Genomic DNA, 67686 nt, shown 5'->3' with positions numbered 1-67686 from the left:
CACACACACACACACACACACACACCCCAAGGCTATTTCTTCCTGGGGAGACCTGCACTTAATAAGGGTTGCTGCTGATCTCTGCTCCTGTACAGTAGGGGTCTGCTCCAGCTGGGGGTGCAGGTATCCCTTCCTCGTTGAGGTTTCCCCCATTGCTGTTTTGATAGGTCACTTATCTGCCTAAGAAATTAAAATGGAATTTTTTGTTGCCGACGACGACCACCGAAGGCCAGCAAAAGACAGAGAATAAATTTAGAAACTCATTTTTACTTAATATTGACCTGTCTGTGGCCTATGATCAAACACTTAACCCAAATTTTACAATAAGGTACTGTAAATACTACATAAAAGAAAAAAAAAGTCATATTTTTTCTCTGGTAGGAAAGGAGGGCCAAAAAATTTTGCAGATTTTCCTGACTGAAGGGACACCATGCCCCCAACCCTAGCTATGTGGAAGGAACACCTGTGGTCATATTAGCATAGGATTAGGGATGTCAGACTCTGAGAAAGGAGTGGGCAAGGGGACAAGGGGGTTTACCACAAGTCCAATGATCACAGTGGACCACCTTGGGGAAGAAGCATGCAACTTGTTTGTTTGTGGCCTGGGAACAAGCCTTGTTCTAGCTATGGCTCAGCATGAAGAGCTGAACTTTCTTCTGATCTTACTTCTAAATGGTAAAGGATGGTGGGGAGCTGGGTGGCTCAGTGGACGGAGAGCCAAGACTAGAGAAGGGAAGTCCTAGGTTCAAATTTGGGCTTGGACATTTCCCAGCTGTGTGACCTTGGGCAAGTCACTTAACCCCCATTGCATAGCCCTCACTGCTCCAGTTGGGGGTACAGATATCCCTTCCACATTGATATGTCACTTATCTACATACGTGACTTGGAATCTTCTCTTCTGCCTTAGAATCAATACAGTGTTGATTATAAGATGGAAGGTAAGAGTTTAAAAATAAATAAAAATGGTAAAGGATGGAAAACAGAGTCAGATCAGGATACTTGACCTTGTTCTACCTTATGCGACCTTGAGGAAATCCCACCATCTCACTGCACTGATTTTGTAACTAATAATAATCACTTACATGTGTGTGATGTTTAGGAAATAATGAAATTTTTACGAGCATTTGCCCATTTGGTCTTTATAACTCTGAGAGATATAGAACCAGGGCTGCCAGTGCTATCTGGTTAAAGAATTGTCAGCTCTTACCTAAAGAAAAGACAAAAAAAATGGTCCCACCTTGGAAGGCAAAAAATTGATGACATTTAATTCAATTCCAGAAAAAAACATTAAATTGCAAAGATAACAACAGCCCCTGCCCTCGAGTCATTTATATTCTATTTGTGAGTTTCAAGCTTAAATAAATCTACATGTGCAATATATTTTGAGGAAGAGAATATTTTACAGATGAGGGAAAAGAGGCACAGAGAGGTTAAGAGATGTGCCCATCTCCTATCAAGTTAGTGGAAGATCCAAATGTGGTTCTGAATAAGAATTAAGTAGAATATATTAAAGTCAGAGTCTTTGGGTCCTTCTTCCCCTCCTCTTTCCCTCATGAGTTATGGAGAGGGAGTGAGGAACAGAGAATAGGGCCAAGGGAGAAACATGGCCCTGTCGTGTTGTCTTAGACAAACTATTCATTCCAGGCCTGTCCGAAGATGGATAGTGCAAGAAAGCATTATTAGATCAGTATGAAAAGCTAGAGCACAAGGCCTAGAATCAGGAAAACTTAGCTTCCTGAGTTCAAATCTGGACTCAGACACTTTTTTTTAAGACCTTTATCTTCTGTCTTGTATTAGTCCCAAGGCAGAAAAGTGGAAAGGGCTAGACAATAGGGGTTAAGTGTCTTGCTCAGGGTCACACAGCTAGGAAATATCTGAGGCTAGATTTGAACCCAGGAAGCTGAGTCTTTCTGATACTAGCCCTGGCTCTCAATCCACTGAGCCATCTAGCTGCCCCTCAGACACTTACTAGTTGTGTGACCCTGGGTGAGCCTCTTGCCCATTTGCCTCAGTTTCCTCATTTGTAAAATGAACTGGAGAAAGAAATGGCCAACCACTCCAGTATCTTTGCCAAGAAAATTCCAAGTGGGGTCCCAAAGAGTTGGACACAAATGAAAACAGCAGAATAAAACACAATAAAATCATTCCTTGCAACTACATATGAGGAAGAAGGCTTAGACTTACTCAGCTTGGCCACTAGAGGCAGAATTAGAAACAATGAGTAAAATTGACAAGGAGGCAGATTTCAGTTCCTAATAACAGATTCCTAACATAATCTAAAATCAGAACCGACTTTTGCAGGAGTCAGGAGTCTCCTTGTCATTGTTCCAGCAGAGGATGGTGACACCCTTCCTCAGGGATGTTGCGTATGAGATTTATGTTCAAGACCTCCTTAGCCTGGATCAAACATGTCAAACACATGGCCAGGGTGAATGCAGCCTACAACACACCCCAATGCAGCCAGAACCAAATTAAAATATAATTCAGAAATATTTAACATAAATATACATATGTATAAATATAATATAAAAATACAATAAACCATCCATCACATTACATTTTACCACTAAGCCAATAGGTAGCTCACAGAGATCCCTATGTACAGATTTTGTAGTTGTTTAGTCATTTTTCAGTCATGTCGATGCTTCGTGACTCCTTTTGTGGTTTTCTCAGGAAAGATATTGTAGTGGTTTTGCCATTTCCTTTTCCAGCTCACTTTACAGATGAGGAACTGAGGCAAAGAGGGTGAAGTGGCTTGCCCAGCTTCACATTGCTAATGTGCATGAGGCCAGATTTGAACTCAGGAAAATGAGTCTTCATGGCCTCAGACCCAATACTCTATCCACTGTACTACCAAGCTGCCCATATACAGAGGAGTGACCCCCTTTTCTATTTAAGAGTTTGACAGGACTAGACTAGATAATTGCCAAGGTCACTTCCAACTCAGATGCTTCTTGATTCTATAGGAAAACCAAATTTTAAAATCTGCACAAGAGGACAGCTGGGTGGCTCAATGGATTGAGAGTCAGGTTTAGAGATGGGAGGTCCTGGGTTCAAATATAGCCTCAGACCTTGGGCAAGTCACTTAACCCCCATTGCCTAGCCCTTATCACTCTTCCGCTTTGAAACAAATACACAGCATCAATTCTAAGATGGAAGGTGAGGGTTTAAAAAAAATAAAATAAAACCTGCTTGAATAATATAGTGGCCCTGTCCAGGTATTGTACTGGGCCCTTATGTTCAAAGGTATTTATGTTGTCTCCTGTGAGAAAGGAATTTAACTCCATTTGTCTCAATTTAATCAATCAGGGACCTGGAAGTCCTTTGAGAGGTGCAAGGATACACATGCCCACCGTAAAAGGAAGTTGAAGCCAAAGAAACAGGAAATTGATCCCACAATCACTGACCCCCTGGGCAGCGCCAGGCAAATTAAGGAACTATGATTGGTTCTTGAGATGTGACATGGAAGAACCAATGGGTGGAGAAAACAGATTATAAAGGTATTTTCAGAGGACTAAAAACACACATTCTTGCAATGGTGACCCTCTTGCTGGTGAATCTTGCTAAAGGGAGATGCTTACTCTGGGAACTCTTGCTGAAGAGACCCTTGCAAACTTCTGGGTGGAGATTGGACCTTGTTGGAGGTGAACTTCATTCTATCAGAACACAATTAGGGTATTTAGCTAAACTGCTCCCTACTTCTTTACATTTCCCTCTCTTTACTATCTTTTATTAAACTAAATTGTTAAAGCTATTCACAGACTCATAATTTAAATTTTAATTATTACAATTTGGTGACCCTTTAACTATTACACTCCTTACCCCAGTACAAAATCCCCTGGACAAAATTAGCCTTTATTGCTACTCTGTGACCTTGGATAAGTAATTTTATAGTCTCTGGATGGGATCTGTTTTTTTCATACATAGAATGAGATGAACTCTAAAGTTTCTTCTAGTTTTCAATCTATGTTTTTCTGAATTACCACCTTCCTTCTAGGGAATCTAAACCCAACCTCATTCCTCTGTTCCTTAGCAGCCCTCCCAGCTCTAGTTTCAATAATTGTTAGCCTCCTTTTACAATCCCATCCTCCAAGGAGATTTATACTGAGGTGTGTAAACTGCCCAGGATCTTTTCAATTTGTAATCAATGGATCAGCTAAAATGAGGACATTATACCTTATCAACAAATTAATCTTGTCAATGAAATTTCACACCTGATTAAGGAACCTCAGCCTAAATAATAAGGATGGTTGCACCTTGAAAGGCAAGACATCAAGGGGTCAATAATTCAATTCCAACTAGAATTAAATTGTAAAGAAAACAAAAATAGCCCCTGCCTTCAAGCAATTTCTATTCCATTTGTGAGGTTCAATTTTAAACGGATACATATAAGTAATATAATTTGAGGAGGGAGAATTAATAGAAAAGGAAAAGGTCAGGCAATAGGAGCTGGATATATTTAACCTATAACCTGAACTGATGGTCCTTTAAAAGATGGAGGTAAGGGGGTAGCTGGGTAGCTCAGTGGATTGAGAGCCAAGCTTAGAGACAGGAGGTCCTAGGTTCAAATATGACCTCAGACACTTCCCAGCTGTGTGACCCTGGGCAAGTCACTTAACCCTCATTGCCTAATCCTTACCACTCTTCTGCCTTGGAGCCAATACACAGCATTGACTCCAAGGTAAGGGTTTAAAAAAAAAAGATGGAGGGAAAGAGACAGTTTATTCCAGGTATGTGTCATGGCCTGTGCCAAGGTACAGAGGTAAAAGATGTAATCTAAAGGTTAGTATGCCAAAAGTAAGGGAGGTTAAATAAATCTAGAAAAGCGAGCTGAAGCTAGTCAACATCTTGAAATTCTGAGTTGTATTTTTTCCTTAGGGGCAATTGAGATGTTTAAAGAAGTGGTACAGTTAGATCTTTGCTTTAGGAAGATTACTTTGGCAGACACATACTGTCCTCCAACACAAATTGAAAAGGCCACTGAAGACAGAAAGTAAAAGCAGGAGGTCATTGCAAAAGTCCAATCAAGAAGTGATGATTAGAGCCTGAAGCAGAGCAGTGGCCATGTAAGTAGAAAAAAAGGAGTAAGGGAGGGTTTTGTTATAAAGAAAGAATCATGGTTGGGCAACTTATTAGGCATGGAGAGGAAAGGGAAATCAAGAGTCAAGGATAACTTTGAGGGGACAAAAATCTGGATGATCAGAACAGTGGTGCCCTCAACAGAAACAGGGACAGGTTTATAATTCTGTGCTGTTCCCATGGAACAGAGACTCTGGGAGGTTAAGCAACATACTCATCACCTAATGGCAGATCCCAGATCTTGTTCTGAGTAAGAAGTAAGAGTAATGTTTTCTAGTCCAAATCTTTACCCCCTTCCTCCACTGCTCAACCAATCTCTGTTTGCCTCAGTTTCCTCATTTGTAAAATGAGCAGGAGAAAGAAATGGCAAACCACTTAAATATCTTTGCCAGGAAAATTCCAAATGGGGTCAAAAAGAGTTGGATACAAATGAAAACAACAGAATAAAACATTAAAAACAGGGTTGGTGAGAATGAGTGAGTGAGTGAGTGAGTGAGTGAGTGAGGAAAAAAGAAGGGGGTGGACAATGAAATGCCTATGAGATAAACAAGTGAACAGACCTAAGAGATAGCAAAATGGACCAAAACTCAGGAAAGAGAAGAGGATGTGAATTTGAGAGTCATCTGCACAGAGATGATAATTTTATCTATAAGAATTGATGAGATTACCAAGAGAAAAAGTATAGATGGAGAAAAGAAAAGGGCTCAGGGCAGAATCATGGAGAGCAGGACATGGATGAAGACCTAGTAAAGGAAACAGAGTAAGACTGGTCAGAGGATAGAAAGTGAATCAGAAGGGAATAGGATCAAGAAAACCCAGATCAGAAGAAATGGGGGCTAGCAATGCCAGATATGAAATTATATTTCAAAGTAATAATCAGAATTATTTCAATGAAACATAGAGAGGTTGATCAGTGCAACAGATAAGATACAAATAAAAAATACAGAAACAAATCAACCAAATAGGATCTGGGTTCAAAGCTGGTCTGATACTTCCTAACTGTGTGATCCTGGCAAGTCACATAACCCTCATTACCTAGTTCTTGCTGTTCTTCTGCCTTGGAACCGATACTCAGCAGCAATTTGAAGACAGAAGATAAGGGTTTGTTTGTTTTTTTTAATGAAGTCCAGGGTTGAGGAGTGACATCCACTCAACAGAAACAGGGACAGGTTTATAATTCTGTGCTGTGTCCTAAATTCAAATTCAATATCCTAAATTATTTAAGTAAATAAATTTTTAAAAAAGAAAGAAAAGTGAAGAAAAAATTCAAATTAAAAAAATTCAAATTCAGTGCCCTTTCTCTAACTAAATACACACACACACACAGAAGCCTGGTTGCAATATAATGTGGTTAGGCTGAACCTACTACAAGTAGAGAAGACCAAAAATAGTACTTTTAATGCAGATGAAACAGTCTCCTAGGCAAAGAGAGCCACAGAAATGCCAGAGTAGCAGCATTCAGCCTAGAATGTGGCCATTTGTTCTGAGCAATGGCTTCCAGCATTTGGCAAATCAAAGTACATTTATCGGAACAAGTCCTACAAAAGTAATGGCTGCTACCCAAAGCAAAGAGTAGTTCTCATACGGTCCAACACAGATTGGCCTTGTCAGCCTCCACACACCCAGGAATCCTATGCATTGCTGTTCCATGATCATAGGAGAACAATATACTATGCTAATATGTTGTTTGCCTAAGCCTATGAGAAAGTGTGCTATTTGGGAAGAGAAAGAGGAGAAGGAGAAGTTTTGGAACCATTTTTCTACCCAAGAAAGAAAAAGAAGCAAGAGGGGATGGGAAGAATCAAACCAGACTTTGGATAAATGTGGCCACTTTTTCTTGGGGATTTACAAAATGTTCCTCTCCTAATTTTTACATGAAAAACAGGAAACAGGATATGTTAGGACCAATAAGCACATTTTTAAAAGATAATTCAGGAAAATAATATATAAAACAACAGCAACAATTTAAATAGAAAGAATGACATCAAGACATCAAAACAACAAAACCTGGATGCTACAAAATTATAATAACCAAGCTTAGGCCTAACCAGAAGTAATGAAAAGGCACTTTCCATATCATTTCAGAGGAAGGAGTCTATGGGTATAGAATGATGCATATAAATGTCAAATTTTTTCAATGTATTGATTTTCCAAGAGTGTTTTTATTTTCTTTTACATTCTTTGTCAAACAGATGGCTTTCTTGGAGGGAGAGTGTAAAAGGAAATATAAATGTTATAAAAACAAAATATATCAATAAATTTCTATTTTTAAGTATTTTTTAAATCTAGTTTCAGAAGCAGTTGGGTAACTCACTGAATAGAAAACCAGGACTAAAGGTGGGAGAACCTGGGGTCAAATCTGACTTTAGATACTTCCTAGCTGGGTAACCCTGGGCAAGTCACTTAACCCCCATTGCCTAGCCCTTACCACTCTTCTGTCTTGGAACTGATATTTAGTACTGATTTTAAAACAGAAAGTAAGGGTTTTAAAAACAAAAAATAAAAGTCTAGTTTCATAATCTAGATAAGTATGGATGGAAAAGAATCAAGAAAAAGGAGAGAGAGGAAAAAAAAGAAAAGAAATGGAGAAAAACAGCAAACCAAAGTGGGAGAGGAAAGAAATAGAAGGGAGAACCTAAAAATAAAAGGGGGGTGGAGATAAACCAAAGATGGTATAAGAGGGAGATAAGGAGAGACAGGAAAGAAAACATACAGAGAAGTAGGCACAAGTGAGAAACAGGAAGTAGAGAGTGGGATTCTTAGGTGATTATTAATCAAGGGAAATTGGCTCTTATCAATCCCTGTTGCTCATTTGAACTACAATCCTAATAGTGAACAGAACAAGTTATCATCTAGTATCATTGCCCTTTGAAAGCAATTTCTAAAAAATTAATGATTTACATAGTTTACATATTTTCTACAACATATTTCCTTATTATATACTCATTCCCCAGTTGAAAAATGGTCAAATGATATGATAGGCAGTTATCAGATAAAGAATTTAAACATCTATAGTCATATGAAAAGTTGTTCCAAATAACTATTGATTAGAATAATACAAATTAATATAGCTCTGAGATACCACCTTATCAGATTGACTAACATGACCAAAAAGGAAAATAATAAATGTTGGAGGGGATATAGGAAAATTAGGATACTAATACACTGTTGGGGGAACTGTGAACTGAATACAACCATTCTGGAGAGCAACATGGAACCAGACTCAAAGGGCCACAAAACTATATATACCCCTGGGGGCAGCTGGGTGGCTAAATGGCTGGAGAGTCAGGTCCAGAGATGGGAGGTCCTGGGTTCAAATGTGACCTCAGACTCTTCTTAACTATGTGACCCTGGGCAAGTCACTTAACCCCCATTTCTTAGCCCTTACCACTCTTCTGCCTTAGAATCAATGCACAGTATTGATTCTAAAGATGGAAGGTAAAGGTTAAAAAAAAAACAACTATATATACTCTTCAACCTAGCAATACTACTATTGAGACTGTATCCTCAAAATATCAGACATAAGGGGAAAGGACCTACCTATACCAAAATATTTTAGCAACATTTTTATAATGGTAAAGAATTGGAAAATGAGGAGTTATCAATGACCTAGGGAATAGATGAGCAAGTTATGGTATATGGCTGTAATGGAATACTGCTGCACCAAAAAAAAAATGATGAGCAGGATTAGTTCAGAAAATCCTGGAAAGATTTATATGAAATGATGCAAAGATAAGTGAGTACATCCAGGAGAACATTGTACATATGTAAGTGTTAAAATTAATGGTTTGGCTAAATGTATAAAAATTATAAATCTTTTATTTACAAAAGAGTTGGAAAGAGTGAAAGCAGAGGAATACATTAACCTATCTAACTAAATATTGTTCCAGTGCTTGGCTCAGCCAGGACATGTTAACCTTCAACCAGAATTAAATGTTAACCTTTAACCAGAATTAAACTATCTCCAGAAGACAGGAAAGGAAAACCAACTATCCACGCACCCAAGTTCCCTTGAAGAGGCAGGTCAAGACAATAACTTGAGCTGAAGATGACTCCCTAAGCCGACTTCCTTCTTGGAGTGACTCTCTTCTTGGAGTCCACTCTTTCTAGCCTCAGAAATTCAAGACCTTTTATAATGGTTTCTTGTCTCTTCCCCTCTTCACAGGGGCCAATCACAGCTTCCAAAATGTCTAGCACTGCCCAGGAAGCAGAGTTTGTGGGAACTAGTTCAGACCTTCTATAAGGTGTGAATTCACAGCAGTTTCAGACTAACAGAATTCACAGGTTTCTGACTGTCTGAGTTAGAAAAAAGGGTGGAATTCTCCAAGTATCTTGCTGGCTTCTCACCTAACACTAGGTGTGAATTCACTAAGTAGTTTTTGAGCTCTTCCACCTAGTTCAAGCTTGTGTTGATTCAAAGTTAGTGTTAACCAAAATGTTAACTCAAACTAGGCAAAAAGAAAAAAGGATTCCCTTCTCACAAGTGTGAACTCAAAGAGAACAAAGAAAACCAAGAATTTTCTTTCACACATAGTAACAGAAATGTTATACAATGATCAAATGTGAAAGTCTAAACCATTATTAGTTAAGCAAGTTCCCAAGGTATCTATAAGGGACACATGATGAAAAATGCTGCCCACAGCCTAAGAAAGAACTGCTGGAGTCAGATTGCAGATCAAAGCATGCCATCTTCCATTTTATTTCCTTCATGAGTTTTATTTTTTTCTAATCATGTGTCTTCTGTCTGACATGGGCAATATGGAGATGTAGATTGCATGAAAACACTGGTAGGGGAAGGAAGGGTGGAAGGGAGAGAATCTGAATCCTAAAACATCAAAAAACAATTGTCAAGAATTATTTTTCCATGTAACTAATATTTTTTTTTAACAAGAGAGATACAGTTTTTGTCTGAGATCAAGAAGAAGCCAAGGGGGCAGTTGGGTGGTTCAGTGGATTGAGAGCAAGTTCCAGAGATGGGAGGTCCTAGGGAAGAAGAAGGAAGAAGGAGGAAGTAGAAGGAGGAGGAGGAAGCCACTAGACTATACTGCTAGAACCCACTCATACTCTGACTTCCTGTATTAAAGAATCCTCTTTACCTCAAGAAAATGGTTATTCCTTCCTTAGTGTAAATATTCCTTCCAGATCACAATCCCTCAGCCACATAGTAAATGGATTTTGAAAAGTATTAAATCTTAAATATATATATATATATATATAGTCACCCTGTGGCTATCCTGGCTGTTAGTGAGAAGCCTCATCTAACTTGGCAGTTGTCCTAGAACAACAGGACCACATGAAAAGCATTGAGTTAAGGCTCACTTCATATCAAGATGAAGCACCCGTAGAAGGATCTGGTGAAGGATTTCTTATCCCTGTTTAATATATCAAAGTAGACAAGAAGCCTCGCAGCAGGTTAGGAAAGGCATGATCCAAGTTTTCCAACACCATGCTCTTCCCCTCCATATTACATCTAGCCTCCCCCAGAGAGGAAAACTACAATTCCCAAAAGGCCTTTCAAATATGGGGGCGTGGCTAGGGTTGTCATTGGCTTTACCAACCCCCCCAGGCTGGAACCAGAATAGTTGCATGAGGAGAGTTGTCTTTGGGACTCTAAAGTCCAAACTGCTGCAGGCATTTGGAGGGGGACGAGATGGCCCCTCGGGATGTGGCCCGGGCAGCAGGAATGTCTGCCGGAGTCCGGGCGCTGGCGAAGGGAGTGGTGGGGACAGTGCTAGCCCTAGGGGCTGTGTTGCTGCTCCGGACCGCCACATTCCCGGGTCCGGATGAACTACCAGACTGGGGGCAGGCAGGGACATCACGGATCCCTGCCCAGTTCAGCGAAACCGAACGGACAGCGATGAAAGAGGCACTGAAAGGTGACTGCAAATCTCCCCTTCCGTTCTTTGTGGGCACTGGGAATAGGGACACCCTCAATTTTAGGACCCAAGATTACCTGCAGACAGACCCCAGTCCCCTTCTCCGAACCCAAGCCCTGATCTCCTTTGGGTCTCCACCTGGAAATCCTCTTCCCCCACACCAACCCCACCCTACCCCCAAATCCCCCACCCAGCATCCCATTTAACCCTCTTTCCTGAGAGCTGTAGTAGTGTATATGAATTCAGTTCTACAAACATTAAACACCTGCTGTGTTCGAAGCCCTCTATTAAACTTTAGGGGTAGTAAAATGAAAAATTGAATTCATTCTTTGCCCTTAAGGATCTCCCAGTCTGCTGTGAGAAAGGAAGGGGAAAGGGTAAAAGAGGGAGGGAGAGAGGTGAAGAGGAAATGCGTATCACCTATTTAACAAGTAATTATTTTCCAAAAGAATGTGGCAGTGACAAGGGAAAGATCTGAAGATCTTGAAAAGCTAATAATTCTTTGATCTCTGCAAAAAGAAGCAACCCTTTTATCCTTATCTGTGCTCTCCACTCTGACTTCTATTTCAGTAGTCAGTTTCTAACTAGTTCTTATTTGTGTACCTATCTCATGCCCTCTTCCAATTATAAATAGCAGAGATTCTTCATAATTCACTGTTGTATTGCTAATTCCTGTCATATTGCCTTGCTTCCTGTCATTAATATTTCATATTTGTGTATTGTTTTTTAAAAGACTCAGAATTGTTATTTGATTTTTTTTCCTACCAAAAGAAGTTGGCCCAAATATCCAGCTTTCATTTATTACTATTTTACACCAGAAGGGTAGATAATTTGTCCAAGGTCACACAGAACAAGGATTTGAACCTCCATTTCATTCCAGGACTCTTTTCATGGTCTGATACTGTTCTCCCAACTCTAGTTTTCTTCTGATTCCCAGGCATCTCCTTGTATCAGTGAAATAAAGGATCCCAGCCAAAAAAAAAAATTGGGTTCTTAGACTTCAAAGAAGTAGACTCACTCAGCCATAGCTCCACACCCCTCCCCACAGTGCCTACTCACTCTTCCTTCGGTGCCTGCCCCTACTCATCAGGAGTCATCTTTCAAATGACCCTTTGTTATGAGGGAACTGAGCAGAGCTGGGATGCACCTTGTCCGCAGCTCCTTCTTTCTGATCCAAAGACATCAAATCTGGCATGACACTCCAATATAGATAAAGTTATACAACTATTGAAGTAAGAAGGAATGACATCAGTGGGGAATAGGAAGCAGTGTTTGTCCCCACAGTTGCCACATCCTCTTCTCTTTAAAAGGGTCCTAGACTATTATAACCACTAGAAACTGGCAATAGGAAACACATTTGGCAAGCTGAAGCATGCAGTATTTATGAAATCCCAATCACCCTGCTCTACAGTGAAGATATCAGAGATACTTTTCTCTCAATGATTTAGAGAACATCTGGACCCCTATTTTAAATTAACCAAGTAAAGCAAATCTCTCCAGACTCCCCAAAAAAAGATAAAATCAGACAGTGTCAAGAAAGATGTGTTTTTAAAACATTGTTAACCAGGGATAGCTGAGTTAAGCATAATAATAGCATACATTTCTATAATGCTTTCAAGGTTTATCAAGTAGCTTCATTATAACAATCCTGGAAGGCAAACAGCATGGGTAATGTTATTCCTATTTTATAATGAGAAAACTAAGGCTCAGAGATCCAAAATGGCTCAGATAGGGTCACGTAGCTAATGTCATAGCTAAAAGTTGGTTCTAAGTCTCAACTCTGAAAGTGGTATGTTTTCTACTTTGGAAAGGTCAAGAGCCAAAAGATCTGTTTAAATCCCACCTCTGAAACTTACTATCTGTATGACTTTGGGCAGGTTACTTAGCCTCCCTGACCTCAGTTTCCTCATCAGTAAAATGAAAAAGTGGGAGTAGCTAGCTACTAAGATCCAACTCAGAATCCATGATCCATTTTATGATTGTTCAGTTATTTCAGTCATATTTCTTCATGACCCTATGTGGGTTTTATTGATAAAGATATTGGAACAGATTGCTATTTCCTTCTCCAGCCCATTTTATAGATGAAGAAACTGAGACAAACAGGGTAAAATGACTTGCCCAGGGTCACACAGCCAGTGTCTGAGGTCAGATTTGAACACAAGAAGATAATCTTTCTGACTCCAGGTCCAGCACTCTATCCGCTGTATCACACATACACATAGATTCACTATGAAACATTGCCAAAGTTGATGAAAAACACTTGCCTGGCATGGACAACTGTGCAGTCTAATGGATCCTGTGCTGCGTCTAATTTGGATGCCAAATTAAGAATAAAGTAGGAAAAATAATATTAGCTCTTCCTCCTTGGGTGTGGTCAGTGGTTTGCGGGGATGGAGTAGAAAAAATACGAGACATAGGTAGGAGTATCATTCTTTTGATGTCTGAAAGGCTACTTGTTGGATATATGGTAGAACTGGTTTTTGTTGAAATATGGGTTGAATGAGGTGGCTTTGAGGTTTGAGATTGTGATAGAGACAATTTTATTAAATGATTACTCCTGGGCAGAAAGTACTTCCCTGGGAAGTTGAATGCCTCACATATGACTGAGTCGCCTCCTCCCTGTCAAACAGCCCCTCTGCCAGATACAATTCCTAATTCTGTGCAACCAGACTTTGTGAGAAATTGGCAGATAGTCTGGGTAAGGGATTGGGGGATGAACTAGTAACTAGGGGATCAGGATCCAAAGATCATAAACCTGCCTTTTTGCAGTCCACCCTGACCAAGTTTCATAAAATAAAGTGACCTCATAATCAAAGGAAAATAATCCTTTCTTCCAGTTTGGGGATGACATAAAGAAGAGAGATTAGGTAGGATGGAGGGAGGTAAGGGACCAAACTGACTTGAACTTTGGATTTATCCATTGACCTCAGTCTCAAGAATGAGCCAACAAAAAATGAGGCAGCTAAGTGACAAAGTAGGTAGAAAAGGCACTAGATATGTGTGCATCCTCAGCTGGTCTCAAAATTGAAATGGTGAATACCTGAAAAATTGTACCAGAAGCTTTGAGCATTAAAAAAAAACATACAGTTTGACTTATCAGAAAATAAATACTTGTGTGATTGACAGTTGAATTTCATGGTGTTAAGAAAATGCTCAGGGCAGCTAGATGGCTCAGTACCAGATCCAGTGTTGGGAGGACCTGGGTTCAAATATGGCCTCAGACACTCCTGGCTATGTGACCCTGGACAAGTTACTTAATGCCTTTTGCCTAGCCCTTGCCCTTCTGTCTTAAAGGTTTTTTTTTTAAATAAGGTTTTTTTTTTTAAGAATATGTTCATTTATTTAAAAATAACATTAATAAGTATTCTAGTTCTCATACTCTTTGATCTAGCAATACCACTACTAATTTTATACCACAAGGAGATTAATGAAAAAGGAAAAGAACGTATTTATACAAAAATATGTATAGCAGCTCTTTTTGTGGTGACAAAGAATTGGAAACTGAGAGTATGTCCAACCACTGGGGAATAGCTGAACAAATCATAGCATATGAATGTCATGAAACATTATTGTGCTGTAAGAAATGATGAAGGTATTGATGTCAGAAAAACCTGGGAAGACTTGCATGAACTGATGCTAAGTAAAGGAGCAATCTACAGGGTGAAAGCAACATTGTAAAGGGAAAAAATCAACAATGAAAGACTTTGTAACTCTGATCAATTCAATGATTCCCTACAACTCTAAAAGACTCATGATGTAAAATGCTATCCACCTCCAAAAAGAGAACTGATGGCCTCAGAATCACAGTCATGGATGCAGGACTATAAACTTCTTACTCCTGCATCTCAAAAGAAAAGAATTATCATCCTAATGTAGTTCAGACAACTCCACATGATAAGGCAGACCCCCCCCCAAGTTAAAACTTCATGAACGTTAATATTTAGAGTTCCCATTTCCACTTCCTGTACTTAACCAACTGCATGCACCTACCACAGTGAATAAATGCAAGATCAAAGACATATTCCAGAACTCCAGCTGTACGGGTCCCCCTCAATAGAGATTCTAACTGAATTCACAAGAGATGGTGAATGCTGATTCCACCTGACCACCAGAAGGAAAGAGAGAAGACTGAAGAAGGGTGGGAAGAAGAAAGTAGGGGAAAAGCTGCACCAGTCTAAGATCCATTTACTAGAGGGAAACAAGTATTGGACCCAAGGGACCTAGAAGGATCCCTAGACTAGAAACTAAGATGGAACAATCTACTCCATCTGGAGATGTCTATTCTGAGGCAAATATCCATTCCTGGCTAATAATTATACCTTTCAACCTGAGTCTAAGACTCCTCTCAATGGGATAATAGTAGTCAGAGAAGTTCAGGAATTTGTGAGGAATCCCAAAAACAAAGGAACAGGAATACAAGAGAGAGGCTAAAAGAACAAAAGATCAAGAAAGATTTGTATAAAACCCTCTTTCATAAGAAGTTTAACCATACCAATAAGAAAAAAGGAGCAAAACCTCAGAGAAACCATTGTCTCTCCTTCAATGTTCTAGAATACCCCTCCAGGATTAGTGTCTCAAGAGCTAACAGTACAAGCCTCTATTCCAGTATGCTCTTCTAATATTAACTATCAGTGATTAGGGCCTCAATTTCATTTAACCAATTAACATAAATTAGCTTTTACAAAGGGATATTTATTTAGAATTGATGAATCACTATAATGCCTTCTTTACTGCTTTCAATTTATACTGAGGCCAACGGTCCAGATTCCACTCCTCACCATCTGACTCCCAGTAATTCCTGTGTGCATAGCTGCTCAGTATTTTGACCTTGCAAAGCTCATATGGTTTTAGCCATCTCCAATATTCCATCACCTATAAAAGAAAAGAACAAAAGCAAATAGGCTATATGTTGGCCTCAAGTGAGCTGACTTATAGCTTGACTCACCAGAAAGGCAAACCTAACAGGAAACCTTGCTTTGGATGGTTGATGCCTTTTGAATGGGTCCAGTCCCAGCTCAGCAGTCAATCAATAATCCATCTGTTCTTCACATGATTTGCAGACCAGAGCCTACTATAGAATGCCTGTGCATGCAGTAGGGTCTTCCTGTCACATATCATCAAGCCTTTCCAAAAGTAGGATCCCCAGGTTCTTCCACATGAGCTGGCAGCAGCCAGAGCATTCTTTGTATGCTCTGAGAATGGAACTCCCATTGAACAGGCCCCCATTAAACTACAGGCTAATCCAGTGCTTTTTTTCAGTAGTACACTAATTGATCTTTTTGTAGTAGCCCCATTTTATTTTATTTTTTTTTAATTTAATTTCATTTGATCATTTCCAAGCATTATTCATTAAAGACATAGATCATTTTCTTTTCCTCCCCCCCACCCCACCCCCCATAGCCGACGCGTAAATCCACTGGGCATTACATGTTTTCTTGATTTGAACCCATTGCTATGTTGATAATATTTGCATTAGAGTGTTCATTTAGAGTCTCTCCTCTGTCATGTCCCCTCAACCGCTGTATTCAGGCAGTTGATTTTCCTCGGTGTTTCCACTCCCATAGTTTATCCTTTGCTTATGAATAGTGTTTTTTTCTCCTAGATCCCTGCAAATTGTTCAGGGACATTACACCGCCACTAATGGAGAAGTCCATTACGTTCGATTATACCACAGTGTATTAGTCTCTGTGTACAATGTTCTCCTGGTTCTGCTCCTCTCACTCTGCATCACTTCCTGGAGGTTGTTCCAGTCTCCATGGAACTCCTCCACTTTATTATTCCTTTTAGCACAATAGTATTCAATCACCAACATATACCACAATTTGTTCAGCCATTTCCCAATTGATGGGCATCCCCTCGTTTTCCAGTTTTTGGCCACCACAAAGAGCGCAGCTATGAATATTTTTGTACAAATCTTTTTGTCCGTTATCTCTTTGGGGTACAGACCCAGCAGTGCTATGGCTGGATCAAAGGGTAGATATTCTTTTGTCGCCTTTGGGCATAGTTCCAAATTGCCCTCCAGAATGGTTGGATCAGTTCACAACTCCACCAGCAAGGAATTAATGTCCCTACTTTGCCACATCCCCTCCAGCATTCATTACTTTCCTTTGCTGTTATGTTAGCCAATCTGCTAGGTGTGAGGTGATACCTCAGAGTTGTTTTGATTTGCATCTCTCTGATTATAAGAGATTTAGAACACTTCTTCATGTGCTTATTAATAGTTTTGATTTCTTTATCTGAGAACTGCCTATCCATGTCCCTTGCCCATTTGTCAATTGGAGAATGGCTTGATTTTTTGTACAATTGATTTAGCTTTTTATAAATATGAGTAATTAAACCTTTGTCAGAGGTTTCTATGAAGATTTTTCCCCAATTTGTTGTTTCCCTTCTGATTTTAGTTACATTGGTTTTGTTTGTACAAAAGCTTTTTAGTTTGATGTAGTCAAAATTATTTATTTTACATTTTGTGATTCTTTCTATGTCTTGCTTGGTTTTAAAGCCTTTCCCCTCCCAAAGGTCTGACATGTATACTATTCTGTGTTTACCCTATTTACTTATGGTTTCCTTCTTTATGTTTAAGTCACTCACCCATTTTGAATTTATCTTAGTGTAGGGTGTGAGGTGTTGATCTATTCCTAGTCTCTCCCACACTGTCTTCCAATTTTCCCAGCAGTTTTTATCGAATAGTGGATTTTTGTCCCAAAAGCTGGGATCTTTGGGTTTATCGTATACTGTCTTGCTGAGGTTGCTTTCCCCCAGTCTATTCCACTGATCTTCCTTTCTGTTTCTTAGCCAGTACCAAATTGTTTTGATGACTGCTGCTTTGTAATATAGTTTAAGGTCAGGGACTGCAAGGCCCCCATCATATGTGTTTTTTTTCATTATTTCCCTGGATATCCTTGATCTTTTGTTCTTCCAAATGAACTTTGTTATGGTTTTTTCTAAATCAGTAAAGAAGTATTTTGGTAGTTCAATGGGTATGGCACTAAATAGATAAATAAGTTTGGGTAGGATAGTCATTTTTATTATATTGGCTTGTCCTATCCATGAGCAGTTAATGTTTTTCCATTTGCTCAAGTCTAGTTTTAGTTGTGTGGCGAGTGTTTTGTAGTTGTGTTCATATAGTTCCTGTGTTTGTCTCGGGGGGGGGGTAGATTCCTAGGTATTTTATTTTGTCTAAGGTGATTTTTAATGGGATTTCTCTTTCTAGTTCTTGCTGCTGAGCTGTGTTGGAGATATATAGAAAAGCTGATGATTTATGTGGGTTTATTTTGTATCCTACAACTTTGCTAAAGTTGTTGATTATTTCAATTAGCTTTTTGGTTGAATCTCTAGGATTCTTTAAGTAGACCATCATGTCATCTGCAAAGACTGATAACTTGGTCTCCTCCTTGCCTATTTTGATGCCTTCAATTTCTTTTTCTTCTCTAATGGCTACTGCTAGTGTTTCTAGTACAATGTCAAATAGTAGAGGTGATAATGGGCATCCTTGTTTCACTCCTGATCTTATTGGGAATGCATCTAGTTTATCCCCATTGCAGATGATATTAGCTGATGGTTTTAGATATATACTGTTTATTATTTTTAGGAATGACCCTTCTATTCCTATGCTTTCTAGTGTTTTTAATAGGAATGGGTGTTGTATTTTATCAAATGCTTTTTCTGCATCTATTGAGATAATCATGTGGTTCTTGCTAGTTTGCTTGTTGATGTGGTCAATTACGTGGATGGTTTTCCTAATGTTGAACCAGCCCTGCATCCCTGGTATGAATCCCACTTGATCATGGTGAATGATCCTTCTGATCACTTGCTGGAGTCTTTTTGCTAGTATCCTATTTAAGATTTTTGCATCTATATTCATTAGGGAGATTGGTCTATAGTTTTCTTTCTCTGTTTTTGACCTGCCTGGTTTTGGAATCAGTACCATGTTTGTGTCGTAAAAGGAGTTTGGTAGAACTCCCTCTTTGCTTATTATGTCAAATAGTTTGTATAGTATTGGGATTAACTGTTCTCTGAATGTTTGATAGAATTCACTGGTGAATCCATCAGGCCCTGGGGATTTTTTCTTAGGAAGTTCTTTGATGGCTTGTTGGATTTCATTTTCTGATATGGGATTATTTAAGAATTCTATTTCCTCTTCTGTTAGTCTAGGCAGTTTGTATTTTTGTATATATTCATCCATTTCTCCTAAATTGGGGTATTTATTGCCATATAATTGGGCGAAGTAATTTCTAATGATTGCCTTAATTTCCTCTTCATCAGAGGTGCTGTCCCCCTTTTCATCTTTAATGCTGTTAATTTGCTTTTCTTCCTTCCTTTTTTTAATTAGATTGACCAGTACTTTGTCTATTTTGTTTGTTTTTTCAAAGTACCAGCTTCTTGTCTTATTTATTAAATCAATAGTTCTATCACTTTCGATTTTATTAATTTCTCCCTTAATTTTTAGGATTTCTAGTTTGGTTTTCTGCTGGGGGGTTTTAATTTGATTGCTTTCGAGTTTTTTTCATTTGCATTTCCAATTGATTGATCTCTGCTCTCCCTTGTTTGTTAATATAAGCATTCAGGGATATGAATTTACCTCTGATTACCGCTTTGGCTGCATCCCAAAAGGTTTGAAAGGATGTCTCGCCATTGTCATTTTCTTCGATGAAATTATTAATTGTTTCTATGATTTCTTCTTTAACTAAATGGTTTTGGAGTATCATATTGTTTAATTTCCAATTGGTTTTAGATTTGGTTTTCCATGTACCATTACTAATCATTATTTTTATTGCCTTGTGATCTGAGAAGGCTGCATTCATTATTTCTGCTTTTCTGCATTTGTGTGCTATGTTTCTGTGACCTAATGTATGGTCAATTTTTGTGAATGTGCCATGTGGTGCTGAGAAGAAGGTGTATTCCTTTTTATCCCTATTTATTTTTCTCCATATGTCTATTAATTCTAATTTTTCTAAGATTTCATTCACTTCTTTTACCTCTTTCTTATTTATTTTTTGATTTGATTTATCTAAATTTGATAATGGTTGGTTTAAGTCTCCCACTAATATGGTTTTACTGTCTATTTCTTCCTTCAATTCTCCTAGTTTCTCCATTAGAAATTTGGGTGCTATATTATTTGGTGCATACATGTTGATTAATGATATTTCCTCATTGTCTAAAGTCCCTTTTAACAAAATATAATTACCTTCCCTATCCCTTTTGATCAGGTCTATTTTTGCTTTGGCTTTATCAGATATCATGATTACCACTCCTGCCTTCTTTCTGTCAGTTGAGGCCCAGAAGGTCTTACTCCATCCTTTAATTCTGACCTTGTGGGTGTCAACCTGCCTCATGTGTGTTTCTTGAAGACAACATATGGTAGGGTTTTGGATTCTAATCCATTCTGCTATTCATCTACGTTTTATGGGTGAGTTCATTCCATTCACGTTCAAAGTTATGATTGTCATTTGTGGACTCCCTGGCATTTTGATATCCTTCTCTAATTCTAACCTTTTCTTCTTCGGCTCTACCTTTTAGTCCAGTGATTTACTTTGATTCAGTCCCCCTTGTCCCCTCCCTTGATGTTTTCCTTTTTAGTCCCTCCCTTTTTGTTCCCTCCCCCTCCCCCCTCTCTTTCCCTCCCTTTTTGTTCTCCCTCTCCCCCTCTCCCCCCCCCTTGGTTTTCCCTTCTCCCTACCCTTGTTGGGTAAGATAGAATTCAAGATCCCAATGGATCTGGATGTTTTTCCCTCTCAGAGTTGATTTCCCTGAGATTAAGGTTTAAGTAAAAAACCCTCTCTTCCTCTCCTTCTTATAGGAGTTTTCTTCCCCTCCCCTTCCCATGTGAATCTTTGTGTGAGAAAGATTATTCTACTTGGTCTTTCTTTACCCCCTATTTATACATTACATTTTCCCCACATGTTAGCATACATAGATTGATAGAAATGTAGTCCTTATAGAAGAGAGTTTGAATAAAGGAAGAAGATAACATTTTTCTCCTTTCCCCTTTCCTTAATATTTACCTTTTCAGGTATTCCATGCTCTTTGTTTTTCGGTATCAAACTTTCCACAGAGCTCTGGTCTTTTCTTTGCAAAAAGTTCGAAGTCTTCAATTTTGTTGAATGCCCATACTTTCCCTTGGAAGTATATAGTCAGTTTTGCTGGGTAGCTGATTCTTGGTTGAAGACCCAGCTCTCTTGCCTTTCTGAAGATCATGTTCCATGCCTTACGATCATTCAGAGTGGAAATTGCAAGGTCTTGTGTGACCCTGATTGGCATTCCTTTATATCTAAATTGTCTTTTTCTGGCTTCCTGTAGGATTTTTTCTTTTGTTTGTGAGCTTTGGAATTTGGCAATTACATTCCTGGAAGTTGTCTTTTGGGGGTTTAGTGTAGAAGGAGGTTCTGTGAGCTCTGTCAGTGGCTGTATTACCCCCTTGTTCTAGAATCTCTGGGCAATTTTCTTTGATTATATCTTGTATCACGATGTCCAGTTTGGTGTTTATTTCTGGCTTTTCTGGAAGTCCAATTATTCTTAAATTATCTCTTCTCCCTCTATTTTCCAGATCTGTTACCTTCTCGGTGAGATATTTTATGTTCTCTTCTAATTTCTTGGTATTTTGGATTTGCTTTATTAATTCTTGCTCTTTTACACGATCGTTGTCTTCCAGTTGCCTGATTCTGGCCTTTAAAGCCTGGTTTTCCTTTTCAGTTTGGTCACACTGGTTTTGTAGATGCGTGAATTTCTTTTGCATTATTTCCCACTTTTCCTCCCAGAAGGCTTCCATCTTTTTGGTCATTTCTGATTCAAATTCTTCATGGGTTTGTGGAGAGTTTCCATTTCCTTTGGAAGGTTTCGGAGCATTTTCTTGTGTATCATCTTCTATCTCCTCTGTATTTTGTATTTTGGCTCCGTAGAATGTGTCCAAAGTCGCCCCTTTCTTCTTATTTTTCTTGGGATTTGGGGGCTTCTGTGCTTCTGCGGAGTTTGCCATCTCTGAATGGGGAGGATTAGCTTTTCTTATCTCTGTCTGGTGTTCAGAGGCTTTAGTCCTGGGCAGATTGTCAGTTCTATGAGCTTTCCCTGGGTTAAACTGAGTATGCCTTAAGGCAATGACTTTCACTGGAACTGGAATGGAAGGGTCGGACCAGGGGGCCACACTCTCCCCCGGCTCTCTCTGTTTCCCTGCTGCTAAGGTGCCCCCTTGACTGGACTGGGTCGGGTTGCTTTCCGGAAGTTGCCTTCAGAATAGCTGGCCATGAGGCTGTTTTGTCGGCCCTGAGGGTTGCTGTTGTTTCAGAGGACCCTGCTCTCTGAGGGGGGTGGGGCTGCAGCTTCCCAGAGCCTTGGACTCTGCGCTCCTACCCCTTAGGTCCGAGTGATCTCGGGTTCTGGCTTTTGAGGGGGGCCATACCTTTTGATCCAGGTCCAGGTCCAGGAGGAGGATTCCCAGGGTCTATGCTGTTGATCGTTTTGAATTTCAGCGCCTTAGGAGCTTATAGTTTGAGATCGGTCGGGAAGGGTTTTCCGGAGATCTGAACTTTAGCTTTCTCTAAGCCACCATCTTGACCAGATGTCCATGTAGTAGCCCCATTTTAAAGGAATCTCTTTACTTCAAAAATACATGAATGCCAAGATGGCTTTTCAGGATACTTAGAAAACCACACCTGATTGAAGTTAATACATTTCTCCTTTTTCTCTGGTCCCTCAGAGGAGAGAGGAATAGAGGCTAGAAAGGACTGGAAGTTAACAGGGCTTGACTTTCACAACACCAAATTAAACTTTACACTAACCTCAGAGATAATTAAAAAAAGGGTTATACAAAAATATTCATAGCTGCACTTTTTGTGGTGGCAAAAAATGGAAAATGGTGGGGTATCCCCCGATTAGGGAATGGCTAAAAAAATTGTGGTATCTGATGGTGATGAAATACTATTGTGCTGTAAGGAATGATGAACTGGAGGGAAGGAAGAAAAGGGAAGGGAAGGAAAAGGAAGGGAAGGGAAGGAAACTGGCCACTGACCAACAAGTTATTAAACCATGTCCCTGGGCAGCCCTTAAAAGATAAAACATTTCTAACACGGTCATTTGGAGTCAATTAAGATGAACTGATGTTGGTAGCTATTTTATAGAGTATGACTGCTGTGCCTGTGGCAATTAACAGTAGAAATAGTCACCCAACAGGAAACACCTCAGTTAGAGACAGTCCAAGGCATAGTTGAGTATACAGAGGAACATACTCTCCTAACAGACACAGACCCAAAGTGGCAGTGGTTCAGGAAAGAAGCAGAGAAGAGAGTTGACTATTGAAGCAAGGGAGAATATCCCTAGCCAATGAGAACTAGCCTGTGCAAAGAAACATAGTTTTGACCTACCTAGCAAAGACAGTACCCAGGAAGAGGATTCCCACAAGAAAAGAAAAGACATTAGGGCCCTAAAGGCCCAGAGGCTTGAGATATCTTGACTACACCTGTTCTTACATGTGTATTTCACTATCATTGTCATCCAGATTTGTGTCTGTTCTTATGAATGTTATATATATATATATATATATATATATATATATATATATATATATATATATATATATATATATATAAGGAAGACTGCATCTCATATTTAGGAAAGAATGTTATATAGCTACTGTACTTACCAGGCCATCTTAGTAAGTGCCTTTGCTTTGAGACAATTGTGTCTACTGCAAATCATTAAAGGGAAGCCCATAGCTAGGGGCTCATGAGCCCCAAAGTAATGGGAGTTTAGATTTATAGGATATACTCATTAGAACCTATGAAAGTAGTCACACATGGCTTTCCCTAGGATATAACCTATAAAAACAAAGGAGAGATACAGATAAAGTTCTATGAGAAAATTTTGAAGAAAAAGATCATTTTCAGCTGCTAAGATTAGGGAATATATGATACAGATGATGGTATTTAAGCTAGAACTTGAAGGAAAGGAAAGGGGGGAAAGGAATTAGCACTTATTAAGCATTTGTTATGTGTCAGGTACTCTGATAAGCACTTTACAAATGTTTTCTTATTTGATTTGAAGGGAAAAAAACTCAGTAGTTAAAAAGAGGCAAAGAAAGAATGGATTCTAAGCATGGAGAGCAGCCTTTGAGAATGCACAGATGACACAAGAACAGATTTAGACCAAGATCCAGTCCCAATTATTACATGAAAAGGCATATTGGAATTAGATTGTAAGGAGTCTTAAAAGCACTGGATTGTGAGACTCAAATCCTGCCTCTGACACTTACTAGTTGTGTGTCTTTAAGTTCTCTGTGCATCTGTAAAATGTAGATAACACTATCTGTATCATAATGATATTGCAAGACTTAAATAGCACAATGGATGTAAAATGTTTTTGTTAACCACGAAGTGGTATAAAAAAGTCAGCTAACTTGGGGATTACAAAGCACTATAGAAGTGGAAGTGATTTTTAGTAACCACTGTAACTGAAACTTGAACCCAAGTGATCTAGTTCCAAATTCATTGTTGTACAGAAACTAGCATTGCTCTAAGCTGCCTAGCAGATTAGAAATGTTCCGTTCAGACTTCTAGCGTATTAGCTGATTGAAAAGTGATAGAGGTAGAGTTGATTACAAGCTGTAAAACTAGAAGGCACAGTAAAGGTCTCATAAAACAATCCCTCTCATCTCAGAGATGAAAAAATTGAAGCATAGACAAGGGAATTGACTTACTCACTGTACTACAAATAGTAGCAAAGCTGACCCAAACCCAGATCCTGTGGCTCAAAATCTATTGCCCTTTCCACTTTACTAACATCTAGATGCTGTTGAGAAAGTCTTGAGGGGAGCAAGGAACTAGAGATAAAGGAACTCCTATTATAGAGTTTTATGGTTGGGTCCTCTTCAGTGAACCTCTGTGAATATGGGAGGTAGGAATAAATAGTGTTCAAGGACTTAAGAAAGAAGAAAGAGTTTAGAGACATTACTGTGGGGGGGGGGAAGAGAGCAGTTATAGCTTCAGAGATCTTTAATACCCATTCTATCATATTCAGTAAGAAGGTGTTTACTGTGGCCAGATTTGTCATCTTCACTGGCGTAAGCTTAAAGATAGGAATAAATTCTAAGTTCTACAACTGGGTTCAAAAATCAATTTCAAAAGTATAGGAGGAGGGAAGTGTGGCTAAATGAGTTCTTGGGGAATTCTAGTAGTTTATAAGCTCAGTATGAGCCAATAGTATTCACATGGAAGAAAGCTATTGTTATCTATCCTAAGTTGCATTAAAAGAAGCAGAGTCTAGAACCCAGAGTATCCCACTGTATTCTGCTCTGGTCTAATGTTGAGCACATCCAGAAAAAAAGTCAAAACAAGCAAAGATAGTTAAGAAACTAAAATCCATAACATTCAAGGATCATAAAATTTAGATATTACATGGTAGCTACCTTCAATTATTTGAAGGACTATAACAAAGAAGAGCAATTAGACTTGTTCTGCTTGGCCCAGAGGGCAGAAGTAGGAACAATGGGTAGAAACTGCAAAGTGGTAGGTAGATTCAGATTTCATATAAGGATAAACTTAATAATAGAGTATTTAAGCAGTGGAATGGGCTGCTTCACAAAATAATGTCCCACTCTCCACCTTAGGAGGACCTCAAGCAGAAACTGAATGACCCATTTGTCAGATGTCAATCAATCTACTGGCATTTTAAGCGCCTACCCTATGCCAGCCACTATGCTAAGTACTGGAGACACATAGACGTTTTATTGTATTATGGTCTATAAAGGATATATTTACTATTTCTGTCTTTTTATATTTCTCTGCAATCTCTATGACCTATGAAGTCCTCACATATCTCTATACCCTAATACATAGTCAGTTTTTGTGGTGTGGAGAAATACATATATTCTTTTGAAGTGCCATTTTGGAGAATTTTCTAAGTTCTATGGATCCCTTCTGTTTATCTTTCTGTTAGATTAATTCAAAACTGAAAAAAAGGACATTGAAGTCTTCTTACTGTTTACATTCTTATGGTTCAGTTACTGTTTCTTTTATGAATTTGGATACTAAAGTATTTAGCGATTACACGTTTATTATAGATATTGATTTGGTGACTATGGTTCCTTTCAGCATAATGTGGTTTCTTTATCCTTTTTAATTTTTAAATTATTTTTGGCTTTGTCAGAACATAATTACAACTCTTGCTTCTTTGGATTCACTTTGTGCATAGTAAAATTTTTAATTCCCTCAATTTTATTTGTTTTTTCAAATGTTTCTTGTAAGCAACAGATTGTAGGGTTTTTTTTTAAGGTAGCCTTTTCCCCACTGGCTCTCTTCCCTTCACTCCTGATGCTTAACGTCCTCTTCTTCCTTTCCCATTTGGTCTTTGGAGTTTCACGTATTAGTTCTTTTGTCTTGCCTACTTTTATCTTCTTATGTAATTTATCTCTTCTTTTTTTTTCTCTCTTAGTCAAGTAGATTCCCCCCTTCCTTTCCTTCCCTCCAAGTAATCCTGTCCATTACTTTTCAAATTTCATGTCCCTTTCCAGAGAGGATTTCTCTTCTTCACTCCATTATCCATCCTCATTTTCTGTCAAATTTTCATGGCCCCAATACTAAACCAGTTCTTCTCTATTCTCTGTATTCCTCATGGAATTGAAACTTCAAAGGTACCCTTTCTGAGAACTTACTTCTAAGCAGTTTCTACCATTGCCCCATGAATTCTCCCTTTCCATTGTACCTCACTCTCAGAAAAATGCCAATTCCTACAAGTGACAAGAGAGGACACTACCAAATGGCAGGACCCTCTCCCACATCTTCAGTTATGTAACCTGTCACTGACATATACCCTCACTCTGGTCACCTTCCTTCCCCACTTGCCTCGAAATCTCCTTCCTAGAGGAGCCTGGAGGTTGCAATGTTAGAAAAAAGAAGGCAGCATGTATAGGAAACATGTCATGAAGGAAGAAATGATAGGGTTTAACCACTTATCAGGATTTGAAAAGTGAAGAACTGAGGATATCACCTAGGATGTGAACTTGGGTGACTGAGAGAATGGTAGTCCCCTACGTAGGAACAAAAATATTAGGAAGAAGAGAAGATTTGGGGGGAGAGATGATGAGTTCAATTTTTAATATGTTGAATGTCAAATATCTATAAAACCTCTACTTTTGGTGTCCAAAAGACAGTTGGAGATGCTAGTCTAGAAGTTAGAACTGGACAAGTAGATTTGGGACCCATCAACATAAAGTTGATAATTGAGTCCAAGGAAACTAATAAGATCACCAAGTGAAATAGTATCAAGAGAAAAGATGACCCAGAACACAGCCCTGTGGGACACCCACAGTTAGTAGGCCATGAGCAAGTTAAAGATCCAGCAAAGGAACCTGAAGAGAGTTCATACAGGTAGGAAGAGAACCATTACAGAGCCATGTCACAAAAACCTAGAGAGAAGAGAATGCTTGAGGAGATTAGCAGGATCAAAGGCTGCAGAGGGGTCAAGAAGGATGAAAATGGAGGAAAGGCCATTGGATGTGGCAGTTATATCATTGGTAATTTTGGAGAGAGCTATTTTAATTGAACAATGAGACCGAAGCTAGACTATAGAGAGTTAAAAAGAGAGTTCAAGGAAAGCAAATGGAAGCACCTCTTGCAAAATGCTTTCTCAGGAGATGCAAATTAAAACAACTCTGAGGTATCACCTCACACCTAGCAGATTGGCTAACATAACAGCAAAGGAAGGGAATGAATGCTGGAGGGGATGCAGCAAAGTAGGGACACTAATTCACTGCTGGTGGGGTTGTGAATTGATCCAACCATTCTGGAGGGCAATTTGAACTATGCCCAAAGGGTGATAAAAGACTGTCTGCCCTTTAATCCAGCCATAGCACTGCTGGGCTTGTACCCCAAAGAGATAATAAGGAAAAAGACTTGTACAAGAATATTCATAGCTGCGCTCTTTGTGGTGGCCAAAAACTGGAAAACGAGGGGATGCCCATCAATTGGGGAATGGCTGAGCAAATTGTGGTATATGTTGGTGATGGAATACTATTGTGCTAAAAGGAATAATAAAGTGGAGGAGTTCCATGGAGACTGGAACAACCTCCAGGAAGTGATGCAGAGCGAGAGGAGCAGAACCAGGAGAACATTGTACACAGAGGCTAATACACTGTGGTATAATCGAACGTAATGGACTTCTCCATTAATGGCGGTGTAATGTCCCTGAACACTCTGCAGGGATCTAGGAGAAAAAACACTATCCACAAGCAGAAGACAAACTGTGGGAGTAAAAACACCGAGGAAAACCAACTGCTAGACTACAGGGGTTGAGGGGATATGACTGAGGAGAGACTCTAAAAGAACACTCTGGTGCAAATACCAACAACATGGAAATGGGTTTGAATCAAAAACACTTGTGATACTCAGTGGAATCACGCATCGGCTACAGGATGGGGGCTGGGGGGGGGGAGAAGAATCTTTGTCTCCAATGAATAATGCTCGGAAATGACCAAATAAAATAATGTTTAAAAAAAATGCTTTCTCAGGTTTAGCCAGAAGTTTTATGGGATGATAGCCAATGGGAATGGACAGATCAAAGGAGGCTTTTTTGAGAATGGGAGCTGCAAAGACATGTTTGTAGGCAGTAGGGAAGCAGCCAGTACAAGGAGAATTTGAATATAAGTGAAAGGGTGGAGAGAATGAACAGGACAATTTGGTAGAGAAGATAAAACAGGATGAGATCACTTGTGCATTGGGAGTATTTATTTGACTTGGTAAGGAAAAGGGCTACCTCTTCATGTGAGATAGGAATGAAGGAAGAACTAGTGACAATGCATCTGAGATATGTGAGATGAGGAACAAGGATGAAGATGGGAACTCTCTTCAAATGTACTAAATGAACTTGCAGTGAAATATGAGGTTAACTTCTCAGAGGAGAGGGGAGGGGAGAGAGTTATGAGAAGTTCCAGGAGGAATGAAAAGGTTTGAAATTGCTACTTGTGTGGAGAGTGGAATAGTGAGTGAATAAGGGAACTGTAAAAAGATTGCCTTACTTAAGTGAGGGCCCAGTTGAGATTATGTAATATAAACTTGTAGTGGACCCATCTATGGGACAGAAGCATATTGAAAATCTCTATTTGTAAGAAAACTGAGGGGGCAGCTGAGTGGCTCAGTGGATTGAGAGCCAAACCTAGAGATGAGAGGTCCTGGGTTCAAATCTGGCCTCAGACACTTCCTAGCTGTGTGACCCTGGGCAAGTCACTTGACCCCTATTGCCTAGCCTTTACTGCTCTTCTGCCTTGGAACCAATACATAGTATTGATTCCAAGACGGGAAGGTAAGGGTTTTAAAAAAACTGAAAATATTTTTAATGTTATTTCTGATCTAAAACCTTTTTTTCCAGATTTGCTCTCTTTAGAAAGACAAAAAGACAATTTTTTTCATAAGGCAATAGATTGCATGGACATTGTAGTTTGTTGACTGTAGGTTCTTACCTTCCCCATCCCCTGAAACACACTCACCCTACGAAATTCTCCTATATTCCCATTCAAAGGGAAACAGATATTAGCCTCCTTGGTGTTCCTCAAACAAGACACTCTATTTCCTGATTCCAGGTATTTTCACCAGTTGATATCTAGCCTGAAATGCTCTCTCTTCTCATCTTTACCTCATAGCTTCACTGGCTTCCTTCAGGCTAAAATTCCACCTTCTAAAGGATGCCTTTTCTAATCTGTTTTAGTTCTCATTCCTGTCCCTATTTATTATTTCCAATTTATCCTGTATGTAGTTCATTCATACATACAAGTATTTGTTTGCATGTCACTTCCCCCATTGAACTCCTAACTTTCTTTGAATCCCCAGCACTTACCATGATAGGCATTTAATAAATGTTTATTGATTGACTAACTAGCTTATATCCAGAAAAGATTCCAAAAAGGTATTTTGATCTGAAGGTTCCTTCAAATCCTTTACAGGATTCATCTAGGAAAGGATAGGATTCTAACTTTTGTTATTCAGCTCTTCTAGAATGTTAACCCAAAACATTTTTAATATTATATTATGATTCTTCTTTTTCAAGATTTCTTTAAGTAATGTCTCAAATCATCTTGGAGTAGATGGAGGATATTAGGAAAAAGAGAAAAATGCATCAGTTTAGATGTATTTCTCTCCAAGTTAGAAATATTTGCATATTCAATTAATGTTAAATTAAACAAAATTTTTCCTAGGGTGAGTCTGTTTCAGGGTACAGGAAAGGTGGGAACCTAAGGATGACAAATTACAGCACCCACTCAATCTACTGTGTCTAAAACAAAGAGTAGGTTATTTTTTTTTTAGACTATTTAGACTATGTAGCTTTTAGAGTTCCTTCTAATTCTGTGATTGAGAGGACTAGTGGGAATTTATATACATGCTGATCTCAGGGCCAACACCCAGGTTCATTACCTCCCCCATCTTCTATTTCATAAGATCACAAAGTTGGAGATCTGAAGGCAGGAGGGACCTTAAAATCATCTAGCCCAACCCTCTCATTTTGCAGAGAAAGACAGTGAGATCCAATGATTTGAAATGATTTGCCCAAGATTTCACAGTTTATAAATGTCAAATCAGAATTTGAACTCAGGTCTTCAGACTCCAAATCTAGATGCCTTTGTATCATATCACACTCTACTCCTCTATTAACATCTTTATATCACTCAAGAAGTGGAGGAAGAAGGTGGAAGGACTTGGAAGTATGTTCCTATATCCTATACTGGGTACTTACACAGAAGAGGCTGCATGGTCTAATGGAAAGTGTGTTAAATTTAAAGTCAGAAGATTCTGGGTTGGAATCTTAGCTTTGACACTCTTTTTTGACACTCTGTTGGCCACTCTATTAACAAATCACTTCCATTCTCTGGCCCCAGTCTCCTCATCTTTGAAACGAAGGAACTGGACAAAAAAAAAATTACTTTTTCAGTCCAAAAAATCAGCTTTCAGCTTGAAATCCTGTGCATGAGCTTTAACATTTGGTGTTTGGTCTTCCAATTTCCAATAGAGGCAATTCGGATGCCCACAGTGGCCTTCAGCTCTGAAAACATCAACACCACAGCCCTGGCTGAGTTTGGGCAATTCCTTCCGAAAGGTAAGAACACAGACAGCTCCAGATGGGGGTGATGAGAATAAGGCAACAGCTTTTGAGATTGCCTCTTTTTAGCAATCAGGTCCAAGGTTCCTGATCTAGGATGGATTGATAACCATTAGTTCTTTTCTTTTCTTTCTTTCTTCTTTTATGGAACTTTGACTTTTTTTTAATTTGTATTTAAGTATTTTCCATGGTTACATGATTCAAAAATTTTCCCTCCTTTTTCCCCTCCCTTCCTCCCAGAGCTGGCAAGCAATTCCACTGGGTTATACGTGTATTATCACTTGATACTTATTTCCATATTAATCATTTTTGTAATAATCTTTTAAAAACCAAAACCCCACATCCAATACCCATGTAAATAAGTAAAAAATCAAATGTTTTTCTTCTGCGTTTCTACACCCATAGTTCTTTCTCTCAATGTGGATAGTATTTTTTTCTTATAAGTCCCTTGGGATTGTCCTGAATTATTGCATTGCTGTCAGTAGCAAAGTCGATTACATATGATCGTCCCACAATGTTTCAGTCTCTGTGTGCAGTGTTCTCCTGGTTCTGCTGATTTCACTCCCCATCAGTTCATGGAGGTCTTTCCCGCTCCGACAGAAATCAAGCAGTTTATCATTCCTTACAGCAGAACAGTATTCCACCACCATCATATACCACAATTTGTTCAGCCATTCCCCAATTGAAGGGCATCCCCTCATTTTCCAATTTTTTGCTACCACAAAGAGCTCAGCTATGAATATTCTTGTACAAGTCTTTTTCCTCATTACCTCTTTGGGGTACAGACCCAGCAGTGCTATGGCTGGATCAAAGGGCAGAAAGTCTTTTATCGCCCTTTGGGCATAGTTCCAAACTGCCCTCCAGACTAGTTGAATCAGTTCACAACTCTACCAGCAACGTAGTAGTGACCTCTGGTTCTTGATTAGGCCAGAAGAGTTCATTTTCTTTCAGTGTTTTGTTACCTTGGAGAAATAAAGAGACATCCTCACTGGGAAAGTGAAAAAGTTCAGAATTTGGTCCTTTTGACCTTTGAAGGATTATCACACTAGCTACATGGTGGTTTGGACTTTTTCCTCATTCTTTGCCCCAAATCTGTTTTTCAGGTAGCCAACTGGAACAACCTAAAGGCATAAGCCAAAGGCATTCTTCTGCCTGTACAGGTTTCTAGAGTAGTGAGTTAGTTGTGTCCACACTTCCTTGGAGGCATACCTCTTGCTGAAGGTGGACTCCCCACATTCATAAGATCAATTGATGGGACTAGATCTTTCCATGTTCCCCAGTGGCAAACACTTTCCCACTTCTAGTCTAGATGAATAGGTTGGAGGGAGAATGAGAGAAAGAAATAGAAGGTCTGCTTTCCTCCTTTGGGAGAGATTATGTAAGCCGGGAAGGTCAAATGTGGGAATTCCTTTTGTTTGACTATACATATTTATTCCAAGAGTGTTATTTTTCCTTTTTATTCAATAGAAAGAAAATAAAAGCTGAAAAAAAGAAGAGAAGGGAATAAAAAGAAGAAAATAAGAGAAAAAGACTAGAAAGCCAGTAATTCAGGGGGATGCATGCCATTGAGTATATATATCTGTGTTATGATTACAGGAAATGATGAACAAGAGTTGCATGAAATGGATAGGAATGGAGAGATTGTAACAGACAATGTTGGAGGGAGTACTCATAACACTGAGATCATGGAGCCATTAGTGACATCTGTGTCCCAGTTTACAAAGATTTCTATATCCTAAAGAAATATATTTATTTATTATTTTTCAGTTGTTTTAATCGTATCTGATTCTTTCTGACCCACCTTTTTGAGTTAGTAGTTCAATAGATAGAGTACCAGGTCTAGAGTCAGAAAGACTCATTTTCCGTAGTTAAAATCTGACCTCAGACACTTAATAGTTGTATAGCAGTAGGCAAGTCCCTTAACCCTGTTTGCTTCATTAAAGCAAGCTGTAGAGGAAATGGCAAACTACTCCAGTATCTCTACCCAGAAAATGGGCTCAAATGGGGTCACTGAAAATGACTGAAACAGCAACAACAACATGGCAGCTGATATGTTAAGATTTATTTAAAGAACCCTAGAGAGTCCAACAAAAAGCTATTCAAAATAATTAAACAAATAAAAATTTCAGCAAAGTTTCAGGATATAAATCATCATGAAACATCAGCATTTCTGCATTTTACCAACAAAATTCAGAGGTAAGAAACAGAAAAAGAAATTCCATTTGAAATATCTGCAGGCAGTATAAAATATTTGAGGGGATGTACTTGCCACATAGAAGGCAACTAGGTGGCTCAGTGACTGGAGTCAGGAAGACCTGAGTTCAGATCCAGCCTGAGATACTTACTGGCTGTGCAATCTTGGGCAAGTTATTTAAACTGTTTGACTTAATCCACTGGAAAAGGAAATAGCAAACCATTTCAGTATCTTTGCCAAGAAAACCCCATGGACAGTATGGTCCATAGAATCAGAAGAATTGGACACAACTGAATGACTAAACCATAACAACCTACTACATACAGGAGTTATATGAATACAGTTACAAAACACTTCACATAAAGACAGATCTGAAAAAAAATAAACTTGAAAATTTATGTCTGACTAATGGAGAGGAAGGAGGTTTATATGTCAAAGATGGCAGAAGAGAGGGCAGCTGGGTAGCTCAGTGAATTGAGAACCAGGCCTAGAGAGGGGAGGTCCTAGGTTCAAATCTGGCCTCAGAAACTTCCCAGCTGTGTGACCCTGGGCTAGTCACTTGACCTCCATTGCCTAGCCCTTACTGCTCTTCTGCCTTGGAACCAATGCACAATATTGATTCCAAGATGGAAGGTAAGGGTTTAAAAAAAAATGGCAGAAGAGGAAAAATTATATCAGATCAAGTTGTAAATTGGTCAACAAACACTAAGAGGAGTTCTCAGGAATTTATAGATGATGGGTCTCATAAAGTTGAGGTAGAAATTCTTTTATATTGTTTATGTATTTTGTTGATTAATAAATTTGAACCAGAAAAAAAGACAGATCTAAATAATTAGAGAAATATCAGTTGCTCATAGGTAGGTCAGTCAAGTGAGCAGAGCAAAAGAGAGACAGAGACTCATACCTGCAGCACTTTACCAAAAGCACAAGCTCTGAAAAAAGAGCCCCACAGTGTACGTCTCAGCCAAATTTGTCTCCTAAGCATCCTTACGTAAAATGAGGACGTAACTTAAAAGGATGCTGGGAATGTAGTTCAGGCGATGCTAATTTTTCATCTGATTATAGGCCAAATCAAAAATAATAAAAATGTTGATGCTCCCTGAATTAATTACTTATTCAGTACTATGCCAATCAGATTACCAAAGAATTACTTTATAGAGATAGAAAAAAATTATAACAAAATTCATCTTGAGGAACAAAAGGTCAAAAGCATCAAGAGAATTAATCTAAAAAAGATTAAGAAAGAAGAGAAACTGGCAGTACCAGAGCTCTATACTACAAAGCTATACTCATCAAAACAATTTTGTACTGTGTAAGAAATAGGTTGGTCAGTGGAACAGAAGTAAATGAGCACAATAATCTAATGTCTGAAAAACCCAAAGACCTTGGGTATTGGGGCAAGACTCATTATTTGACAAAAATTGTTGGGGAAATTTCTTTTGTAGTCTGGCAGAAACTAGGCATAGACTAGCATCTCACACCATATACCAAGATCAGCTCAAAATGGGTGGCATGGTTTAGACATAAAGGATGATATCATAACCAAATTAGTGGAACATTGAAGAAATTGCCTTCAGTTCTATGGATAAGGGAAGAATTCATGATCAAACTCCCTCATGGGAGACAAAGTTTATAGAGATAAAATTAGGAAAAAAGTGAGAACTTGGGGGAAATCCTTGCTGCAAGTTTCTTTGATAAAGATCTAATTTCTAAAATATATAGCAAATTGAGTCAAATTCACAAGACTAAGAACCATCCCTGGTTGATAAATGGTTAAAGGACATAAATAGGTCACTTCCAGAGGAAGAAATCAAAGTATCCATAGTCACATAAAAAATGCTCTAAATCAGGGGGCAGCTGGGTATCTCAGTGGATTGAGAGCCAGGGCTAGAGACTGGAGGTCCTAGGTTCAAATCTGGCCTCAGACACTTCCCAGCTGTGTGACCCTGGGCAAGTCACTTGACCCCCATTGCCTAGCCCTTACCACTCTTCTGCCTTGGAGCCAATACACAGTATTGACTCCAAGATGGAAGGTAAGGGTTGTTTTTTTTTAAATGCTCTAAATCACTACTAATCAGAGAAATGTACATTTCAGACAACTCTGAGGCACTACCTTACATCCATTAGATTGGATATAATGACAAAAAAGAATGACAAATTATGAAGGGAATGTGAGAAAACAGACCCTCCACTACTGATGAATTTGTTAACTAATCTAACCATTCTGGAAAACAATTTGGAACTATGTCTAAAAGGCTATTAAACTGCATGACTTTTGACTCAGTAATACCACTACTAGGTCTATACCCCAAGGAAATCAAAGAAAGAGAAAAAGGACATAGTAACTCTTTTTGTGGTAGCAGAGTTGTACACTGGAAGGATTCCAATAAATTGGGAAATGGCTGAACAAATTATGGTATATGAATATTATGGAATATTACTGTGGTATAAGAAATGATGAAGGGAAGGGTTTCAGAGAAACCTAGCAAGACTTGTATGAATCAATGCAAAATGAAGTGAGAAGAACCAGAAGAACAATTTTACGTTAATCAATATCTTAAAGGTTATAGGTTTTGAAAGACTTAGTAACTCTGATCAATACAATGATCAGCCATAATTCCAATGAAGTCATAGTGAATCATTCAGATGGAGGACTAATGGACTCAGAGTACAGATTGAAGTATATTCTATTCTATTTCTTTCTTTTTCTTGTTTTTTTTGGGGGGGTGGGAACATGGCTAATATGGAAATTTATTTCACATATCTATAGATAATTATTTTTCTTGCCTTCTTTGTAGGTTAGAGAGGTGGGAGGGGGGACAGGAAGAGAATTTGGACCTGGAAAAAAATAAAATTGGATTTAAAAAGAAAAGAAAATGGTTTTGATTAGACCAGAAAACTTTCCTGGAGGTAATGCCTCAGCTATAGTTTAAAAGGAGGGCACAGTATGGGGTATGGTGGCAAAGAAGAAAGGAGCTATTCATTTTCTCTTTCTCTCTCTCTCTCTCTCTCTCTCTCTCTCTCTCTCTCTCTCTCTCTCTCTCTCTCTCTCTCTCTTGCTCTCGCTCTCTTTCTCTCTCTCTCTCTCTCTCTCTCTCTCTCTCTCTCTCTCTCTCTCTCTCTCGCTGTCTGTTTCTCTCCCTCTATCTCTCTCTCTTGCTCTCTCCTCCCCCTTTCTGTCATTCTCTTTCACCTTCTCCCTGGTATCTCTCTCTCCTTCTTTCTCTTTTCCCCCCAGTTTTCCCCTCCATGTTCTCCACTAGCTTCATCCACCATGAGGTTGTGGAAGAATACAGCCACCTCTTCACCATCCGTGGGTCAAATCCCAAGTTGGAGCCCTACATGCTACTTGCTCACATTGATGTTGTACCTGCATCAGAAGATGGCTGGGAGGTGCCACCCTTCTCTGGGCTGGAGCGTGATGGTTTCATCTATGGCCGGGGCACACTGGACAACAAAAACTCCGTTATGGTTTGCCTCACAATACCCAAAATGGGCGGGGGGGGGGGGACATTCAGACATTTGCCCAATGTTGAGAATCCTCTACTTTGCAAGAGAATGGAGGAAAGCCACTGGGTGCTCTCTTCTAGTAGTCTTATTCTCTGGAAACTGCTCTAACACGATGTGAATTTGCCTATTCTGTCAAAATGTTTTCTGGTCCCCCAAAATCTTATCTCTGGAGAAATCTGAGCCAAGACTCTGAATATTCTCCTAGTTTTACTTTTCCCACTGGCCCTTGCTCATAGTCTTCCTGCCCTCCCTCTGTGGTTATGTCCTTCAGGCAATCCTTCAAGCCATGGAACTGCTGCTAAGAAGAAACTATGTCCCTCAAAGATCTTTCTACATCTCCCTAGGACATGATGAAGAGGTAATTCATAGCCTAACCCATTAACAGAATCCCCAAGAAGTCAGAATGACTGCCTAAGGTGCTGAGTTCCCAAGACTCCAGATCTTAAGCCAATTCTATTTGCCTTTCAGCTAAAAGGACATCATGTTTCTTTCTAATACTCACATTTTCCAGGGGACATAAGGGTATAAGGCAGGATCTTCCAAAGCCTGGCTCTCATCCCTGAAAGATTAAAAAGAGGGGGGTGTAGAAGGATTTGAATTTGCCAATCTAGACTGTGTATACCCTCCCTCTTCTTTCATACACACACACACACACACATTGGAGACCAGATTGGGAAGAGACGAGTGTGGGTCTATGATATGGGCAGGTGTCTGGGAAACATGGCGCACAGAAGATTGCAGCCCTCCTGGAATCACGAGGTATCCGACTTTCCTTCATCATAGACGAAGGAGGCTACATCTTCGATAGTTTTTTCTCGGGCATTGAGAAACCCTTTGCAGTGTGAGTAAAGTCACCCCAGCATCTTGCTCTTCCTACTGGGCTGGACCTCTTAGAGATCTTATTTGGAGAGATCTTATCTTTTGGAGAGATCTTATCTACCTTCTTCTGCCATTGGAGCCAAGTGGCTTTATACCATGCTGGTATAGCTTATTTTAACCCCCTCCTGCCTTTCCACTCCTAAATCCAACAGTCCAGAAGGTCCATCCTATTGTTTACCTTAGTTCTGGGAAACACACGACTGATACCCTAATAAGAATCTTAGAAGGAGTCCAGGCAGAGTCCAGTCAGACCATTTCTCTGTCTAAAACCTATAGTGATGCCCTATTGTTTACTGAGTAAACTTTAGTTTCCTGAGCCTGGCATTCAAAGCCCTCTACAATTAGGTACCACCCTATCTTTTCAACCTTCTCTCATACCACTACTCTCTGTACCCTCCACCTACCCTCTGCACTACCAATTCGAGAATTTTATTGATCTGTTTCCTTTGTCCAGAATGCTCCCCCTACCCAAGCCACCCTACTGCCTTCGTTGCTTGTTGACTTCCCACCCACCCTTTGTTTCTTTAAGCCCTCACCTTCCATCTTAGAATCAATACTATATATTGATTCCAAGGCAGAAGAGTAAGGGCTAGGCAATGGGAGTTAAGTGACTTGCTCAGGGGCACACAACTAGGATGTGTCTGATCCAGATTTGAACCCAGGTCCTCCCAATTCTAGTCACAGTTCTCTATCCATTGAGCCACCTAGCTGTCCCACAGTCTGGCATTTAATAAGTGTTTACTGAGGGGCAGCTGGGTAGCTCAGTGGATTGAGAGCCAGGGCTAGAGACTGGAGGTCCTAGGTTCAAATCTGACCTCAGACACTTCCCAGCTGTGTGACCCTGGGCAAGTCATTTAACCCCCTTTGCCTAGCCCTTACCACTCTTCTGCCTTGGAATCAATGCCTTGGAAGGTAAGGGCTTAAAAAAATGTGTTTACTGAATTTAATTGTGTCCTTCTAGGATTTCAGTGTCAGAGAAAGGTGGCATGAACCTCATGCTACAAGTAGACTCTGCTCCTGGCCATTCATCAGCCCCACCTAAGGAGACAAGTATTGGCATCCTTGCAGCAGCTGTCAGCCGGTGAGTGGTCCGTCCCTGCCTCGTACCCTCCACAAGGACATACTCTGGGAGCCCCGGCTCTTCCCCATTTCAGGCCTGGGTAGACGATGACCCAGGGGATAGGGAAGAATGAGAAGTCAGGAATGGAGTGATCAGTCTCACTGGGCTCATGCCTGGGTTCAGTCAGGGCAGGCCAGGTAGACAGGGTTAAGTGGAGCAGGTTATCCCAAGCAGGTCATCATAAACCAGAAGAGAGGGATAGGGGAGGAAGGCCCATGTAAATAAAGAAGCAAATTTAACATCAAAACCAAGGAAACTTTGGGAGTAGAATCCGATCGCTATGCTAGATCTTTGCCTGCCTTTATTCTTCTGTTACATTCAAGTATTTGAGGACAGCATCTCATTTGATCTGCAAATCATTCCTATAAAGTAGGTACTATTGTCGTCTCCATTTTACAGATGAGAAAACTGAGGCCGAGAGCAGTTAAGTGACTTGTCATGGTCACACAGATAAGTGTCTGAGGCAAGAGTGGAGAAATGTCCCCCGCTCCACAGCCCCACATTGCCACTCTGAGCATGTCTGAGGGAATCATGTCTTTTGCAGGCTGGAGCAAACACCAATGCCTAACATGTTTGGAGATGGGCCTGAAAAGGCCTTGTTGGAGCAACTAGCCGGGCAGGTATGGGCCTCCTAGGGACAGGGGAGGCAGAGCTTTCTAGGGAGGAAAGGGAGATTACGTCATCTGGGGCTGCAGAACCCACTGTCCTCCCTTCACCCGTCTCTTTGCCTCGGGCTAATCCATGGCCAAGGGACCCACTCCCCACCCCACCTCCAGCTCTAATGTCGTAATGGTGTTGACCCAGGCCCTGGGGTGGGAGTTATTCCTTCTCCACCCTCCACGCTGCCAGCATTCTGTATGCCCCTTGGGAGGTTGGTGCCCTTTCACCAGACAGACAAGCCCAGATGGGTAATCACAGCCTCCCAGCAGGTCCCTGATCACAGGGCCCCAGAATGCTATAGACCTAGATTATGGAGAGGTTCTGACCTCAGACACACCGACTCTCGTGTGCCAACCCCATGGCCACTGGGCTCTGGGAATTCTGCTAACCTGACTCTTTCCCCTCTTAGTTTAGCTTCCCTTTGAATGTCATCCTGACCAATCTATGGATATTTGGACCTATTATGAAAAGGTAAAGAGTTCTTGTCCCTTTACCCCAGCCTCCCACCCTCTTTTAACTAAGTAGTTTCTGTACAAAAGACCCCAAATTTCTTGATCAGTGGCACAATGGGAGGAGGGTTGGGGGAGGGCAGGGAAAGAACATGAATCTTGTTACCATAGAAAAATATTCTAAATTAATTAATTAAATAAAATGCTATTTTACTTATAATATATATAACTATATATTATATATAATAAATAAAATATATAAATATATATAAATATATTAAAATTAAATAAAATTTAAAAAATAATTTAAAAAATAAAAATAATAAAAAGACCCCAAACTTGCCAGCTGGTCCCTCCTTTCCAAAGGGCATTCATTGCCTGTAGCCCATGTATTTAGTAGTGGGTCTTTTTAAATCTCCCTAGCTCAGGAGGGTAACTAGGTGGCTCCGGGGATAAAGACCAGCCCCAGAAGGTTCTGGGTCCAAATCTGGCCTCAGCAACTTCCTGGCTGTGTGACCCTAGACAAATCTCTTGACCCCCATTGCCTAGCCCTTACCGCTTTTCTACCTTGGAATCAATACTTAATATTGATTTTAAGACAGAAAGCAAAGGTTTAAAAAAAACATTTTTAAAGAGCCACCTAGTTGAGCGAGGAGTTATTCCCCCCATTTCTCCTACTCATCCATTTCAGCACCTCTTCTACTTCTTCCCTCTTGGCTAGTTCTTCCTTATGTCTGGCCTTGATCCCTCTTGTTTCAGAATACTTGAGAAGACTCTCGTCTCCAATGCAATGATCCGAACCACTGTGGCACTTACCATGTTCAACGCAGGGATTAAGGTAACACCCCTTGGGAAGTTCCTCTTCCTTGACTCCGCTTACCTTCTGGGTGACTGGAGAAATTCTCTCCTGCCTTACACATCCGTCCTTCTCCCTTGTCTGGCACACTCCAGACAAATAGAGAATCGAGTCAACATTTCCGTATCCTCTTTGGTGTGCACATCCAGTGTCTTTGGAAATATTAACTCTCCCTGTGCTCCTGGAATGTGATTCATCCTGGCTCTTAGATACTCCCTGTGTCCATATAAACCAACGTGGCTTAGGTGGGAGTTACTGACCCAGGGCAGGGTGAACCTCTTTATAGTTTTCTGATTCCCTTTGGAAAATGCACTGTAGAACCCCAAGTGGTTTATGTTTCCTCAAAACGAAAACGCCTTTGCTTTTAGACCCTCCAAACACCCCCACATCCTCCCCTAAGGTTTCTTCTTGTTCTCATTCAATGATCCTGCCTATGAGCTATGGTCCTACACCAACTGAGTGAAGAGGCAAGTATTTATTTTGTGGAACCATCCGTGGGATGAAGGAATTGAAGTCTGGGCTGATTCCAATGACTTGACCAAAATCATTCAGCCAGTTCAATGACTTTGAGATTGAGGTTTAGAATCCAGCTTTCTAATGGCCAATCCAGTACTGTTCCCACATAGATACAGAAGGTTTGGGGGCCATTCTCAGACACCTGCCTAGGGGATACAGTACAGGGAAATTGGGGAATAAGTACTCACCAGGCTGGGAGTTAGAAGACCTGGTTTTCATCTTGGTTTTGACACAAACGTGCTATATGATCTTGGGAAAGTCATCTCTAAATTCTGGGAATTACTCTTCCACATCCTCTCCCCTCCCAGCCTCACCCCATCCCACCTCACCTCCTTGCAAGTTAATGAATGCCAGGCACTGCACCTATCCTCCCCCCAATTCCAAACTTGGCTTCCCAGTCATAGAAGGGAGCAGGCAGATTTTAAACCTGCTCCTAGTGGAGAGAACCTCATTCAGAGATCTCAGGGATCGAGTGAATGTCCAATCCAGGGAAGGACTTCAGGCTGTTCTTCTGGATAACCACAAAAGCTGGGAAGAGCTGGTGGCTGCCTTTGGAGAGAGCTCTGGGTAGTCAGTGAGCCAAGAGTGCTGCTCAGTGGCCAGAATAGAAACAGCACCTGAATTGCCAACAAACTGGCCGTTTTGATATCCTTGGCCTGCTGTAGAGAAAGCAGTGGATCTAAATCAAGCAATCCTCAAGAAAGGCCATCAGCACCCCCCTCTGATGTAAACAGAGCCCTCACGGGGGAGAAGAGGCACTTAGAGGCCATCTTGTCCATTTCCCTTTTTCTTACATATTCAGAATTAGAAACACTCAATCCAAGAGCTGGAAGGGGTCTTAGAGGTGATCTAGTCCAATATCCTTACTTTATAGATAAGGAAACCGTGGCTCAAATTGGTTAAATAATTTTCCCCGGGGGCAGCTGGGTAGCTCAGTGGATTGAGAGCTAGCCCTAGAGATGGGAGGTCCTAGGTTCAAATCTGGCCTCAGACACTTCCCAGCTGTGTGACCCTGGGCAAGTCACTTGACCCCCATTGCCTACCCTTGCCACTCTTCTGCCTCGGAGCCAATACATGGTATTGACTCCAAGATGGAAGGTAAGGGTTTTAATAATAATAATAATAATTTTCCCCAAATTTCATATGGTTAAGTGGCCGACTTGGAACTCGAAACTGGGCTCTTTGTCATTTTCTTGGGCCACTAGATGGCACAATGGATAGAGATCTAAAATTAGAAGGACCTAAATTCCAATATGGTCTTAGTCGCTTACTAGCTGTGTGACCCTGGGCAGATCACTTGATCTCTGCCTACTTCTATTTCCTCATCTCTAAAAGAGGGATGATAATAGCACCTAATTCATAGAGTTATTTTGAAGGTCAAGTGAGATAACAGGTATAAAATACTTTGTAAATCTTCAAAGTATTCTATAAATTATTATTATTATTATTATTAGACAGCTCAGTGGCACAGTAGATAGAGCTCCCACCCTAACGTCAGGAAGACTCATCTTCTCAAGTTCAAATACAGCCCTACATTACTTACTAGCTGTGTGGCCCTGGGCAAGTCACAATTTCCTCATTTATAAAATGAGCTAGAAAAGGAAAAGGCAAAATATTCCAGTCTTTGCCAGAAAAACCTCAAATTGGAGTCATGAAGAATCAAACACAACTGGAAAATGCCTGAAAAAAAATATTTTTATTATTATTATCATTATCCAGTGGCAGAATCTCATTGACTCTTGAAATGAGAAGTGATTTCTTCTGCCTTGGAACCAATACACAATATTGATTCCAAAATGGAAGGTGAGGGTTTAAAAAAAAATAAAGAAATTAGAAGTGATCTCAAAAGTCATCTAGCCCTCTCCCCCACTTCCATAGCATATCTGGCTTTGTGGGCATCCAACTTCTGCTTAAATATCTCCAATGACAAGGAGCTCACTCGCCCTGTTTAATCTTTGGACAGCTCAAAATGTTAGGAACTTCTTTATATTAAAGTGAACACAACTTCCTTGTAATTTCCACTCTTCTACGCGGGCCCTGGCTCATTCCTCTCATGCCAAGCAGAATTAGTCTAAGGAGGGAGCTCTGTTAGTCTGAGGTTCAGCGGCAGCCATGAAATCATCCCGTGCATCACCGTATTCCCTCCGCATCCCCAGGCTTCAGTACAGCTCCAGACCTTTCCAGCCTTCCTTTCCCCATCCAGACTTACATATCCTATGTCCAGTCCCCCAGGGTTATCATTCCAACATGACATTGGCTGATATAAGCCAAGTCACGTCAACATGCCAGTGGGTCACTGTATTGCCCCCTTCCAGGAAACATGTTGGCATTCTATTCAAGGTTTTCTTGCAATGACCTATCTCTGAAATACCTAGCATCTCCTTGAGGTCAAGTGGAAAGAGCCCAAGACTCACTTCCATTGTTGACTCTATCACTGAGTTCATACAAAACACTTCTCTCTAGGCCTTAGTTTCTTCCTGTAAAACAAGGTTGGGCTACAAGCAGCTAAATAGCACAGTGGATAGTGCCAAACCTTGAGTTGGGTGGTCCTGGGTTCAAGTCTGACCTCAGACACGTTCTAGTTGTGTGACCCTGGACAAGTCCCTTAATTCTATTTGCCTAGCCCTTGCCCTTCTTTTTTAGAGTTGTTACTAAAGCAGAAGGGTTTAAAAAAACAGTAAGGTTAAACTAGATGACCTCTGAAGTTGATTCCAGTTTCAACAAGTGATTTTATGAAATAGCCATCCATTAAAGGTCAAGAGCTATTTGTTCTGTCTCTGCCACTAAATTACTCTGTGACCCTGGATAAGTCACTTCCCATCCTTAAGTCTCAGTTTCTTTTTTATGTAAAATGAGAGGGTTGGCCTAATTGACCTGTAACTTCAGTATATGATAAACCAAAATAGAAGAAACTCTATAGCTGGAAAAAAACATTCTCAGTAATTCCACTTGAGATCCAAAGATTTGGAAATAGAACTAGGAGCTAGGAATCAGAATCACAGGACTGGAAAGGGACATTGGAGGACATCTGCCTACCATCCTCATTAGATGGATGTGGAAGCTGAGCCTTCCCTACCTCATAGACTTCACACTGAGCTCTGTCTCCAGCCCTGAAAAATGAACATGTGTCCCCTTTCCCAGCTTCTAGACAACCTAAGAGCCAAGATAAAGGGGGGGGGGAATAGACCTGCAGCATTAAATGTAACATCCTGGGGCAGCTAGGTAGTCATTGTATAGAGTGAAGACAAAAGATACAGGATTCAAATTTGGCCTCAGACATTTCCTAGCTATGTGACTGTGGTTAAGTCACTTAACCTCAATTGCCTACCCCTTACCACTTTTCTGGTGTGGAACCAATACTTAGTATCAATTCTGATATGGAAGGTGAGAGTTTAAACCCTCACCTTCCATATTAGAATTGATACTAAGTATTGATAGATATATAGATATAGGTATATAGATATAGATATCTTCTGCTTTCTGTGGTTTAATTTTCCCAAGAAATTGAAGAACATTTCCATTAGCTAGACTCTCTGTTGAGCCTGCCTGGGTCTGTTGAAGTCCAGGGTTGGTTCAAACATTAATACATGGAAACAATATGTATCATTTTTTTTCTCCTCAGGTAAATGTCATCCCCCCAACAGCCCAGGCAACAGTCAATCTTCGGATCCATCCAGCCCAGACTATCCCTGAGGTACGATCCAGAAGTTTATGGGGATATAGCAAAGATGTATGATCCTCATGACCCAGAGATAAACGTTCTCCTCTCAAGGCTCATTGGCCTAGTCCAGAAAGGGGGTGGTTCCAACAGGTCCCCAATGAGCCTTCCTCAAGAGCTATGTTCACTATATCAGTGTTCACTATATCAATCGGTATCTGTGTTCCCTCTGTGCCCCGTTTAACAAGCAATTCTTGGCTGTCATGAAGATAAGTGGGTCAGGGTAGTAGCAGGAAAAACAAGGAATAATTAGCAGAAGGCTTGAATTGGCGCCCCAAGACTGTCACTTATTATCTCTAGGGCTCATTTTCCTTATCAATTAAAAAAAAAAAGAGCTCCAAATTCTATGATCCTGTGATGTGTCACCTGTAAAATAGGGGTAATAATATTCTCATTTATGACTTTATAAGGTTTGTGGAAGAACTTTATAAGCCTTAAAACCTTATAGAAATGTGAATTATTAAAGTATTTGGCTTAGATGCCTTTGAGGCGCTGGGCTACTGTTATCTATTTTCCCTATTTGGGTTTAAGTAATAATAATAATTTCTCTCTGAACTTTAATTTTCTTATCTATAAGTAGATCAGGTTCACCTAGATGACTTCCAACATCCTTTCCAGCTTTAAGACTAAGATTTTTTTAGTAACATTTTTTCATTTTGAATTTCAAATTCTCTCCCTCCTTCCTTCTCTCTTTCCCTTCCCCCTCCAGGAAATGGTAAGCAATCTGATATAGATTTTTCATGTATAATCATGTCAAATATTTTTCCATATTAGTCATTTTGTGGAAGAGAACTAGAATAAAAATTAAAAATGAAGAAAGTGAAATATGGTATGTTTGGTCGGCTTTCAGACTCTTATCAGTTCTTTATCTGAGGCAGATGATAGTTTTTATCACAAATACTTTGGGATTGTCTTGGATCACTGTATTCCTGAGAACAGCAGAAATTCACAGTTGTTGTTAATGTATACAATGTTATTTTCTGATTGTGCTCACTTCACTTTGTATCAGTTTATATAAGTCTTTCCAGGTAAAACCAAGATTCTTGAGTCAGTCTTGATCAGCAATAGCAGATATGAAGTCAGCTTCCCCATTGAAGTCTATCAGTCTTCTGGGGCGACCTCACCCTAGACTAAGGCTGCAGGAGCTCAGAGAATACATCCTTCATTCTACTATAAGGTCTTATTTTAATATCAACTTGAGGAAGGAAGGAAGGAAGGAAGGAAGGAAGGAAGGAAGGAAGGAAGGAAGGAAGGAAGGAAGGAAGGAAGGAAGGAAGGAAGGAAGGAAGGAATGAAGGAAGGAGGAAGGAAGGAAGGAAGGAAGGAAGGAAGGAAGGAAGGAAGGAAGGAAGGAAGGAAGGAAGGAAGGAAGGAAGGAAGGAAGGAAGGAAGGAAGGAGGGAGGGAGGGAGGGAGGGAAGGAGGGAGGGAGGGAGGGTGGAAGGAGAAAGAAAGAAAGAAAGAAAGAAAGAAAGAAAGAAAGAAAGAAAGAAAGAAAGAAAGAAAGAAAGAAAGAAAGAAAGAAAGAAAGAAAGAAAGAAAGAAAGAAAGAAAGAAAGAAAGAAAGAAAGAAAGAAAGAAAGAAAGAAAGAAAGAAAGAAAGAAAGAAAGAAAGAAAGAAAGAAAGAAAGAAAGAAAGAAAGAAAGAAAATTACAAGCAACCTCCTATTATAAAAAACATTTGCAAGCTAATTATAATTTGGGAGAAATTGGGGATAGATATATAAATTTGAGAGTCATCTGCTTGGAGGTGATCATTAAAACTGAACAAATTACAGAAGAAGATAATGTAAAAGATAAAAATGTCCAAGATAAAGCTTTATGGGATATCTCACACCTGACAGGAGGGAGTCAAGTTAAGTATGGAGTCATTTATTAAACACTTGTAAACCAGCAAAGTTGTTTCAAGGGGGAGTGATCACTCATGTAGGAGAACCAGTAAAAAGCTGAGTCACAGAAGCCAAGGTAGGATATGGTATCAAGAAGAAAGGGGAACTAGCAATGTAGAAAGGTTGAGGAAGATAAGGACTAAGAAAAGGCCATTGGATTTGCGATTATAGGGTAGCTAGTTATCTTGTCAAGAGCAGTTTCATTTGAATGGTGCATTGGGAAATCAGATGACAGAAGGTTGAGAAGCAAATCCGAGAAGTAGAACCAGAGGAGGTGTCGACAAACATTTGTTTATTTGTGTTTTAGGTTTAGATTTTTTTCAAGTTTTAATTTTTAAGTAACTACTACTAAACATAATATTAGGAATGAGAGATTTCTAGAGCAGATATACAAACAAAACTTATATTTTTAACCAGAGTGAACCAGTCCGAATCCCCGGTGCTAACCTGGATAGAGACAGCATGGCATAGGAGATAGGGGGGCAGGAAGAACTAGGTTCAAGTCCTGTTTCTATCCTATAATGAGCTATATAACCCTGGCTAGGCACTTAATTTCTCAGTGCCCCCAGGCAACTCTCCCAAACCATATTAGTCAGTCAGCCAACAAGTGTTGGTTAAGTGTCTAGAGGGAAAGACAAAAAAACAACCCCAGCTCTAGAGAGAGAGACAACTTGTAAGTAAATAAATATACACAGAGATAAATATTAAATAAATATGTAGACACATTTATATATGTGTGTATGTGTACATGCAAGAAAAACTGAGCACAACAAATGACTAAAAAACAAACATACACATATCCATGTATGTCTGTATGTGCACATACATACACACATGCATATGCATGCCTATACATGTGTGTATGGTTAAATGTATGGCAGTATTCTGATATATGCATGCAATCTCTATTTATACATGTAGATAAGTACATATATGTTGTGGTGCCATATAAGTTATATACACACTACATATCAAGTATTATTATAAATAATATGATATTAGAAATTATGTAATTGTATGTGATATAATAGAAATAATTATGATTATATAGAATTATTATACAATAACTATTATATGAAGGTAAATATGTAACACTATCTAGATTGTTTATATACTACATAGTAAATATTATTGTAAATAATAACTAACATGATAATAGAAATTATGTAATTATATATTATGCAATAGAAATAATTATGATTATCTATAACTATTATATGATAACTACTATTATATATGGGTATGTATATAACACTATGTAGTTTCTATACATACTCCATATAAAAACTGTTCTATATAATAACTTATAATGGAAATAATAGTGGCACAGTAGATAAAGCACTAGAGTCAGGAAGATCTGAGTTCAAATCTGAATCCCTGTGTGTGTGTGTGACCCTCAACAACTCACTTCATGTATGCCTCAGTTTCCTAATCTGTAAAATGAGTTGGATGGCAAATCAGTCTGGGATCTTTGCCAAGAAAACTCCAAATGGAGTCACAAAGAGATGGGCACCACTGAAATGACTGGATGACACTTCATACATCCCATAGTGTTATATATATATATACATATATATATATGTAGACACTTGTACAAATATAACACATGTGTATAAACATATGTGTTGTGTCATATGCACATACATGATGTATACAGAGTAGATGGAAGGCGTCATCTGAACCTTTCAGAGCAGCTGCCCTTCTCCACTGGTAGAGGGGAGCTCTACCCTCATCATCCTTCTCTATGCCAGTGAAATCACTGAGCAGCCAAACAAGACAAAAGCAAGGCCAACTCCCTGCCCTGGATCTGTTAAGGAATATCAGTGGGTGACTACAGAGTGTGGGGAGAGAGATCACCGCACACAAAAGTGGGCTCAGTTTAGAATCCGAAGACCCGATTTCAAATCTTGTCTCAGCTACTTAGGGCTGATGTGAACTGGGCAAGCCACATCCCTCTGGGATTTAATTTTCTCCTTTGTAAAATGATGGAGCTGGACTATGTCTGAGATCTCTCCCAACTCTAAAACCATGATTCTTGAAGCAGTGTGGTGCAACAGAGAAGAGGAAGAACCAAGAATCCAGAATTCTAGTCTTGGCTTTGCCATTTACCAGCTGTGTGACTTTGGGAAATTCTCTTAATCGCTCTGAGTCTCAGTTTCCCCCTATAAAATGGGAGCAATGACATATGGTGAAAAGTTATTTATAAATCTGGCCTCAGACACATCCTAGGTGTGTGACCCTGGGCAAGTCACTTGACTCCCACTGCCTAGCTCTTACCACTCTTCTGCCTTGGAACTGATACACAGTATTAATTCTAAGACAAAAGGTAAAGTTTTTTTTGTGTGTGTTTTTTAATCAAAGTAATGATACTAGCAAAAGGCAAAAAAACAGAGCAGCTGCCCTTAGGGGACTCATATTCTAACAATTTAAAGTATTTCCCCATCTTATTTTTGTTTATTTATTTGTTTGTTTGGGCCCCACAATATAGTAGAGCTGATTGAATCTACAAATGGGAAAGCAGGTTCAGCCTTTTGCCTAGAGCAGTGATGGAGAGCCTATTAGAGGAGTGGGCAATGTTCTCAGGTGTATGTGGAAAGGGGGAGAGGAGCAGCCCACCCTACCCCATCCCCCCATCCCTCTGACTTTCTAGTAGCAGACTCTATGCTAGGCTGACGGGGCATGTGCCCACAGAGAAGGTTCTGAGTGCCCCCTCTGGCATGTGTTCCACAGGTTCACCATCATGACTCTAGAGTCCCATGTGGGAGAGCTCTCTCTCTGGAGCTCAGACCCCAATCCCCTGACTTCTTCCCAAGGGGTATCTGTAATCTCAGGAAATCCCAGCATTCCCCCAACTTGGGATCTTTCCACTAGTTCCCCTCCACCCTAGCATCAGTGCAGCCCTTTCCAAGGGCATGTTTTCCGCCCAGCTGGAGCCTTTCCCTCATGACCATGGAAATATCTCCCTGGATTTGGCTCTCCTCCATTCCTATGCCACAGGACCTTCCTTCCTAAGCTCATTAGTATGAATCTCGCTGGAATTCTCATATGAGGTTCTTCCTTACCACCACCACCACCCCCTTGGTATCTGGGGAAAGCCCTCATTGTTTAAAAAGCCCCCAGCCAGAACTCTAAGGCTATTCTTCCCCCAAACCAGCACCTAAAAACACCAGAAAAATCTATCTCAAGCACTCTAAAGGAACAACTAGGTGGCTCAGTGCTCTACCCAGAGGTCCTGGGTTTGAATGTGAACTCAGATACTTACAAGCTATGTGACCCTGGACAAGTCACTTAACCCCATTTGCCTAGTCTTTACCCTTCTGTCTTAGAGTTGCTACTAAAACAGAAAGTAAGGGATCTAAAAATAAATAAATATAAGAAAATAAAGTACTCTAGAATCAGCCACTCTTATACAGGTGTAGGGGAATTTGCACTACAAAATTGGGTAACTAGGTGATACAATAAAGAAAGCTTTGGACTTGGTATCAGGAATACTGTAGTTCAAATCTGGCCTCAGACCCTTACTAACTCTTCTACCCTCTCTCAGCATCAGTTTCCTTTTTTTTTTTTTTTAATTCTTACCTTCTGTCTTAGAATCAATACTGTATATTGGCTCCAACACAGAAGAGCAGTAAGGGCTAGGCAATGTGACTTGCCCCGGGTCACACAGCTAAGAAGGGGCTTAGTTCAAATTTGAATCCAGGACTTCCCAGGTTAGGTCTGGCTACCTAGTTGACCACCTAGTTGGCTCCAGGATCAGTTTCCTTTTCTGTAAAAGGGAGTTATTATGACATCACCTTATTATTATTATGTGATAATATAGGGACCACACTTGACAAATCTTGAGTACTATGTAAATGCCAGCAACAAAGGAGCTCCACAATGGCTAGCATCATGCTACACAATGATTCATAGTATGATTATCCAAGAATCTACAGTTGTTATTGTTGTTCAACCATGTCCAACTCTTCATGACCCCATTTTGTTTTTTTTAGCAAAGATACTAGAATGGTTTGTCATTTCCTCCTCCATCTCATTTTACAGAAGAGGAAACTGAGGTAAACAAGGCTTAAGTGTCTTGTCCAGGGGTCACACAGCTAGTAAGTAGCCAGATTTGAACTCATGTCTTCCTAACTCCAGGCCTACTGCTCTATCCATGTGCACCCCCCAGTTGCCCAGAATCTACATTATTATCACTTTATTGTTATTATTATTATTACTCCTCATATTGGATTGTGCATTTCAGCTTTAAGTTAGATTATTCATAGTCATAGATTCTAAAAACATGAAGGGGCTTTAGAGTTCTTATGACTGTAGATAAAGAAAGCAATGCCAAGAGAAGTGTTTTATCATTCAGTGAGGATTATGTCTTCCTCTCTTGTGATATGTTATGGATTCTGTGGGGTGGGCAAAAGAGGAATAAGAAGAGGTTACTGGGAAGCAGACTTTCGTTCAAAATACGGAAGAATGTCCTATTAAAGCTATTAAAAAATGGAATGTGCCACTTTGGGAGATGATGAAACCCACTCCCTGTCATTAGAAGTATACAGACCAACCCAGATGACTTGTGGATTGCAGAAGAGTGTTAAACTCAAATAGAATCTGGATCCCTGTTGGCCGTATATTGATTTAGAAGACCACAAATTAACATTATCTGTGTTGTATTGTAATTTTAATTGCTTTATTAAAAATTGTCCAGATAAATTTTAATCTAGTTCAAGAGTTTGCCAGCCTGAATTTGATACATCTTCTATAGAGAAAATTCTTCCATGGGGTGAGAAATGGGACTAGATGACCAAACGTGCCCTCCCACCTCTCAAGATTCTATGAGCTGTTACCTCTGCCTTTAAGGAGCTGGCAGGCTAGTGCCACAGATTCAGAACTGAAAGGGCCCTGAGGATTCATCTACTCTGAACCTCCCTCTTTACAGATCATTAAAGACCCAAAAAGGAAATTTGATTTATAACATCATAGACCCATAGATTTGGAACTCAATGGTGTCTCCTAAACCATCTATTCCAACTCCCTCATTTTACAGATGAGGAAACTAAGACCTAGAGAGATAAAATATCCAAAGTCACACAATCAATAGCAGAGTCCAGATCATACTCAGATCCCCAGTCTTGAACCTAGGGTCTCTTTCAACTGCATCACCCTGATTCTCCCATGGCAAGTTAGTGGGAGAAGGGAGGAATAGAGGCTAGAATCCAAGTTTCCTGAGTCCCAGTTCATTGCTTTTCTCATTATCCTCTGATTAGGGGAAGGCAATTATACATATAATGCAATTAGAGACCAATACAAGCTCCATGGCTTCTGTATTGCATTCTAGGAGAGCTAGAATAGTTCTGGAAATGGAGAGCCCACAGTCCTTCCTTTACTTGGAGGGCTCCACCGAACTATCTCATCTCTCATTACCCACTCCATTCCATCTGGGATAATCTCCTTACTCTACATAGCTTGCCTCCTCCCTCTTCTATGTCTTTCGGAGCAATTTTCCATTTACTTGAAGGATCTCTCACCAACTGTCTGCCAGTCCAGAAAACCCCAATCTACACTAATTATTCATCTCTTCAGTCTTCCTTGATTTGGTTTGTATTCCTATTATCTTCCACCCAACCCCCCTACTTCTAGTGAAATGAAGGTCTATATTTCTATATTGTATATCTCCTTTGTAAGGTTCACCTCTGGGACAGGGCACACATAGAGGAGTACCTGCCCTAGGGGAGCATCTGGCCTTATGGCCCACTCACACAAAATATAGATCAGGTGAGGCTGATATATATATAAATGGGCATTGTGAAAGGCAAGAAGCATTTGTATAGCACCCACTAAATGGTTTACAAATATTCTCATTTGTTTCATTTTATGGACACTACAACCTTAGGAGGTAGGTGCTATTATTATCTCCATTTTACACTTAGGGAAACTGAGACAAAAAGAGGTTAAATGACTTGCCCAGGGTCATACAGCCAGGAACTAAATGAGATCACATTTTACATAGGTCTTCCAGATACCAAGGTCAGTGCTACCTAGATACACCATGAAATGAGTACAAACTATTTGTAGCTGAATTAGGATAGAGTATCTGGGTCATAGGACCATACATCTATAGCTGGTAGTGATCTTGGAAGCCATCAAGTCCAACCCCTTCATTTTATAGAAAAGGAAACTGAGGCTAAAAGAGCTTAAGTGACTTGTACAAGGTCACATGTGCATAGCTGCTAAGGAGGAACTGGGTTGAAAGAAGGGGACTGAGACTAGATAAATCGTGTTGAATTTTGAGCCAACACATCTGGGATGGATTCCTGGCTGCTTGCTACCTTGTGTCACTTGAGGCAAGTCACTTAATCTCCAGGAGTCTTAAGAAGGGGTTGGACTAGATGACCTCTAAAGTCCTTTCCAGCTCTAGATTTATGCTCCTTGAGGATAAGAGATTAGAGAAATAAGGCAGCTGGGTTTGGATGATTCAATGAAGATCTCCCTGGACCCAGCTACTAATCATACTTGGGACAGGAGTTGGGCAGGGCAACTGCCTTCCACGGGGGAGGTTGCTAGGATAATGTTCTCAGATTCTGCCTCACTGGAGAAAATCCAAGTCATCTTGGTGACCTCTGAGTGTAAAGTAATTCCTCCCTTCTCAGAGACAGTCTCAGATCAGGAACATAGCCATGGCCAAAGAGTATCAGTCCCAGTGCAGCCCCTGAAAGGATGAATAAGATATGGATCCTCCCAAACATCTTCTGGGCTCTTCCCAGGGTAGTTCCCTTGGGCTTCCCAATAGATTTCACTTCTCAGACACTCCCTGGGATTAAATCCTGTCAGCTTTCTCTCATCACACTCACCTTAGAGTATGACTGACTCGGGTTACAAGCTCTGATAACCCCAAACCAAATTCTATTAGTTACAGAGAGAAGAAACAAGAACCATCTTCCCCTGTCCCTGCCTTGACTGCTGAGATCATTTTCCTGGTTCTATATGTAGCTGGTTACAAACAGGAAGCAGGGGTCCCCAGGGAGGGGAAATGGGATTATGTGATCCTTTAATCACTAATATGAGACACCCATGGACTAGACAGGTCCTTTAGAGTTCCTCGTGTCCATCTGCCTTCCTCAAGGTGAGACAATGCCACCACCGCCCACCTCCAATCCAAAGAAATAAGAGTCTCTCCACTCTCTCCTTTCTCCCTCCCAGAAAAAGAGTATGCCACAATCACTCCCAACCACTTAGCCAGTGGTTATAGACCATTAGAAGTTTTTCTGGATGTTCCATCCAAATTCTCCTCCACCCCCTCCTCCCCATACTCCACCATCATCTCTGGCTCATTGCTTTTCTTTGTACCCTCAGGAGGGATCAGAACATCTGTTTGCCCCCATCTGCCAAAAACTCTGTTTGGAATTGACAGAATGCTTGAACTGGAAAAGACCTGAGATATCATCTAGTCCAACCTTTATCTGACCAGGAATTTCCTTCTACGACACCCCTAATAATCCCAGCCTGAAAAAGGATTGAACAGTTGTCACTCGAATCAGTGATAGGGAACTAGTCAGTGACAGGGAACCCTCTTGCCCTTGAAAGGAAGTTTTGCCTTGGATCATGCCAAAATTTGCTTTGACAATTTCTGCCCATTAGCTGCTCACTGGGATCCCCATTTTGGTCAAGACCATAAAATGGTAGATTTAAAGAGACAAAAAGACCCTAAAGATCTTCTGGTTCAACCTCATTTTGTAGATGAGGAAACTGAGGCTCAGAGATGTTAAGAATTCCTCAGGAGGCTAGACATCTTATAGAAAATAAAACTTCTCATGTGACCTAGAGATAACAGGTTAGCACCAAATGAGGGCAAGAGAAGCTGTTAAGGAGGAAGGAAGATTACTAGGCTAGAGTAGGGGAGAGAGTCAGTAACAGGGCACCAACATTTTTCAAGTTACCAGGCACAGGGGACGAGATTTGTGGATGAAGGATGGGAATGGAGAGGAAAGAGGAAAGGAGCAAACATTTATTAAGTATCACTGTGCTAAGCACTTCACAAAAATTTTCTTATTTGATCAATGGGGCAACTAGTGGCACAGTAGATAGAGCCCAGGGCCTGACATTAGGATAGACCTGAATTGAAATCCAGCCTTCCTTACTTACTTACTAGCAGTGGGACCCTGGGCAAGTCACTTAACCCTTGTTTGCCTTATTTTCCTCATCTGCAAAGTGGGGATGATAGCATCCATCTCAGAGTTGTTGTGAAGAACAAATGGGATCATAATTGCAAAGCATTTAGCACATTGCCTGGCATATAATGAGCACTATATAAAAGTTAACTGTTATTCAGTCAACCAAGGATGTCCAGATGCTATATGTGAGCATAGCAAGTGCTGAGTTCCCCATTATGGGATGGCTACCAACAGAAGCTCAATTGGTGGTCACAGATCTTATGTTTGCTTATGGGTTAGACTGGACAACCACTAAGGCTCCTTCCAACTTAATACTTCTGAGCTGCCTGGATTCCCATTTCCCTGTTCTCTAGTGATCATGAAAGTAGGGTTCTGGAAATCGGTCAGTTCACCTGCCAAGTCTTACACCTAATGGTAAATATGTGAGAAAGTTATTTCTTTTTTTTAAACCCTTACCTTCTGTCTTGGAATCTATAGTGTGTATTGGTTCCAAGGCAGAAGAATGGTAAGGGCTAGGCAATGGGGATTAAGTGACTTGCCCAGGGTCACACAGCTGGGAAGTGTCTGAGGTCAGATTTGAACCCAGGACCTAGGCCTAGATCTCAATCCACTGAGCTACCCAGCTGCCCCTAGAAAGTTATTTCTTGCATCTCGCTTAAACCCATCAAGTTCTAGTCCTTATTGCTGAGATTGTGACCCATAATTACCTAATCATTTGTCCATCCCTTGGAACTAATCAGCTGGTGTTATTTGGGGTATTTTCACTGGCTGCCCTGCCATTCCTGGAATTCATTCCCTCCTCATCTCTGCCTCTTGGCTCTCCTAGCTTCCTTCAAGCCCCAGTTCAAATCCCACCAGAATGCTCATACCTTCTCTCAGTTGATTATTTCTAGTTTATCCTGTGTTTCTCGTTTGTATATAGTTGTTTGTGAATTGTCTTCTCCATTAGCCTGAGTGCCTTGAAGAGAAAGACTGTCTTTTGGCTCTCTCTCCCCCAGCTCTTAGCACAGTAACCATCATATAATGGGCATCTGTTGAGACATACTGAAACTGAATCCCTATTCATCTTTGGTACCTACCTCCCAGGGACTCCCAATTCTGTTAGAATGTAAGATCTTTGTCCATTTCATTTTTTGTCTTTGTACCTCCGGGGCCTACCAAAGTGCCTGGTACAGAGTAGACACTTCAAAAATATGTTTTTAAAGTAAGTGGTTGGGGGCAGCTGGGTAGCTCAGTGGATTGAGAGCCAGTCCTAGAGACGAGAAGTCCTAGGTTCAAATCTGGTCTCAGACACTTCCTAGCTGTGTGACCCTGGGTAAGTCACTTGACCCCCATTGCCTAGTCCTTACCACTCTTCTGCCTTGGAGCCAATACACAGTATTGATTCCAAGATGGAAGGTGAGGGTTTACAATAAAATAAAATAAATAAAATAAAATAAATAAAGTAAATGGTTACTGATTGAATAATTGACTCCGTCTTTCAGCAGCTAAAAAAAACAAAATTGTTTGGATTCCAGAGTCCTTGAGTGGGAACCCTAATTCCATTATGTTTCCTTCAAAAGGTGCTGGAGATTATCCAGAATATTGTGGCTGATGACCGAGTCCAGTATCAAGTGCTCTCTGTCTTTAACCCCCTCCCCATGAGTCCCTATGACAGTGATGCTTTTGGCTACCAGCTCCTCAGAAGGACCATAAAAGATGTCTTCCCAGAAGTCACTGCTGTTGTCCCAGGTAATGACTTTACAAGGAGTGACCATTTGGCAAGGTGGCCAGGAATGGTTTCCTATCTGACTTCCCTTTCCCCTCACCCTCACTCCAGCTGTTCACGCCTGGAAACAGCTGGCTGCCTTCCTCCCTTCCTCCCCTGCCCAGCTGGATCTTTTAACTATAACTTTTCTCCTATCAGAGTGGAAGGAAGAAAGCAAACAGGAAAGAGACAGAAACAATAATCCCACCAGCCATTCTGGAGATGGGAGAAGGGGGAGAACTGCTTTTGCTCACATGAGGGAGCAGTTCTTGCTCCACCTGAGCATCAGTCTCTTCAAGGTTAAGAACTAGCTAGATGAATCATGGAACTAGGTTTGGAATTCTGTAGCCAGCAAGAAGCCTGCCCAGCCTACCTCAATACATTGACCAAAACCCACCATTCCTTCCTAAGTTTCTATCTTCTTCCTCCTTTGACTCATAGCAAAGATACTAGAGTAACAAAGTGCCATTAGCTTGTAGGCAGGACTTCTTCAGAAAGCACCTACTATGTTCAGAGCATCAGACTTGGTGCTAAATCAGATCTGCTCCCTGCCGCCGTGGAGCTTGTAGAGAAGGACATAAAACATCATTCTTTTTAAAAAACCCTTACCTTCCATTTTAGAATCAATACCATGTATTGGTTCCAAGGCAGAAAAGCACTAAGAGGTAGGCAATAGGGGTTAAATGACTTGCCCAGGGTGACACAGCTAAGAAATATCTGAGGTCAGATTTGAACCCAAATCTTCCATCTCTGGGCCTGGCTCTAAATCCAAAATAATTTTAATGGAAAAAAAATTTAATATAGGCTACTATAAATTTCATATCCAATATTATTTACATGATCATGGGCAAATCACTTAAACTTTCCAGGCTTCAGTTTCCTCATCTGTAAAATGAAGATGAGAATTAATACTATTACCCTTACTGGGTTTTTATGATATATCAAGCACTAGGAAGACTTGAAAGCATTTCATATATGTGGATTAAAAGCATGCTTCAGAGGCAGAAAAGCATAGGTTCAAGACTCACCTCTGACACATTTGGTTTACTTTATGAACCTGGCAAGTCACTTAATCTCTCTTCACTCCCAGGCAACCTTCTAAGAAATGTGGTTATCTGAGGTCAGATTTGAACCTGGAACTTTGGGTCTCTAGCCTTGCCTCTCTATCCATTGAGCCACCTTTCTGCACCCCTATTTCATTTACTTTTGAAAATAGTTCATGATTAAATTGTTTTAATTATAAACAAAAAAAAATGTGGTTGCCAAATGTGTGAGATTTTACAATAATAAAGAGAATCTCCCCACTGGGAGTTCCCTATGTTAATGAAATCATGAGTCCTCTAAAAATATGGGAAAATACAACATTTATATACAAAATGGATGCCAAGAATGAGACTACCAGGAAATTCCCCATCCCCTTTCTGGGTTGATTTCACAATTCTCAGTAATAGTGTTCTTCAAAAAGAATTCTGGGGGGAGAGATTTTTGAGGGAAGGGCTACACAAATTACTGCAGCTGAGATGGTCAGTGGATCATCTATTCTAAATCTGATAGTCAATAGATTAGCATCCCTCCTTTCTTCCCCCTCCACTCTCAACATTTCAGGAGATAAAGCCTATTTAGCTTTTCCTCAAATGTAGTAAATAGGAATTAAATTTTAGAGTTAGGGGTTAAGGAATAGCACACTGTATTTGCTAATTTTATTCTTTTCTATTTCCATATTATTCATTTTTGTAAGTGAATAATCTTATAAAACCAAAGCCCCAAATCATATAGCTAAATGAACACGTGATAAATCTTGTTTTCACCTTCAATTCTACTCCATCAGTTCTTTCTTTGGAGGTGGATAGCATTCTTTTTCATAAATCCCTCAGAATTGTCCTGGATTATTGCATTGTTGTTAGTAGCAAAGTCTATCACAACTGATCATTCCACAATATTGCTATTACAGTGTACAATGTTCTCTTGGTTCTGTTCATTTTACTCTGCATCAGTTCAAGTAGGTCTTTCCAGCTCTTTCTGAAATCATCCTGTTCATTACTCCTTATAGCACAATAGTATTCCATCACTATCATATAACAAAATTTGTTCAGCCATTCCCCAATTGAAGAACATCCCTTTAGTTTGCAATTCTTTGCTGCCACAAAGAGAGCAGCTATAGATATTTTTGTACAAACAGGTCCTTTCCCATCTCTTTGGGGTACAAACCCAGCAGTGCTATGGCTGGATCAAAGGGCAGACAGTCTTTTATCACCCTTTGGGCACAGTTCCAAATTGCCCTCCAGAATGGTTGGATCAATTCACAACTCCACCAGCAATGCATTAATGTCCTGACTTTGCCCCATTCCCCCCAACATTTATTATTTTCCTTTCTGTCATTCTGACCAATCTGCTAGGTATGAAGTGGAACATCAGAGTTGCTTTAATTTTCATTTCTCTAATTAGGAGGGATTTAGAACATTTTTTCATATGATTATTGATAGCTTTGATTTTTTCATCTGAAAACTGCCTATTCATATCCTTTGACCATATGTTTGCTAATTTATAATAGTGTTTACATAACCTTAAAGGTGACTTTTTAAAAGTTAGATTTTTAAGGTTTGCAAGGCACTTTACACTTTGATCTTCACAACTGCGGGAGAAGGTACGGTTATTATCCACGTTTTACAGATAAGGAAATTGAGACAGATAGAGGTTACGTGATCTTCCAGGGTCACACAGCTATCTGAGGCTAGATTTGAATTTAACTCCAGGCCAGCACTCTATCCACTATCCACTATCAGCTAGACTCTTTTTTTAATGATCTTACGGAGACTTTAATAGTTAATTCAATTCTATCTGATGAAACACATATTAAATAGTAGCTACATAGAGGGCACCGTGCCTAAGCCTTGAGAGATACCAAGTTTAGATGCAACAAGGTCCCAGCCCTCATGGAGCTTATAGTCAAGTAACTAGAGATAATCATAATTTATAATGCACATAAATGCATGGGAGATATGTGAACAAGGTACTTTGTGGGTTGTGAGGGGAAAGAGATCATTACTTCCTAGGGGATCCCTTAATGAGGTGCTATTTCTGTTGGGCTTTAAAGGATGGAAAAGAATTCAGTAGCTGAGAAGTTGCAATGGGTTGAGTCTAGATATAGGGAAGAGGAAAGGTGCAAGAAGAAACACGGAATAGAGTGGGGGGGGCACAGAAGGTGGCACAAAGCATTGCAAGTTGTTCCCTTTGGCTCAGAGCAGAAATTCTTAACCTTTTTGGTATGATGTATCCTTTTGGCAGTCTGGTAAAACCTAGGAACTTTCTCAGAATACTTTTTTAAATGCATAAAATAAATTAGAGAGGATTGCAAAGAAAAACCAGTGTTGAAATAGTTATTTAGAGAAAGAAAAGATGTTATATATTTATGTATGATATTATACATATTTATATACACAGATATATACATACACACACACATATATATGTACATCTTGGATCACAGTCTTAATCAGAATAATTAGCTAGCATTTATATAGGGTGTTTTTTATTTGAAACCCTTACCTTCCATATTAGCATCAATACCATGTTTTGGTTCCAAGGCAGAAGAGTGGTAAGGGCTAGGAATGGGGGTTAAGTGACTTGCCCAGGGTCACACAGCTAAGAAGTATCTGAGGTCACATTTGAACCCAGGACCACCTATCTCTATCCACTGAACCACAGAGCTGCTCCTCTCTCTATATATATATTTTTTAAATAGATTCACAGTCCCCAAAGTTAAGAATCTCTATTTGGAGAGAAATTATATGAGAGAAACATAGAAATAAGAGTGGGAGAGTGATTACAGGTTCCTAAGAATTTCTGGCAGGACTTTCTTTGCCATGACTCCTATCCCTTTTATCTCTCTTCCCCAGCAACTTGTATTGGCAACACTGATGTCCGACACTTTGCTAACATCTCCACAGGCCTCTATCGATTTAACCCTGTCATTTTACAGCCACAGGGCTTCAACAGGTGAGTGGAGCAAGATGGGTCCAGAGGATGATGAGGAGTATTTCCCTTGACCTCCCTACCCTCATTTTGAAATAAGAGAGCATAATATCTTATAAAAGCAAACCTGTATAGCCCAGCTAACTGCCCTTTGTCCCACGATCTTCCCCCTTTCAGCATTTTCTAGCATGGACACCAAATTCTCTTGGAAAGGAAATCATTTAGTGATGCATTCATTTAGCAAGCATTTATTGAATACTGTGGTACAGTGAAAGACATTGAATTTGGGGGCAGAAAACCTGAGTTCAAATCATAGATTAGTCACTGAGTTATCTTAGGTAATTTACTCCTTCTAGATCTAAATCTATTTTTTTCCCTAAAGTCAGTAATATTCAGAAAGATGAATCGTTTTATATATAATTAATCTTCCTATATGTGCTAATCACTATAAGGAACAGAAAAAATGAACAAAAACTAGTCCATGTCCTCATAAAGCATCTTATTTATTTTAAGAGTCTAGTTGAATTGAAAGAGTCCAGGGAATCACAATTCTTTTTTTAATTTAATTTAATTGTTATTATTGTGCAAAACACTTCCATATTGATCACTGTTATAAGACCCCACTCTTATAAAACCAAAACCCCAAAATAAAACTCTGGAGTTGGAGAGCAGAGAATCACAATTCTTAAGATCTAATATCAATTCTGCTTTTAATCCACTAAAAGCTAGATTACATAAAATCTCTGGGTCTTGGTCTCTTTATCAACAAAACGAGAAGTTTTCTGCTTTTTATCACTTCGCAGGCATTCAGAAAGAGTTCCTTCCTGGTCCCTCTCCTTTTCCAGGGGGCCTGGAGCCTCAAGAGGGCTAGGTAATATTTGGGTTAGAACCATAATATGACCCATCTCTCCATATCTCTTTCCCAGTTTCCATGGCTTAAATGAGAAGATCTCCATTCAAGCCTATGAGACCCAGGTAATGTTTCTGTTTGAACTGATCCAGAATGCAGATGTTGAGAAGGTCCCTGTACCTCATTCTGCCACCCATGATCTGTGAAAGGAAGGTGACCATCTCCATCTATCTGGATGCTACGCCTTCCTCCAAAGTGCTAAGCTAAGCCTTCCTCCAAAGTGGCCAACCTCTAAACTGGGATGGAGAGGGAGAGGTATGAACATTATTGTTCAGAAGACTTTTGGACTATCCCAGGAAAGACCACCTTCCTACCACAACTGCAGACCTGTCCATGAGCAGAGGTTCAGTGATGGAGAGGAGAGGCTAATTGCCTAATCTCCAAGATCCCTGCCCTTATTTGCTCACCCACCACCACCACCACCATGGAGTATGCCTCTCCCAGATACCTTTGCTGACTTTCAGGCCTGGGCACCTGAGTTAGCAAAGGGCAATCTTAAAACTCATAGTTAAATTTTTTTTCTATGGAAGATGTTCATTTCTAGGCAGTAATACTTAGCCCTTTATACACAGCTTCTATTATATCTTTTCCTCTGTCATTCTGACCCTGAGATCCCCAGTTTCTGACCCTCTCATACTTTCATACTTTCCTCCCTCCCCCACCTCTCTCTCTCTCCCTCTCTCTCTCCCTCTCCTCTCACTCTCTCCCTCTTCTCTCTCTCCCTCTCTCCTCTCTCTCCCTCTCTCCTCTCTCTCTCTCTCCCTCTCTCTCTCCCTCTCTCTCTCCCTCTCCTCTCTCCTCTCCCTCTCCTCTCTCCTCTCTCCCTTCTCTCTCCTCTCTCTCTACTCTCTCTTTCTCTCTCCCCCTCTCTCTCTCTTTCTCTCTCTCCCTCTTCTCTCTCTCTCTCTTGCTCTCGCTCTCTTTCTCTCTCTCTCTCCCTCTCCTCTCTCCTCTCCCTCTCCTCTCTCCTCTCTCCCTTCTCTCTCCTCTCTCTCTACTCTCTCTTTCTCTCTATTTCTCTCTCTCTCTCTCTCTCCCTCTTCTCTCTCTCTCCTCTCTCTTTCTCTATTTCTCTCTCTCTCTCTTTCTCTCTCCCCCTCTCTCTCTCTCTCTCTCTCTCTCTCTCTCTCTCCCTCTCTCTGTCTCTCTCTCTCCCCCCTCTCTCCTTTCTTCCCTCCCTCCTCCCCTCTCCTTTGCCCTCTCCCCCTTATGCTGGGAGAAACCCAAACATAAAAGGAGCCAATGCAACATGAAATAAATAAAGTGATCAGACACAGTAGCTCAATCCCTGAGAAAATGGGCTCTGACTCTGGTCACTCTTTAGGAAACAAAGGCCTGGCTCTGGCCAAGGGACTCCCAAAGTGGGGAGGGTGACTAGGAACAGGGAGCAGCAAGGGGAGGAGGCAATGGGAGGGAGACTGGAACCTGAGTGAGGCCTGATTCTTGGGGCTGGGAGGGAAAAGGGCCTCCTGTCCTTGGGCTGCCCCCAGCTCCCCTGGGCCGTTCTCCCTCCCACTTGGCCTGCAGGCCTGTTCCTTCCACTGCTGCCCCTGCCCTCTGCACCCCTGCCAGGGCTAATCTGCGGAAACATTCCCCTGGCACGGCCCCACAGCCCCTCTGCTTTGTACTCACAGAGGGGAGGGTCCAAGTGCCCTCGAGGCCCCAGCCTCTCTGCCCAGCCGCTAGCCAGCAGGGCCCCAGCCCTGGCCCAGCCCCATGGCCTGATTGAGTTTGATCAAAGGCAGGGGGAAGGGTGCTCTGGGGTCTAGGGAAAAGAAATGGGATTTAGGATAGATTTTTCATTTAGAAGATGAGACAAGGATGGAAGGAGGCTCTTGGCCTCTGTCAGGGGAAGGGAGGAAGCTCCTAACAAATTGGAATCCGTTTCCATGACAACCAGGTGGGGGGCCTGCAAGCTCTGGTGCTGCTTGGCCTGATTTAGGAGCTGCTCTTTGTGGATCACTGGGTCGTTAGGGTAATGGAGGGAAGTGCAGAGGGGGTTGGGCAAAGGAAAGCTCCCTTTATTTGAGCCAAGCCCAGAACTTCCCTGGGGTCAGTGGACAGGCTTGGCAGAAACTCTTCAGAGCTCCAGTGGACATGATACCAGCTTCCTCCTCTTGCCCATCCCCTGCACTCAGGCCCTCCGTCCTGTCAGCCTGTCATCCCTCCCCTACTCCTTTGGACCATTTCTTTGGCATTTACCCTAAAGGGAATCAAGCCAGAGTAGAAAATGTAACTCAATCCAGAGTCAGGTAGCACCTGGGTGTTCTCTATTAGGCCAAGTCACAGAAACCTCTGGGACTCCGTTTCTTCATCTGCGAAATAGGAAAGTTGGAGTCGAGGAGGGATTCTTTTTTTTTTTTTAATTTAATTAGTCAATTTAGAACGTTATTCCTTGGTTACAAGAATCATATTCTTCCCCACCCCCACCCCTTCCCATAGCCTATGCACAATTCCACTGGGTATTACAAGTGTCCTTGATCAAAACCTATTTCCACTTGATGTTTGCACTATGGTGATCGTTTGGAGTCTACATCCCCAGTCATATCCCCATTGAACCAAGTGATCAAGCAGTTGTTTTTCTTCTGCATTTCTACTCCCACCGTTTTTGGAGGAGGGATTCTGAAACTTTTTGTGTCATGGAATCTTTTGGCAGACTTGTGAAACCTATGGACCCCTTCTCAGATTTAAAATTTTTAAATAACTGAAGTGAATATTAAATTTCTGTTAGAGATTAATGAAAATAAAGATGCCTTTTTTTCCATCCAAGTTCTACGACTCCTAGAAATCTGTGGGGATATATGAACCCCCTATTAATAGCCCATGGAAGAGATGATCTCAAAGATTCAGGTTCCAGGGTAGGGGTCAAAGGAAGGACTTGAATAGGTTTTTTTCCCTTAATTATTTGGATTTCAGTTTTTTAGGGGCATGTCACATAGGGGTTTTGGTGCCAACCTTGGCTTTTATATAGTTAAAAGAGTCCTAGGGCAGCCAGGGCCAGGAATGAGACCCAGTGTCTAGTCATTGTGCCCCAGTGAAAATGCTCAAGGACAGGATTGAAAAAGGTTGCTGGGGGGTGGGGGAGTACAGCTAGGTGGCTCAGTGGATGAAGACTCAGCCTAGAAACTAGGTCCTGGGTTCAAATGTGGCCTCAGACATTTCCTAGCTGTGTGACCTTGGGCAAGTCACTTAACCCCTTTTACCTAGCCCTTACCTCTCTTCTGCCTTAGAACTGATAACTTGGCATCCGTTCCAAGAGAGAAGGTAAGGGTTTAAAAATAAGAAAAAGATAATATGGAAATAGGTCTTGATCAATGATACATGTAAAACCCAGTGGAATTACATGTTGGCTGGGGGGGAGGGCAGGAAGAGTGGAGGGAAAGAACTTGAGTCATGTAACCATGGGAAAATATTCTAAATTAATTAAATACAAATTTTCAATTCAAAAAAATAAAAATAATTCAAAAGAAAGAAAAAAGAAAAAGGCAGCTGTGCTCTAGGACTTGATTCACATCTCATTAGCCATGATACTAGCCCTTCCCTTCTTCCCTATGGCCCACCTTTGTCCTGGCATCACCATAGAGCCTCCACAAGCCACTCTCCTCCTTCCTACAAGCTCCTCTTGATTTCTGCCTCTAGGGGGTGTAAGGCTTTCTTCTCCAGCTTAGCATGGGTCCAGGGGGTTCTTGGATCCAATCCCTGGGAGTGGGTGGAATGAGGACTGGATGGGAATTGGAGCCCTGACAAAATATATGAGAAAGGCTGCTAGGGAGACACCTCTTGCTCTCCCCCTAGTTTGAGAAAGGACACTCTCTGGCCCCAGAAGAATGTTTTCTGAGCTCCCACCCAAGGAGTGAAAGGCTTGAGAAGGGGGTGTGTGGAAAGGAAGGAGGAACTGCAAATTCTGGCTCAAAGAACACAGACATTCCAATCCCACAGGCTCCCTGAGAGCTTATACATAGAAATGCTCCAGCAAAGTCCTGGCCCAAAATGACATGAGCCAATGAGGACCTGATTAAGACTGGGGAACCATATCGGGTGACCCCCACCCACCCATCTTACTGCCCAAAATGAAGATTAGATGTGTCCGGGAGAGTTCCATCATCTTTGTGCACCCAAGGGGAGGGAGCCAAAGGGGGAAGATAGAGCACACAGGCTCAAGGAGAATTAGGAGTCCTGGAAAACTGGAGCCCCCTGTTGATGGAGGTTTGGCCCCAACTCAAAAGATCAACCTACTCAGTCTTAATTTGTTCCTGTGTTAATGACAACAATGGCAGCCAAGTCAGTCGGTCAATACCATCCACATGTCCATTCTGCACATAGGACCTATCATTAATCCTAGGAAGAGAGAAAGAAAGGGAAGACAGTCCCTGCCTCCAGGGAACTTAAATCCAACTCAAGTGACTCACTCTGGGCCACAAATGAAACTGAGATCACTAGTTAGAAGGAGAAAGGAGAAAGGTCATGGGTCAAAAAGACACTACAGCTCTTTATGACTAGATAGGAAACTAAGAACTGGATAGGGACTAAACCTGTTGATTTTGTTGGTGTAGGAAAGTCTCAGGAGAGGAGACTTCAAGGTTTAAAGTCAGGCTTGGGAGCACCAGGATTTTCCAAAAAAGCAATCCTTGATTCTGCTTTTTCTAAAATTTCTTTTTAAAAGCCAGTCAATTGACATTTACTAAGTTCCTACTATGTGCCAGAATCTGTGCTAAACACTGAGAATAGATAGACAAAAAACAGTTCCAGCCCTCAGAGAACTCCCAATCTACAAGGGGAGACTACATAAAATAACTGTGTACAAACCAAATATATACAGGATAAACTGGAGACAATTTCAGAGGGAAGGCATTAAGATTAAGGAGAGCTTCAAAAGGTTTCTTGCAGATGGTGAGACTTCAACTAAGGCTTAAAGGAAGCCAGGGAATCTAGGAGACTGAGATGAGAAGGGAGAGAATTCCAGGTATAGAGAGCCACCAGGGAAAACATTCAGAATTGGGAAGTGGAAACTCTAATGTGTGGAAGGAGACCAGTGTCACTGGGCTATAGATTTCTTGGAACAAAGGAAGGAATAAGAAGATTGAAAAGGGAGGAAGGAGTTTAGGTTATAGTTTTAAAAGTCAAACATGGGACTTAAAACTTGATCCTGGAGGTAAATGAGAGCCATGAGAATGTATTGAATGGGGTGGGGCGGTCTTGTCAGGCTTGCATTTCAGGAAAGTCAATTTGAAAGCTCAGCAGAAGACAGGTTGAAGGAGAAAGAGACTTTGGGGCAAAGAAACCAACCTCAAAAGTGAAGAAAAGTTGGATTTGATTACATCTGTTTTTCCCTTCTAACTCCAAGATTCTATATATGCTTCTTGTGATCATGGAATAAAGTTAGCTCTGTTGTTACATCTTTTAGATGATTTTACATTGTCTTGGGAGACACCTTTGGAAAAGAATCTTTAAAGCCATCATATTGCTATACTAAGCATGATGCTTTTGAGGCTGACACTTCTGTATCATATTTTTCCTCAATGGAAGAACCTAGTGACATGGGCATTGTACCCCCCAGAAGCTCAGGCAAACTATTATCAAGGAAATTCCTTTGCTCCCTTACATCCTGGTGACTCCTAGCCTAAAACATCTAATGACCCCTATAGGACCCTGAGATGATTGTCCTCCCTTGATCCTCCTTTAAGATTTAAGATGGACAGAGAGATGCACCTCCAGGCTATACCTCGATTCCATCAGGCTACATCTCAGACATCTGTCTGTTCCCTAAAACTAAGGAATCTTTTATGAGAATCATTCCCTATGTCTCCAGGCAGACCCCAGTCAGATAACCAAGCCCCTAACAATGCCTGAGGGTTTACCACTCTAGAGTCACGTCCACACCATGACATAGCATGTTGTAAAGAGTATAAAATCCCCAGAACTGATGTTGTCTGGGCGACAGCTTTTCCATCCATGCTGTCCTCCCAGGCAAACAGCCTTTCCATCCATGCTATCTTCCCAAGGAGCAACCTACCATCTTGATGTTCCACCTGTACTATCCTCCTGGCATTACTATATATCCTCTTCACCATTACTCTCGAAAT

General features: G+C 40.6%; 1 protein-coding gene across 1 annotated transcript; it reads left to right on the top strand.

Moving 5' to 3' along the window:
- Positions 1 to 10644: 10644 nt before the first annotated feature.
- Positions 10645 to 64372, top strand: PM20D1 (peptidase M20 domain containing 1). Its single transcript, XM_001372175.3, has 13 exons — positions 10645 to 10955; positions 30936 to 31022; positions 36458 to 36690; positions 37001 to 37087; positions 37437 to 37570; positions 38570 to 38689; positions 39273 to 39348; positions 39798 to 39859; positions 40597 to 40675; positions 44832 to 44903; positions 56537 to 56705; positions 60618 to 60717; positions 61620 to 64372. Exons 1-13 carry the CDS (start codon positions 10730 to 10732, stop codon positions 61747 to 61749), a joined length of 1575 nt encoding a protein of 524 aa, XP_001372212.2. The 5' UTR covers positions 10645 to 10729; the 3' UTR covers positions 61750 to 64372.
- The last annotated feature ends 3314 nt before the right edge of the window (positions 64373 to 67686 follow it).

The sequence above is a fragment of the Monodelphis domestica genome, chromosome 2 (assembly GCF_027887165.1).
Source record: "Monodelphis domestica isolate mMonDom1 chromosome 2, mMonDom1.pri, whole genome shotgun sequence".
NCBI classification, from domain to species: Eukaryota; Metazoa; Chordata; class Mammalia; order Didelphimorphia; family Didelphidae; genus Monodelphis; species Monodelphis domestica.
The sequence above is the reverse complement of the archived record's forward strand: the minus strand, read 5'-3'. Positions and strand labels throughout refer to the sequence as shown.

What these genes read in the sequence shown, in the direction of transcription:
- PM20D1 (XM_001372175.3), top strand. Translation starts at nt 10,730, where the DNA reads ATGGCCCCTCGGGATGTGGCCCGGGCAGCAGGAATGTCTGCCGGAGTC. An exon ending in GATGAAAGAGGCACTGAAAG is followed by an intron (nt 10,956 to 30,935) that starts GTGACTGCAAAT and finishes AATTTCCAATAG; the next exon opens with AGGCAATTCGGATGCCCACA. An exon ending in TGGGCAATTCCTTCCGAAAG is followed by an intron (nt 31,023 to 36,457) that starts GTAAGAACACAG and finishes TTTTCCCCCCAG; the next exon opens with TTTTCCCCTCCATGTTCTCC.